We start from the raw sequence: 68,455 nt of genomic DNA, 5'->3' as shown, positions 1-68,455 counted from the left end.
CCTACATCAGGTGTATTTAGCTCTGTGCTTCTGTCCAGATGGGTATGGATTGGTCCAGGCACCACCCAGTGAAGGAGTTTGCTAAGAGCCAGCTCTAGTAGGGCCCGCAGATGGAAGCCTGAGGGTGTCTGTTCATTGCCTAGAAACACCCTCCCAACCCCACAAACCTGGCTGAATTCTCTGAAGCCCTGCTGCTTGGAGCCTTCCTTTCCTAAGGATTCCGTCAGCCCAGGGCCTCCTCTCTCCTACTTTCCCAGTGGGCAGCTGCTCCCACTGATCTTGAATGGGTGGGCAGAGAAAGCACAATACCCCTGAGTGGGGTATTGAGGGAACCCTTAATTGTCTGGCCCAACTGTGAAGCTCTGAACTGGGTGCTTTTATGCCCCTTATGTCAGTTAATTCCCACAACCACCTTCTAAGACAGGCCTCCTTGTCCCTGTCTGACAGATAAGGAAATAGAGGCTCTGAAAAGGTAAATAAGTGACCACAGGACATGGACAAGACCCTGACCCATGAGAGATAATGAAATGGCTAAGCCTTTGGGGTGTATCCTCTTTGTCCACTCCTCACCATAACCCTGCAAGTTTGTTGTTATTGACCCTATTCTACAGATGAGGAAACTGGGGTTCAGAGGGGCTGGTGCCCTTAACCATTCCGTTCCAAGGCCTCTACCAGAAGAGATGCCAAAAGTCCTGCTTGTCTCCTTAACTGAACTGCGAGCTTGTGGAGAGCTGTGGCTGGGGTCATTCCTCCTGAAGCACCCTACCATGCTCCCAAAGGGGCCCCAACGGGTTGAATGAAGGGGTCCTGCCGTGGGCCTTGAGGCAGGACGTGGCTCTTGCCTTTGATGGCTACACATTCCTGCCCCCTGAGCCCAACTGTTTGTCCCTCCTTGGCTTGAAAGGTCAAGGCCTAGACATCCTGCCACCCAGGTCCAGCAGAAAGGATGGCTTTATACAGATCTGGTGTTAGCTGCCACCCACATCTGCCTCTCCTCAAAGTGAGGGTGAAGTCCTTCCAGGTCCCTGAGCCACTGGTGCACTATTTTCTAAAGAAACAGTTTCCCGTCAGTTAGTGAGGAAATAGTGTACCATCTTGAAGCTGAAATAGGATCTGGGACCACAGATGAATGTTGAGGGGGGTGGGAGAGAAGGAGAATTAGGGGCTGGCACAGAGCCACTAAAGCCTGGCTCTCCCCAGCTTCTAGTTTTTGGATGGAGATGAGCTTAAGTCCAGGATGAGGGTATCATCTGCCTAAATGAGGCAGTTTCCTGAGCCCTAAATAATTTTTTGGAGATATAATTCACATACCATACAATTCACCATTAGGCCCTTAAGAATTTCCCCTCCGGGAGGTTTTCCCACTTCTTAACTGCCCTGCCACACTCCCTCCATCAGCTCAGCCATCCCAGAGGGAGAGGAAAGCAGAGAGGAGCAAGTTTCCCCAGAATAGCATTTCTTCAGTGTTGGGATCAATAAACGCGTTTGCTTAAAAGGAACCAGATGATTTCATCCTTGTAATTACAAGTTTGACGTTTGCAAATCTTGCCCAGGCTCCAAATGAGCCTCTTTGTCATGGGAGGTGGAGGAGTTTGTCTGGATGGCTGGGGATGGGGACTGAACCTGGTGTGGTGGGAAGAGGGCCAGGCTGGTGTCAGGAGGCCTGGCTGACCATCTGCGAGGGCTGCTGGACTGCTCCCCTTCCCCTCCCCTACTCTCCAAGTTTCTGGAGGGTGATGGGAAACAGACTACACTAGGGAACTGGAGAATGCGGCGCTCTAACCACACCGCCCTCCTGCTTAAACCCCTCCCCCAAGTCTCCGGTTTGCCTACGGCTGAGAGGCAAAGTCCCTCAGCCCAGCGTTCATGATCCCCTGACAGTCATTACTTTCCTTCCCAATCCCATCTCCCATCATTTCTCTCCATGGCACCCTGTAATCCAGCCACACTGGCCTGCCTGCGTTTCCCACATGCCTCCGTGCCTTTGCTCTAACTGTTCCCTCTACCGAGCATGACTTCCTCCCTTTTCTCTGCTGGGAAAACTCATACTTTTTCTTTAAATATGAGTTCAGGGGCCTTTGATTGTCCTCTGCAGAGTGACTGCACCACAGTGTCACCTCATTCTCTCCGTTGTGTCCATTCAATATGCCAGGGAGATGGTCAGCACACCTAGGACACAGCAGTACCCTGGGTTCTGGAAGGAGTTGGCTCCCCACTAATTTGTGTTTATTTTACTTCTGTGCAGGCTTCATGTGAGTGTCTCTCACTCCACCCTTACATTTCGTTTTAATGATTTAAAACTTGTGTGTATTTATTGTAGAAAATTTAGGAAATATAGGAAAAGAAGAGAGTCCACCACTGCAAAACAATCATTGCTAACATTTCAGTATATTTTCTTTGGCCTCTTTCTATCCACATTTCTTCACCCAGCTATGACATTCTATATGTACAGTTTTGAATGTTCCATTATGACCTAACCTTATGGAATAAGTATTTTCCCACATAATCATATAAAACTCCTAATGGCATCTTGGCTGATCCCCTATTGTCGGACATTTATTTAGGTTGTTTCCCATTATTCACTGTTATAAAATAAGGCTTCTGTGAACATCGTGGCACTTAAGGCTTTTTCTTAACAATTTTGGATAGTGTTTTTAGGGTCAATTTCCAGAAATAGATCCACTATGTCAAAAGACACAGGCATTTTAAGGTTCCTGATACCTGTAGCCAAATTTCTCTGTGGCACTGCCTCTTCTCTCTTCTTGAGTCTTAAAAATCTGGTCCCTCCTCCCTCCATTTCTCTTCTCACTATCTCAGACACAGGAAATGCTAACCAAGAATAAACCAAGACCTGCAGAGAGAGATCAATGGATCAATAAAGCAGGTTGAATAATTCAACACTCACTTCTGGCTCATTCATCAACTCTTGAGTCCAAATGCATCCTCTTTTACCATCTCTCCTTTTGTCTCTCTGCTGATACCTTGACACCTTGCCCTGTTCTTGGATTCTTTCCCAAATTTGTCAAACTCTAAACCATCCTTGCAGGCAGGGTTTCCCATCATGCTGTAACATTGCCTTATAAATAGGCAGATAGAATTACTAGCCCACGGCCACCTCACCGGCCTGCCTTCCCTCTAGGAACATGAGGAATAATTAATAAAGCAGACAATAGCCCTCTTCCTCTAGATGACACTTCTGAGTGAATGGTCAAGGAGTTCAGCTTCAGACTGTTCCAGCCCTGCCTAACTTCCTCTGTTTAGCTTGCTTCTTTCCCCTTCTCGGCCAAGCAAATTCATACTCCTTCATTAAATGTGGGTTCAGAGGCCTCTGAGAAATCTTTCTCAACTGTGCTGGGCAGAATGACTGCCCCATAGCATCCCCTCACCAATGCCTGCCCTGGAGACTAAATGCAACCTCCTCAAAGACACCTCACAGTCTTGGTAGCTTTCCCAGCCCCACCTTATGCTAACTTCATCTTGCTCCCTCCTGCCCAAGGGGAGCTCCCAGCATGCCTTGCAGCTTGAGTAGTGTTGGTGATTAACATGGACACAGAGATGCACCACCCAGATCCCTCTTCAGTGAAGGACTTGTTACCCCAGCAGCTGGGATGCTCTTATCCCTCTCAGGGATTTCCTGAGCTGCAGAGAGCTACCTGCATGTCACTCTTCCTTCCTGGGCAGCTCACATCCAATGACTGATCAAGATGGGATTGTAAAGGCCCAGCAGGGCAATGCTGATGGGTCACAATAGCTCTAAAGCTCCCCGTGGAGTCAGCTGAAGCTGTTGTTGGACCTGCAGTGGAGCTTGGCTTCTCCCTCGACCCAGTTCTGCTTCCTTCCTCTCCCATCAGCAGGTTCTGATCCCAAGGGCACTTCTTAAAAAACAGCCTGTAGCAGTTCCCTCGTGGCGCAGTGGTTAAAAATCTGCCTTCCAATGCAGGGGACACAGGTTTGAGCCCTGGTCCGGGAAGATCCCACGTGCCGTGGAGCAACAAAGCCTATGCGCCAAAACTACTGCACTCTAGAGCCCACGAGCCACAACTACTGATCCCGTGTGCCACAACTACTGAAGCCCGCACGCCTAGAGCCCGTGCTCCGCAACAAGAGAAGCCACCACAATGAGAAGACCACACACCGCAATGAAGAGTAGCCCCCGCTTGCCACTAGAAAAAGCCCACATGCAGCAACGAAGACCCAACGCAGCCCCCAAAAATAAATAAATAAATAAATTTATTTTAAAAAAACAAAACAAAAAACAGCCTGAAGGTAAAGCTTCCTAGAGAGCTCAGCAGTGACAAAGAGTGATTCCCAAGCAAGCTTCACTCAGTGCCATATCCCTTACTTTACCTGGGCCTGTCCTGAGCTAGATCCTGCCCAATGAGATGCTGTGGGTAAGCCTTCTTTATAAATACGTTTCAATGTCTTAAGTTTTATTTTTAAAAGCGTTAAAAAACTGTTTTGGAAGAGATATGAGCCATTTGGGGACAACAATGGTTGTCTGGTATGAGCTGAGATTCCTCCTTTGTATAACATGCACCCTACATAACATTTGCTTTAGTACAAGCAATTTTCCAAACACTTTCTCACTGGACTCTCCCAAGGTAAGGAGAGAAGGAATGACTGTCCTATTTTGTAGCTCAGAAAATTGAGACTCAGAACAAGTGATTGATTCTTTTAAGGGCATGTGGCCAGGTAGCTCCGGAGATCCCAGTAGAGCAAAGGAGTCCTGAAGTTGAAGAAATTCAGTCCTTTCAACCTTTGTCAGAGCAACCTGATGTCAGAGAGCTTTAGTGACTTGCCTGAGAACCCAGAGCTAGCTGGTTCCTCAGATTTCTAATCAAAAAATTGAGGACAGAGACATCTACTCGTACCTGTCAGGATTGTTTTGGCTTCAAGTGACAAAAACCCAATTAAAACTAACTTCCACAAAAAAAGGGAATGTATCAGCTCATTTAATTGAAAATTCTTGGTTCAGGCATGGCTGGATCCAGGTGTTCAAGCACTGAAACCAGAAATCTGTCTCTGTCTCTCTCTCTGTCTCTATCTGTCTGTCTGTCTGTCTGTCTCTCTCTCTCGGTCTCTTTGTTCTGTTTTAGCTTCATTCACATGCTGACTCACCTTCAAGAGGTAAGGACTACTCTTTCCTGATATTCCCACAAAAATCTTGGGATTGACTTTAATAGGCCAAATTTGGGTTACGTGCTCATCCCTGAAGTGCGGACACTGTGAATCTCTGTGGACAGGGTGATGTCATAGGAAAAGGAAAGGATGTACTGGGCAGCCAAAAACATCTGTACAAAGTGTCTGACACAAAGTTATAAGCTCTCAAAGAATGGTGGCTATGACAATCTTTAAGGTCCTTTCTAGCTCTGAAATTCTAGGATTTGTACAACTTCATACTTTGATAAATATCCAGCTGTAAATGTTGGCCATCAAGGGAAGAACTGGATAACAACTTGAGTCCATACAAGGTCCAGTCAAAATACCATAAAATGAGGGGGCTTCCTTGGCCATCCAGTGGTTAAGACTCCATGCTTCCACTGCAGGGGGCGTCGGTTCGATCCCCGTTCAGGGAGCTAAGATTCCACATGCCTCACAGTGCGGCCGAAAAAAACCCCCTCAAAAACAAAAAACATAAAATGAGCTAAGAAGGGCCTGGAAAAGGAAGCTGGCTTAACAAGGCTGGGGAGTTAATGATCTCCTACAGCAGAGGATAGCTGCCTGTGGTGTGCCTCCTTTTGTAGCTGAGCCAGAGACAGTGGCAGTGCCAGGGTCAAAGTGTCCCTGGAAGGGATTCCCTGTGGCTCTGGGGTCTGCTACATCCATAGCCCCTTCAAAGGATTCTGCTTCACATGATCTGGCTGGTCTGGTGGCCGGACCAGTTCTGGGAGCTGAAGGTAAACATGGACAGTCTGGAGGGGAGGATGGAGCTGCAAAGACTGTCCAGTGTGGATACTTTGGGTTAGATGGTAACCAAGAGATCCCATCAGAGCCTTCTCTGAGGCATGGGTGGTGTACCTGTGCATGTAGGTGGCAAGTTCAGAGGAGGTAGGGCATGGAGCTCAGGTAACATCCTGTGGTTCATTCACACTGTAAACCAGGTAAATGGTGCTCCCTGGAGGTGTGTCCTGCAACAGTTCTTCTGGCTTCCATAATACCTGGAAGTGGGAGGGAGGTCTGTGCCACCAGAATAATGAGGTCCACATCCAGACTGTTTCCCTGCTGCCTTGGTCCCACTACCAAGAGTTGTTTGGATATGGTTCCATCCTCCCTCTTCGGAAAATTATTCTTTTCCCAGATATGCTGAGTATTATAGATGTATTGGTCACCTAGAAGGCAGGCAAGGTCAGAATTCCTCCTGGCAGAGAGGATCAGAGAGCCCCACTGAGTGTCTGAGATCACACAGCAGAAGGAACAGTTGTATTCAAACCCAAGTCCCCTGTCCATCAGCAGCCTTTCCTAGCACTGTAGAATCCCATGATTCAGGAGCAAAAAACTCATGGTGGTGTCCCCACCAGATGATGAGAGCCCCAGCAACAGGGCCAGCGTTTTGGAGTCTTGGGTCTGGGGTCTTTGGAAGGCCCTGGAAGCTACCAGTCCTTCCCTCTGGCCAGAAGAGCTGCTCCTTAGGCAAGAGACATGAATCAGCACCAGGAGCCTCTGTCAGCTTTTGATGAATTTTCCCGCCACTAGTGCTAATTTCCTGAAAGGCTTTTCTTCCACCTTCAGGCTCCCCTTCAAAAGGGTCCTTGCTCCTTCACAGTAGAAGATACGTAATGATCTCCCAGTGACTCCTTGGTGAAGCCACAGGCATGCTCCTCCATAGCACCTACGGCTGAACAGGCTGGGAGTAGACAGGAGTCCTGGACCATAGCTGGAAGGGCCCGGGGCTGGAGCAGTGTCCTACCCCGGAGATTGCTCCCAGTGCACTGAAGAGTAGAAACCAGGCCTAGATAGGCAAGTGGCTTGCTTGAGGACACACACAGAGGAACAGGCCCAGACAGGAACACACAGCTCCCAAACTCTGCCTAAAAGAGATATGTTGACCTCTGCTCCGTGAGGCCACCTGCTCTCAGCCTCTGAGTTCCTTCAGGGCTCCCATGGACCTTCCTCCCCTTCTGGTTTGCTCCACAGACAAATAGGCCCAAACTCAACCCCTCGTGGCCATGGAGCTATCATTGCAATGATAGAGGGTCAGTGGCAGGAGGCTACAGTACTATCTTGATCAGCTTATGTGGGGGGGGGGCGTGGAGGGGGGAGCTTCCTCAGCAACACCTGGCCCTGCCTGTGCCCTCACCTTGGACTGGACTCCCTCTTGGGGCTTTTCCTGGTCCCAGTTGGTTGGGGCAGAGATACCCCAGGCCCTGGGGAGGGTTCACATGAGTTCCCAGGCTGGGCTGGGTGGGAGAGCTCTGAGCCAGGGGCCCACCTGTGGATGGGGGAGAGGGGATGTTGAGAGTTGACCTCGCCCACCTGCTTTATGAAATTGTTTGCTCTGTTCCATGTCCAGAACTCGCTGTCCAGTTCTGCACCACCCTCCCCCGGCCTCCCCACTTCTACCCTCTCCTCCTCCAGTTGCTCTGTACTCTGTAACCTCCTTCTGGAAGATAAGCCTGACCAGGACATGTCCTTCCCATGGCTCGCCAGTACCTCAGGGTAGAGGCCGTGCTCTCTCCCAGGCTTACAGGACTGGTCCTCCAGCTCTGGGCCTGGTTCCTCTTTTAGCCTTTCCGTGAGGGCCAAAATGACGCAGAACTGTTGGGATGGAACAGGCTAATTCCTGCCTCCAGGCCTGTCCTTCTGCTGTGCCTCTGACGTAGCTCCCCCTCCCCCTCCATCCCCTCCAGTCTTTCCTACTGGTCCTTTCAGGTGCTCCTCCTGGAAGCCCTCCTGACACCCCAACCCAACCCAAGATAGGTCATCTCTGTGCTCCCACAGCCTTTCCAGATGACCCTTTCTATCATGCCCCCAAGGGTCTCAGCAGTCAGACAACTGGGATGAGAAACAGGTCCCTGCCCACTGCCCCCTTCTGAGTGCCTAGGTACTGCCCTTCTCCAGCCTGGACAGCCCCCGGCACTGCCCTGGCTCTCTGTCCATTTGCTTGTCTGGGCATGTGTCCACCTGCTTCTGTTTCTTTCCTCCACTCCCTGGCTTTCTTGGCAGATTGTTCCACGGTCTCTTTCACCTGTCTCCGTACCTTTCCTCATGCTTTAATTCAATGCGCTGTCATCTCATTCCACAAAGGACCCAAGGTGCTATCTGTGTCGTTGTCTCCCTTCCTCACTCAGTCCCCATGCCCCAATTTCTCAGTCTTCCTCCCTGCCACACACACAGCTAATGAGCTTGGTACGGAGAAAGGGGAATTCTCACTCCCTTAGAAGTGATCCCTTCTCCCTCACAGGAAGTCTGGCCCACCAGGGCCTGAGTGAGGTTCTAGGGCACAAGGCAGGCCCCCAGCCCTTCCCTACCAAGGCCAGACCTGAGTTGGGGGGGGGGCACAGGGAAAAAGCCACCCTGAACCCCACACTACTGCATCCAGGACTGGTCAAGGGACTCAGCACCTCTAACCCAGCCCCTTGTGGCACAGGTGGGGGAAACAGAAGTATCCTGCAATAGATCTCTTTGGTGAACCCCATTTGTGAACCTTCCTGCCGAACCCTTCCCCACCCTTCCTCAGCCTCATCCAGAGTGTGTCCTGGGCTTAGGCCCACCTTGTCCCTCAGTACAGGGCCCCAGTGTGTCCAGCTTGGGCCGAAAAGGAGTCAGTTGGGGGAAGGGGAAGGCTTGAAGTGGTAGTGCCTGCCCCTTTTCTTCACCTGAAGCCTCCCTGGACCGCAGAGTTTCCATTAGCTTGGGATCCCAGCCAAGCCCCTGGAGCTTCTGCCCACAGCCTGAGGGCTCCTGGAGGGCAAGACTGATCCCTCTTGGGTCTCCCAAAGCCTACAGGTGGGTGAGGCAGGTTGTGTATGGCAGGGACCCAGCGGAGGAAGTCTATGCATTCATGCATCAGTGAAAGAGGCCTGTGGCCCCGCACTGCCCACCCACCCTTCTGCCCACCTCCTCTTGCATGGGAGCTTTAATCAAGCACAAGCCAAGATTTTCTAAAGCCAGGTCCTGCTAAGGCCTCCAACAGGGAACTGCTCTGGGCTCGGCTAGCCTAGGCCAGAGCTTTGGAGGTCCCGAAGTCAAAGGACCTTGAGGCTGTAAGAGGGCCTCCCCGAACCCCTCGGCCCCACCCCCGCCCGCCGCTGCGCCGCTGCAGCCCGCCTGCCTGGCGATTGAAGAAGGCAGGCGCCGGGGCGCAGGCCGTCGGGGGTGCAGGGGCCCTCACAGGGAGGGAGGCCCCATTCCGCTCACCCCCACCACCCAGCGGTGGCGAGTTGCAGCTCCCGGCGCCCTCGCGTCCGCCCGGGCTCTGGCCCCACGCCAGGCGCCTGGATCCATCACTGCAGTTGGCTGGAGGCCGGACGGCGCGTCCCCCGGGGCTCCCAGGCGGCTGGCGCTGTCTGCCGGGCAGGGAAGGCGGCGGCGGCGCTGCGGGGCTGCGGTCAGCGCGGGCACAGCCGAGGGGCTGCGTCTCCCGCACTGATTGGCCCTTCCCCAGCCGCCACGGCCGGTAATTGCTGCTTCGGTGGGTGGGGATCTCGGGGTGTTGGAGGAGAGGAAGGGGCGAGCTGAGCCGCGGGGGCCCGCAGGAGACGCGTGTGCGCGCCCGGTTCCTAGGCCAGCTTTGCAGCGGTGCGCCTCCGTGCTCATAGTGGACCGGGAGAGCCGAGGTGAACTTGGAGAAAAGCCACAGAAGTGCCCTGGGGTCTTCACCAAGATCTAATCAGTTCTGAGAACCGCTCCCTGCGGGGTGGGGTCTGGCAGGGGATTTAGGAAGGACTCTGGGTGGCCATCGGGGGATCCCAGCGAAGGCATGAAGACAGGGTGGAGACAGGGCAGCGGATAGCCCTCTCCAACCCCCTCATCCAGGAGTGCCATCCGCGAGGAGCAGACGGGAAGAGAGGTACCCTCCGGGGCGGATGGGGAGGGTATGAGGCAGGGACTATGGGAGGCAGGGGCCCAGCTCACCATCCAGGCTGCCTACTGGAGTTCTTGCAGGCTTGAATTCCTAGAGAAGGTCCTAGGGTTCCCCAAAGTCCTTTATGATCCTCGCAGCTGCTGCAGCCTGACTGAGCCCTGGCTTCCGCTCAGCTGCTCTCCCTCTAATTTGGGGAAGAATAGCTTCTGGGTGGCTGTTTGGAGAAGCTCCCTTCCCCAGACCTGTGTGAGAAAGCCTGAGGAGGGGAGAACTGAGGGACCCTCAGAAGCAGGTCTGGACCAGCGTGGATCCTCAGGGCAGAATGTCCCCTGTAGGCACTGGGGTGAGTCAAGCCCAGCTGGATCACAGCCAGGTGATGAAGTGATGAAGTGGCACTGCGGTGCCACTCTGGGAAAGGGCCTGATGGAAGAGACCGCAGGCTAGGGGTGATGTCATCTGCAGGGGTGGGGAGAATTGCACCCATGAGATGCAAAAGTGGGGACCACTGGCCATGGCTGGGCAGCCTGAAGGGGCCCAGAGAGGGCAGAAGCTGGGAGGGAGTCAGGAGTTCTGAGCTGGAGTCCTAGACCTAGAGCCAGGGCCGTCCTGTCTCTGGGCATCCTTGTTCTGGTCTGTGCAACGGGCCCCAGGGGTCCCAGAGGGGATCTAGTGTTGTTATAGTGGTTCTGCTGGTGTAACAACTAGAAAGGGCCTCCCTCTGCTGCTGGGCTAGCAGTGTGGGAGAGGGGGATCGTATGGTTCCCAGGGCCCCAATTATCTGCACTGATAGCTCTTAGCCTTTCTCTGCTGCCCAAATTGGAGGGAACAACCATATCTGGGACCCCCATCCTGTCCCTTGGGCACCTCATACTTCATGTGTCCAAAACTTGCTCCAGCCACTCCCTATCTGGGTGTTGTCCCTTACCCATAGCATCCACCTAGCCCCAGGGGCCTTCCCTCTATCCTCTGGTCATCTGTATGCTGCAGCTGCCCCTGTCCTGTCCACTTGGCCTCCTGCACCACTCTGCAGCCATCCTCTACACCTCTATTTCAGAAACAGCCCCCATTAGATATGTCACCCCCCCACCCCAAGCTGGTCTCCAAGCCTCTGCTTGTGCTTCTTTTTAACCCAGTTCCAGCAGACTGAGCCAACTCTAAATGCACATCTGATTGTGTCACTCCCCTGCTTAAAATCTTTCCCTGCTTGGGACTTCCCTGGTGATGCAGTGGTTAAGAATCCGCCTGCCAATGCAGGGGACACAGGTTCGAGCCCTGGTCCGAGAAGATCCCACATGCCGCGGAGCAACTAAGCCCGTGCGCTACAACTACTGAGCCTGCGCTCTAGAGCCCGCGTGCCACAGCTACTGAAGCCCGCGCGCCTAGAACCCGTGCTCCGCAGAAAGAGAAGACACCGCAACGAGAAGCCCGCGCACTGAAACGAAGAGTAGCCCCCGCACGCAGCAACGAAGACCCAACGCAGCCAAAAATAAATAAATAAATACAAGACTTGACCTTTGAAAAACAAATCTTTCCCTGCTCTCCAGTGCATTTTCAATAAAGTTGCTTAACTTCTCTGGGCCTCACCTTCTTCATCTATAGAGTGGAGAAGACTTCTCTTTTTGCAGAGGGCAGAAAGGGAGTACTCTTCTTTTTGGATTGTTGAGGTAATTAAACAAATGAATACACCTAAGGTGCTTAGAAGAGTGACTGGCACATGGAATGTGCTCCAGGGTTCGAGCATTATTATTGTGGCCCACAAGGCCTTGTGTGATGTGGTCCCTGCTCACTGCCCAGCCACATGTCCCTCACAGGGCACCTGACCTTACACCCACACTACAGGAACACTCCAGGTCAGCAGTACCCCAGGAGTCAGGGGCAAAGCCCAGTCTCTAACCCAGGCCTGACTCCCAGGCCTGGTGGGTGGCCCCAACCCTGCCCAGAGGGCCGATGGGGGGCTCTGTTTCAGGCATAGAGCTCTGGGGGAACGTGGAGGGGCAGGTGGTGCTGGGTGATCTTTCTGGCCCACCACATCCATAGCGTTAGCATTGCCCTTCCTGGGCTGGCTTGGTTTTCTCATCAGTGCTCCCTGAATGTAATGGACATCCTTGGCTGTGCGGGGCGGTACCCATGGCAGGGGTGAGGGCAGGTCTGTGGACCGGAATGTTCTTGCACATGCAAATCTTCACACGTATCTGTGCAGAACCCGTAGGCCATGCGGGCCTGCGTCCCTGTTTTGGTCTATCTGGGTACTGCACTCACCAGTCCCGAGATGCACATGGCCCCTGATGACTGGCCAAACAAGGTCACCCAGCCTGGGTCTCCGCCGAAGGCTGCGATGTTCTTCGGCACCCAGCGCAGAGCTGCAACCTGGTCCAGCAGCGCCCAATTCCCGCGGGCCTGGCTATCGCCTGTGCTGAGCGCGCGGGGCTCACGATCAGGGTCCGGAGCCCCGACGCTTGGGTGCTGGGGGCTCCCGCCTCGCCCCCTGTGTCCCTCAGAGACTGGGTCTTACCACCGCATCTCCTTCCTTATAACTGGGCGCCGCCCCATCGAGGCGGTAGCAAGCACCTGTCCGCTCCAACAAGCATTAGACCATGCCCCTGTCACGCCCCTCACGCGGATCCGCCCCATAGGCCGTGCCCCTTTCCTTCCGCCCAATCCTCTCCTCCCCCCTCCCTGAGCCCAAGTCCAGAGGAGGCCCCACCCCTGGTCCCCGGCTCGGGTTCCCGGCCCCGCCCACCTAAGGAAGGACACCGAGGACACCGAGGCTGTGGCGCAGAAGCACTAGCACCGCTTTCTCCCGGGCCGCCAATTTGGAGCCATCACACGTGGAAGCGGAGCCCACGAGGAAGGCGTGTCCTGGGAACCAGACCATCGCCTGGGCGAGAAGGGCTGAGGCCTGAGCGGGACAGTGGGGAGCTTGAGTGGGATGGTGCGTGGTTGAAGGCTGAGTACTCACAGGCAGCAGAGGGTCCCCGAGCGCTCCTGCTGGCGCGCACACATTCAGGTGCAGACAGTCCTCACTGAAATGCAGCCACTTGTAGTTTTTGTGTGTGTTGAAGTACATGGAGGTGATCTGCCCCCAGGACTCCTGAAGGCACCTGTGGGCACGATGTGAGTTGGGGCCCAGCGCTGAGAGAATAGTGGGGAGAGTGGTTTCAACCCAGGTTCTGCAGTGAGGGACCAGAACCCAAAGCAAAATCCAGGCAATATGTGTGTATGTGTGTGCGTGTGTGTATCTGTGTCCTAGCAGCCTTCACTAACGTTAGGTCCAGGGATGGGAGGCAGGTTGGCACCCCCTGCCTGTGCCTTGCCTTATGGGTCTGCCTGGGAAGGGGTTCCCTGCTCCTGCTGGAGACGTGTTGGTGCTGTCCAGCCATAAACCTGGGTGCCCTGGGCACCTCCTTTCCTTCATGCCCTGTCCTCCGCTCAGTCTCTGTTCTGCCTCACAAACAACTTTTGAATAGGCCCCCTCTGTCCATCTCAGGGCTGCTGCCCTGTGAAGGCCACCACCACTCTGGCCAGGACTCTGCCCTGCCTCCTCATCTCCCCTCCAGCTCATCCTCCACACGCCGGCCAGAGAGGTTGACAGACAACACAAATCTGACCACGTCATTCCCCTCCTTATTACCTTCCCTGGCTCCTCCTGCCCTCATTCACCCACACTGACCTAGGCCCTCCTTTCCATCTAGTCATCTCCTTCTCAGCCATTCTTTGTTCCAAATACACATGACCCCTTGCCTCTCACCTGCAAGCCCCTGTACTTCTGTTCTGTCTAACAAATGCCTTCTCCTCTGCCCAGCAAACTCCTACTCACATTTAAGGTCCAGCTTAAGTGGTGCCCCCTCTGCTGGGCACTTTCCCCTCTGTGCTTCCCAAAACTCTATCCACCATTGACTACAATACTGGGTTGGAGTTATTTTGATTGGTTGTTTTTACTGCCAAAGGGCAGGGATGTAGGTGTATTCATCTGATTCCTGGCACTTGGCCCTGTGCCTTGCACTGTGTGGACGTCTGGTATACTCATGGAGCTTGGGCTATTGGTCCACCTTGCCTTTTCTCCCTGCTGGCCCAGCCCTGAGGGTGGCTATTCTTATAACAGCTGGGGCTGGGCCCATTTGACTGAATGCAGGAATCCCTGTCTACCTATTCCTCTGTTCTTTTCTCTTGTCCCAGCCTGTCTTCAGTGTGTGTATGTGTGTGTGTACGTAGGTGTAATTCATTCCCACCTCCCTAACTAGGGCATCACCTGCTCCCTTTCAGTCCTTCCCAACAGCACTTCAACATACCTTGGTCCAAACCTATCCTCTACCAGCCACCTTCCCCAGCAACTATGCTATCTCTCTCTTCCCCTCAAGGCCAAATGTTTCAACAAGTTGTCTTTCCCTCCACCCCCACCAGCCTCTCCAAGGTCACCAGCAGGCAGCTTGTCTCTGTCTCTACAGATTGTCTTTGGCCTTCCTTGCTTGACTTCTCGGCAGCAGCTAATGTTGTTGTTAGGATGCTGTCCATTAAATCACATGCAGCATCCCAGCAGGAAAGCGAGGCCTCTTACAGCCTAGAACAGGGGTTATAAGCATTTGAGGCATCTGTCCCCAACCCGCCACCAAAGCCATTTTCGTCAAGGTCACCAGTGACTTCCATCTTGCTACATCTCTCTCATCATCTTACTTGCCCTGGTAGCCCCTCTATGTGGTTGCCCACACTCTCCTTCTTGAACAGCTTTCCTTCCCTAGGCTTCTGTAATCCCACTCTCCTGATTTTTCTGCCACCTCACTGGTGACTCCTCCTCTTCTTCCTGGCCTAAGCGGGAGAGTGCCCCAGGCCTCAACCCTCATTTCTCTTTTCATGCTGATTATTCTTTCCCGAGCTGCTGTCCTTCAGGCCTAGGGCTTCACACTGTTAACCTGCTGATGACCAGTCTCCTTCCAGCTCCATTTATCCAGACTACCTACCCCACATCTCTACATGGATATCTATTAGACATGTCAAACTTAACATGCCCCCAAATGAACTCTTGTTTTGCCCAAACCTGCTCTTGCCCTAGTCTTCTCCATTTCAGTAAATTGTACCTCTATTCCCCTTGCTGCTCTGCCCTGAAACTAGTTATTATCCTTGATTATTCTTCTTCCCTCGTGGCTCACATCCAATTCTCTAGCAAATCCTGTCAATTTTACCTTCAAAATAAATCTGGAGCCTGACCACTCCCACCACCTCCACTGTAACTACTCTGGTCAAAGCCACCATCCCTGTAACAGCTTCCTCTCTCCCTGTTCCCCCCTTAATTGCCACCCCACAGTCTGTTCTAAGCCATCCACAAATTCTTACACCTAACACTCTGTGTTCCAAGCAGCCAATGTCTGACAGCTCATGGCCAATGTTCCAACAACTGACACCCAGATTTCTATGCAAGGGACACCCCAATCTCTAAACCCGTGATCCTCGGGGTCCTAACAATGGTTATTCCATGTTCTGTCCCCTGATCCATGGAGTTCCAAATAACAGTCACACAATGTTCAGAATGCCTTGGCTTCTCTTAGTGATGGCCAGTGTTTTAACAACCAACATGCCAGTGTTCTAGTAACAGTCAATCTTGTTCTAACAGTGGACATTGTGTTTTTAACAACTAGACACCCAGTGTGGTAGTTGTAGTTTTTTATATCACCTGACACCCAGGTTCTCACAGTAGACATTTTTCTAAAGCCAATACTTTATCCAACTGATGCTGAACATTGTTAATGTTCACCACAGAATGTTCTGGACAGTGGGTTACTCAATGGTCTATGTAAACAGTAAATACACTTGTTCTTGGTAAACTGCCAAGCCCAGTGCGTCAAAGGGCAGCCATTGTCCCAACATGCTCATGTGATTCTGGGCTTGAGCCCAGCTAGAGGTTGCACTGAGACCCTGGGACATCAAAACTGAAACTGAGCCCATGCCCTCCCCATTTTGGCCTCCTTCTGCAGGGAAGGGCTGGTAGTGCCACGTGGGCTTGTTCGTAGGTTCAAACACCAAGGAAGAGGGAAGAGCTCAGGGTTCATTCTGTGTGTGTGTGTGTGTGTGTGTGTGTACTGCTCCTCACACACATTTAGGGAAACTCAGCTCCCCAGCAGGTCCTGGGGGCACAGTCAGTATGCACCTCCTCCTTGCCTGGAGCTCTCCCATGAGAGAATCAAGAACAGCATTATCAGTGCCTTAAACACCATCTGGACCAGCCACTTCATTATATAGGTTTGGAAACTGAGGCCCAGAATGGTCGCCAGGACTGCCTGTGGCCACACAGAGCACTCTTTTCAGTGAGTTGTTCAAACCCCGGCCCAGAGGCAGGCATAGGTTCACCGCCTTCCTCGGGGTCTGCCCACCTCCCAGCTGACAGTCCTCTGGCTCTTACACTGGGGCATATGTGGTAGCATCTCTGATTCCTTCCCAGGGCTCTGGGGGTTCTGGGGCAGTGAACCTGCAGGCACCCACAGGAGGTCTGTAGAAGGGAACTCCTAGGAAGGCATTGATGGGTGTCTTCCCCGCGTGTATCTGCTTTCTTGGAGGGTCCCATATTTGGTAACCACTAGAGGCTCCTTGGTGTGCAAGGCACCTAGGAAGAGAGAAGAAGGGTCACCCTGGACACTGAAAACACCTTGGCCCATCTGCCACAGGCACCAGCACCAGCTTGAAGCTTTTCACAATTGTGTATTTGTCTACTTTTTCTGTGTTCCTCTTAGTATTTTTCTCTATCATTATTTGATTTAAGATTTCAAAGCTATGTTGGTAGATGCGTAAAAGTTCATGTCTGTTATATGAATACTTTTCTGTTGGTCATTTAATGTATCATTTAATGTCAATAAATGTGTCATTTATTTTGATTTCTGTTTGTCTGATATTGGTATGACTATATATCTTTCTTGTTGCTAACATCTGCCTGGCATTTTTTTGGGAAGAAATCACACACATATATGCATTCTCACACATATATCCACACTCGCATTAATACTTACATGTACATGCAAATTTATACACACATGGGTATATATGAGCACAGATCATTTACAAAAAAAAACATGGGGAAACACAAGAGTTAAACGTGTGCCCAGGGCTTCCCTGGTGGCGCAGTGGTTAAGAATCCGTCTGCCAATGCAAGAGACATGGGTTCGAGCCCTGGCCCGGGAAGATCCCACATGCCGTGGAGCAACTAAGCCCGCGCGCCACAACTACTGAGCCTGCGCTCTAGAGCCCACAAGCCACAACTACTGAGCCCATGTGCCACAACTACTGAAGCCCGAGCGCCTAGAGCCCGTGCTCCGCAACAAGAGAAGCCACGACAATGAGAAGCCTGTGCACCTCAACAAAGGGTAGCCCCCACTCACTGCAACTAGAGAAAGCCCACGCACAGCAACGAAGACCCAACACAGCCAAAAATAAAGTTAAAAATTAATTAATTAGTTAATCTTTAAAAAATGTGTGCCCACATGCATATAAGTATAGTTATATATAGGTTACAATGTATCCATATGCAGCATACATTCACATCTGTACACTACAAGCATACCTACACCATAGCTAGCTCTTGCAATGGATACAAACTACACCAAGTTGAATTTAGACTCTGCCAATGGACACCTCTTCTTCTACGCCCTCACCCTGCCTCGCTCCTGTTGCTGAGGGTCGCTGAGACCTCACATTTGTTGCCGCTTCCTGAAGCACCCCTGTCCTTTCTTTCTCCTCCTCCCCGTTTATCAAAACTGAATTTTTTGGGAATTCACTGGTGGTCCAGTGGTTAGGACTCTGCACTCTCACTGCCGAGGGCCCGGGTTCAATCCCTGGTCGGGGAACTAAGATCCCACAAGCCACATGGCAAAAAAAACCCAACCAAACCTGAATTTTTCTGTGCCCTGGTCCCCTGGAGGCTCACTCTGCAAAGTGACAGAAGGCAAATCTGATCTAAATATTATTGAACTTGATTGTGCATGAGAATCATCTGGGGGAATCACTGGGAAATTCAGATTCTTAGGTCCCCCTTACACCCTCTGAAAGAGAATCTCAGGTTGCATCAGGAAATTAGATTTACAACCCTCTCTAGGAGACTTTGATGCAACTGCTTTTTGGAATAGCATTTGGTATTGGTGTGGTAAGAACACACCCTCACACCCCAGCTGCAGGTGGCCAAAAATACCTCTCTGCTCACATCCCCAGGTCTCTCCTGGTCTTACATAAGCAATATCCAGGCACAAAGAATTGGCTGTAATGGTGGCCCTTCAGGCATGGAGGCAGGTCAGTGGCAGCAAGGGGCCATCTCAAATCTCCTCTGTGTATGTAGCCCTTTGCAATTTACGAAGCCCTTTCACATGGTCCTCTCACATAGGCTTCTCATTTGCCCTGGGAGGAGTGGGGTGAGGCTTGGAGGCCCAGAGATGATCAGTGACCAGCCTGAGGTCTCATAGGACAGAGCCAGGAGGCCAAGGTCTATCATATTACCCAGATTTGCCCTGAATTCTGGGTCCACTTATTGAATAACCAACGACTGTGATTGACTGAGCCTTTATTATAGCTTGGCACTGTGCCAAACACTTATATGCTATTTTACCTCATCCTCCTAAAAAATTTAGAAGGTAACTGTTACTATTTTCCCACTACACAAATGTGGAAATGGAAGTTCAAAGGGTTATATAACTTGCCCAAAGTGACACAGAGTGTCTCACATCAGAGTTCTGCTCTAAACAGTAGTGTTTTACTGCCCTCACCCCACCCACTGGGGGCACCTAAGCATGTGACAGAGTGCTCTACACCCCTGAACAGGAGCTGAGGTGGAGTGGTCTCCATCCCAGCTCTGCTACCCAGAGGCAATATGTAAGCACTTATGAAAACAATATTCCACATTTTTAGTAGTCATAAAATGTTAATTAAAACCAGGAGTCACAATTTCCACCTAATAAATTACAAATGATGGCACCCAGTTGTGGCAAAGATACAATGAAAAGGACATTCACATATACTGTTAGTGGAGGATAAATTGATACACCACCTCAAGAAAATAATTTGGCAAAATGTATAAGAGCCATAAAATGTTCACATAGTGTCTGACTATTTTCATAAGGGGTCCCACCCTTATGAAAATAGTCAGAAACGCATTAAAAGAAAGACTTTTATGAACCATAGTCATATATGCTATCGTGAGTACGGGAAGCATTATTTGTATCTGGGGACCAGGCAACGTAAATATAACTATAAACTTAAGTTATAAACTGTTTATGGTATGATTTTAAGTGAAAAAAAGCAGAGTATAAAATTGTATACATGCTAATATCACAGCCATATACAAATATGCAATAAAAAAACTAAGAGAAAATGTGCCAAAATGCTAAAAGCGGTTTTAGCGAAGTTTCCCTCAAGTTAAAAAAATTTTTAATGCGGGGACTTCCCTGGTGGTCCAGCAGTTAAAACTCCGCTTCCACTGCAGGGGGCACAGGTTCGATCCCTGGTCGGGGAACTAAGATCATGCATGCCGTGTGACGTGGCCAAAAAAAAAGGTTTTTTTAATGCATTAATATGGGCAAAACTTATTTACGATAGAGGTCAGAACAGTGGTTACTTTGAGGGTATTGACTGGGAAGGGGCATGTCGGGTGCTGGAAATGTTCTAGATCTTGATCTGGTTGGTGGTTACATGATGGTTTTACACACCACACACACACATACACATACACTAATATATATATACTAATATAATACGAATTTTATATAATATTAATTTTATAAAGAATATAAATATAAAATCATAAATTATAAACATATAAAATTATGTAAATTATAAGATACATTTTATAAAAATGTAAATATAAATGTCCACACTCCCAGCTCTCTACCACCTATCCGCCCAGACCTCTAAATGTCCCTGCCCTGCTACCCCCAGGAGAGGTTGAGCTGTTGGCCTGTCCCTGTGTCCCTCATATCCCTCTTGCCCAACGCCCTCAGGAAGGGGTGGGGGCTTACCCAGGGCTGTCTGTACCATCAGGCAGAGGGTAAGGCTCAGGCACAGAATCCGACTCATGCTCCAGCTGGCTGGCACCTGCCACAAGCAATCATGATGTGGGAGTCCAGAACTGGGTGATGGTGATCAGGGAAGAAAGCCTCTCTGGAGAAGATCCAGTCTTCGTGGTGAAGGACGAGGAGTTAGTCAGGGAAAGGGGAAGGCCCATTTGAAGTCTGGAGCTGCAGGAACAGGTGCAGAGGGTCGTTTCATCTTCATTCAAAGGTAAGACTGTTCACAGTGGGGCACCAGCTCTCTCCAAAGAAAATCTCTCACCTAACTCTTCCCGCTTCACACTCTCTTTTTCAAGCCTTGAATGGCTGAGGGGTCCAGGAATTGTGGAAATGGTTCTTAGACCATTTTCTACAAAATTCTCATGTGCTGATATGGCTTGGGGACCTTTATATCCACTGCATCCTGGAGTCTTGGTTGACACATCAGTGTCCCTGTCTGTTACACCCTCCCTGTTGGCAAAGTAGGAGCCTTCATCCTCTGATGGAAGGCGTATGAATAATGCAGCCTTTCCTAAGGTCATTGAACAATATGGAGCAAGAGGCTTAAAATTGCCCCATCCTTTGACCAAGAAATTTGGTCTGGGAGACCGTCCAAAATACACAAAAAATTGTTTACATCATCATGTGTCCTATAGCCTTGTTGACAACAGCCTCACCCCAACATGACCGAAGGGGATGGGTGAAGAAGGATGTTACATCTACAGAATATAATATATGCTACATGGTCAGTATTACCATGTTCCACAAGACTCTAGAGCAGCGGATGGCTTAGTTCTGAGCCACAATACTGGGTTTGAATCCCAGCACTGCCACTTACAAGCTGCATGACTCTTAACTTCTCTGGACTTCAGTTTCTCCATCTGTAAACTCTGCATTATAATAGTACTTATCTCAAGGGATTGTAGTGAGGGTTAAATGCGTTAATGTAGGTAAAGCACTTGAAATAGGGAAAACCCGTTGTGTCAGCTGTCTTCATCAGTATTTGGGAAAAGGCAGATGTGGTTTAATAACTTGAAAAAGGCAGAATTTGAAATTGTATATTGAATATGACCATATTAACCATGGAAAGTGCACACCAAAATACTCCAAAGATGTCTAAAGTAACAGTCAGGAAGGATTGAGGCCAAAATGGTGTCTGTGGTTGGCTCTGAGTTGCAGTCATCAGTGACCTTGATTTTTTTTTCTTCTTTTTCCTTCAGCTTTTCTGTATTTTCTATATTTTCTTTAACCAACATTAGTGGAGAGTTCACCATCATTGTGGAGTTTAAAGAGTCAGGTATGGGAGGACAGGGACGGCAGGAGCAGGGAAGTAGGGGTTACCAGCAGTTTCATCTGACCTGGACCACGTTTCTCTTTCTTCACTCTGCTGGCCTCCCCTGTGGGCTATGTGTAGCCACATCAATAGGAGTATGGAGCCTAGTCTGAGGAAGGTGACAGAGCCACTTTTTTCTGCTGCCCAGACAAGGTTGGTTTATCTGTATGCACTAAGCATGTCACTCAAAACAAAGGCCAAGCTGGGGGTGGAGGACAAGGGAAGTGGGTGGTGGAGAAGGCAGACAAGACTGTGAGCCCACCTGCCAGGCCTGGGGACCAGTCACACGTAGACTCCCCAGCCCAGCTGTGGAGCAACTTGGCCAGCTCTGTGTGGGCCTTAAGGACTGGTCCTGCCAACAACTGGCTCCACTCCTGCCACCTCTCCCTGGGGAAGAAACAACCTTTCATCTGGTCCATACGGGTGGCAGTCGTGCCAGGCCAGGCTCCTCAGTGGAGCGCCTAGGACTCATGTGGGTCCCATCCAATGCTCACATGGGGCACAGGGAATGTTGAACAGGTAGCTGGGTCAGCCAGGTGGCCCTGGGACAACACTATCTTAGGGGTAAGAACTTGAGATTCTGATATGTACTACCAGGTGACTCTTCTCCTGAGTCACCTGGCATCCTCTGTTTTTATGCGGAGACTGAGGCTCCATCTGGTTCACGATTGGGCTTTACACACACACAGACATGTGTGACAAGTGGGGTGGGGTGTCCTTAGAGGCCAGACCACAGGGTGGAGCCTGTGCTTGGAGCTGGCTCCACAGGTGGGTCAGGGGTGAAGGCAGAGAACATGGTTCTGGGTCCACCAGTGGCTGCAAGCACAGGAGCCTACCTCATCCAAGGCGAGCTACGACCTGGCTCGGAGTTCACTTCTTTGGGGCCTCAGATGGTGCTGGGGGTTAATGGGGCCTGGTGACTAGGGAGAAGGATGGCCTGGATGCTGACAGCTGATTACCGTTCAATCCTCACAGCAGATCCATAAAGGGGGAACATTATCATTGCCCCCATTTTTCAGATGGGAAAACTAAGGAACAAAGAAACTAAATAACTTGCTCAAACATACACATCTAGGAAATTGCTGAACTGGATTGGAACCCTATTAGTGAGGGCGTGTGTGTGTGTGTGTGTGTGTGTGTGTGTGTGTGTGTGTGTGAGTGATTGCTCATGTGTGTGAGTATCTACGTCTGGCGCTGGGTATGTACATGCTTGTCTGTGTCTACTGGGAGCATCTACCAGTCCCTTGCCTGGTGGCTGGGTCCAGGTGTGCACATCTGATCCTGCAGTACCCCCTGGTGCTCACACACTCACACTGTTCACAGGACCCTTCCTGTCACCCTGCCACGGAGAGGCTCCCTGGGTCTACCAGTCCCTGCCCTGCAGGGCCTGTTCCGTCTGAGTTTGTGGGTGCCCCTGGCTTGCTCCCCTCAGCTCTGTGGCTGCTGGGTCCTGGGGCAGGGCCATCGGTGGATGGAGGATGCCCTGGCTAGCAGGGGAGGGGAGTTCCGTGAGTAGTGGCCCAGGGAAGGGAGAATAGAGAGGCAAGAAGACTGGAATCCCAGGAGCACCCCTTGTCTGAGCACTCCCCCAAGCCACTGGGGCCGTGCCAGGCCATTCCCCTCCCTCCCTGTGAGGAGAAAATCCTAGAAGCTGGGGGGAGGAGGAGGAGAGGCAGGGAAAGTTGGCAGTGAGACAGGGTCTGAGACCTCACCGGCAGGCTTGCCCACCCCCTCAGAGCCCTTTGGCAATGGTGACACCGAAGCTGGTGACGTCCCCCGCCCAACAACCCCTGCCTCCCCGTGGCTGCCAGGTGTGTTGCACCCTCAAGCCCGCAGGAAGAGGCCTGTTTGTACATCCAGCATGGTCAAAACCGAGCCCTTGATTCCCAGCCCAGTCCTGCTCGCCTCCAGGCAGCCCCGGGAAGTCTTCCTTCTCCCACCTTTGTGTCCCCTTGGATACCAGGTCTGCCTGTCGCTTCTAAATCTAGAGCCCACCAGTGCCTTCCACCTACCCGCAAGCCCGCACTGGCCCCCTCCCTGCTCTCGCTGTCCCCACTCTCACCCACCACCTCCAACCTGTTCACGTCATCCCCGGGTTACCAGCCCAGCCCACAAGGGCCCTCACAGTCCGGTCTTTGCTGGCCTCTCCAGATGTACAGAACTGTGTTTTCTCAGCACATCTCAACCTCCAGGACTTTGTTCCTGCTGTTCCCTCTACCAGAAACACCCTTCCTCTTTGTCCCCACCCCTCGAGACTACTCCTCTGGCCTGTGCAACTTCTGCTTGTCCTTCAGGTCTCAGTTTAGATGTCCCCCCTCCCCTGTCCCAAGTCAGGGCCGGTCTATGCCTCCTCGCGCCTACAGCCCTTTGCGTCCCCAGTAACACACTGTGATTGGGGCCTGTTTAACCTCTCAGGCTCTCTTACCAGCTTGTGGGGGCAAGTTTCCTGGTGGAAAGAAGGGGAGAAGAATAGGAGGCCTTCAATGCCATGTAAAGAACTTGAACTTGCCCCGGGGGCGACAGGGAGCTTTTGAGCAGAGGAATGGCACGACTCAGAACCCCTCTGGTTTATGACTCTCTTTTCTGCCCCAAATGAACTTTCCCCAAACACAACTGGTCTCACCTGCAAGTGTTTTTCATGTAACCATCAGCAGCCAGGAACTTAGTCAGACTGAGGAAGGGTATATGTGGGACCAGAGTTGGCAGGATGGGATTCAGCGGGGGCAGGGGAAGTCATTGTGATATGTACTAAAATCCAGATTTCTCAAGGGAACGGTGCATTGATCCTCAAAAAAAGAAATGTGTGCCCCCCCACTCAAAAACCTCTGGCTGCTTTTGACCTGTTGTAGCCTGAGTGGGTAGACCTCGTCTTCCCTCTGTGACAACAGCCTGACTGATGCACTAGTCCAGATGCCTCCCCCAACCTGTTCTCCTGTGTCCTGGTGGGTGCTCCGCGACCTGTGCCCAGCAACCCCAGAAGGTGATCCTCCCTAGCTGGAGGGGGAGGAAAGAGCCCAGGCAGGCCTTAAAGGGGTGAGGTGCTGGCGCTGGGAAACTTGCATCTCACGTCCAAGGGTCAGGGCTCTGGCCCTGCTGGACTCTGCTCTGCCTTGTACAAGGGCCAAGACTGGACAGCACGGACAAAGGGACTTCCCTCAGCCCTAGTCAGAGGCCTCTGGGGTCTGGGATCTGTTCTCGGCTGGATCCCCTGATGCCTCAGGACTCCTCCGACTCCAGGTCTCTGCCGTCAGAGTCCACCCACTCTTCTGGTCAGGGAGGACATCATCTGTGCAGAACTAAGCAGAGCTGTGGTGCCTAAAGGGCCTGCGTTCAAGTCCAGCAGTCACCATTCTGACACTTTCTCAGTCTTTCACTCACTCACCAAGCATCCTCTGATTCCAAGTCCTGACTGATCCTGGTATGGGAGATGCAGAGGGGGGTCAGGCTGATTTCCACACTCAGAGAGCTTCTCAGAGGAGGACAGAAACACTGACACTGACAATGCTAGCTTAGAGTGGGCTATGCTGTAATGGACACAGAAAGGGCCAGGCCCAGAGAAGGCAGGGAAGACTTCCTAGAGGAGGAGGGTCCTCTGGGGAGCTTGAGGTATGAGCTGGAACTTGCCATGAAGCAAGTGGGAAGAGGGAGAAGTTTGGGCAAAGGCCCCCTAGATGGGAAGTAGGTGACATGTCAAAGGAGTCATGGAGGGGCTGATGCTTTAAGGGACATGACCACCCATCAGCCTGGTTTGTGTTAAAGTCTCTTAGCAGGGGGAGAAGGAGGCTGCCTTGTTGGGACTTGGCCACCCCTAGGGTTGGCCCCCAGCCCAGAAGACCCAGGACCTGCCTCAGAGCTCCTCCTGGGCCTTCCTGCCTTTCTGCTTCTGCTGCCACTACCAGATCTTGGTGGGAAGTGTCTCTGCCCAGAACTGCTGTCGGGCCTTCCTTAGCTTCTGGCTGACCCGTGGCACCAGGTGGATTTCCAGGTATTGCTCTGAACAGTTGAATGGGGGCCAAGGAGGCAGCCCCTTGCCATTGGGATCCCTGGGTGGGAGGAATGAATGAAGACAAAGGTCTCCTGTATTGCTCCCTGGGAGGCAGATCTGAGTAGTCTAGGCCCAAAGCCAGGCATGCCTGTTTGCTTCCTCACCCTGTCCAGGAGAAGTGGGTCCACTGGGTCATCACTGTGAGGCTCAGCTGCTGCTCCTCCTCTGTGGCTTCTGGAAAGGTTATGACAGGGACAGACCTGGATCAAGGTCACGTGGGTTCTGGAGGAGACTCAAGGGTCCCCTCTGATGACCTGAGACCTCTGTTCCTGCATGTCCTGCCCTACCCTGCTGGAGCCGGCAGCCTAAGGATCTTGTGTCCGTTCATCCTCACCCGGCATGGAGCTCTCATCCATGAGGAAAGGACCCCCGAAGATGAAGTTCTTCTCAGTCCCATGATCAGCCCGCACCCAGGCCGGCTTGATCTTCGCAAAAAAACTGGGTCGATGCTGGAACTCATAGAAAAAGATGGAGACCCCAGAATCTGTGGAGAGATGGCTGGCTGAGAAGTAGATACCCACAGCCTGATCAGGTCCTGTCTTTGGTAAGACAGGCTCATCATAACACCAATACCAGTAATAATAATGATGATGACAAAATGATGAACAGCAAGCCTTTACTGAGTGCTTGCTAAGTGTTGAGCACCATTCCATGTGCTTTATGTGTCATTGTTTATTTTGTCCTCATAACAACCTATGGATTAGCTCATTATATATTATTACTGCCATTGTACAAACAAGGAAACTGAGGCACAGAAGGGTTAGGTATCTGCCCGAGGTCACAAAGACAGGAACCTGGAGCTGTTCTAGGACTGTGTTAGAGATTAGCCATGAGGTTTGGAGGAAGCAAGACTTTTCTCCCAGGAGAAGGGCTGAAAGCAGAAGAAATCACTCCTGAGTCAATTGAATCCCTGAGAATTGGTGATAAGTCCTGCTGGGTGACCTTCAGCAAGTCACTGCACCTCTCTGTGTCTTGGTTTTCTCCTCTGCAGAGTGCCATGCCAGAGTCGCCTCTCATTGCTGTGACACTGCATCCCTGAGAGGAAGTGGAGAGTGGGGGTAGCAGTGGAGCGTGGCACCATGTCACATGTGATAACTCAACTCCTGGGCCCAAGTGGGAAAGGTGGGACAGGTAGACAGGGATAGGCTTACCTTGGAGATTTCTGGAAAAATTCAACATTCATGACAACATTGCTTATCAATTCCTGGAAGGCTTCTCATTTGGCTTGTCCATCTGAGCTGCTGCGTAGTATTCATCTATGATGGTGGCATCACCTCAGTGGGCACATCCTGGGGCAAGAGGCCTGCTCAGGTCCCACAGCCACAGCAGACCCTCCCAAGAAGCTCCACACCCTCCTGCCTGGCCTGTCTCATGTCCCAGGGCTCATGTGCCAGGAGCTAGCCACTTGCCGCCCTTGGGGGTTCTAGATGGTGTCTGGGAGGGATAAGGTCAGATCTGGAGTAAAATGCTAGCTCTGCAATCACTGCTTGGCTGTGTGACCTCAGACAGGTTGCTGAGCCTCTCTGAAAGGTAGTTCCTCCCTGGAAGGTTGTTTGGCAGCTTATGTGAAGCACAGCATTCTGGCCTGGAGCAGGTGCTCAGTTGAAGTTAACCAGGAAGTTAGTGAGAGAACAAATCATGGGCACTCCCCACAGCTCCAGAGAGCAGTGATGAGGTTGTGTGAATGAGGAGGGCTCTGGGGGATCTCAAAGAAGGGAAATGCACATAGATTGAGCACCTCCTGGATACCAGCTCCTTGGTAGACTCTTCAAATGCAGCATCCAATATCCTTAAACAGCTCACACGGGTGGGATGTATCATCCCCATTTACAGGTGAAGAAATGGGCTCAGAGGGGTTAGGATAACTGTGGACAAGTAGCTAGGGTTGGGATTTGACCCCAGGTCCACCTGGTTTCACATCTGACAGTGCAATCTTAATAGCTGAAGCTCTGGGATCAGACAACTGGCTTAAGCTCTGCCTCTGCCCTTTACCCATCATGAGACCTGGAGCCTCAGTTTCCTCATCTGTAAAATAAGGATAATGAAAGTCCCTACTTCACAGGGTTGTAATGAGGATCGAAGGAGATGAATGCCTGTCCCAGTGCTCAGCACAACACAGTTCCTGGCAGAGAGTATGTGCTCATTAAGGGGCAGTCTATGATGAAAATGATGGTGATGATGATGATGGTGATGATCTTCCTTTGAGAACCACGTTGACTCATGTCCAAGGGGATTCATGGATAGAACTAAAATTCAGTATTTGGCCCACAGGGCTTGGTGGTAGGTAGGTAGCTGTGGGTGTTGGAGGGGAGGAGTAGAGACTACGCTGGGTTCGACCCCACTGGACTACCCCTTCCTGCCTTTTGTCGAGGAGGGCCTCAGGATGGCCAGCATGTCCTCCAGGCTCATCTGACCCATCTTATCCAGGAAACCCCAGCCCTGCAGGGACAGCAAGACCCTCTCAGCACAGCCTGATCGCCGCCCATGCTCCCCCACCCGCACCTTCCCACCCAGCTCCCAGCCAGGAGTAGGCAAGTGTTCACAGCCCTGCAGCCATGAGCTTGTCACGGAGCCCAGTGTGGCCAAACCCACTAGTCTGCAGACCCCCCAAAATAAACTTCAAACTGGGGAGGGAGGGAAAAGCACCAAATACAACAGGCAAGTGGTTAACAGCAATCTCGGAGTTTGTTCAATATTTTCATAGAATAACATCAAGACCCCCAGGTGCTGTAGCAGGGGCTACAGGGAAAGTTCAAATGCTGTCTTTAAAATTAAATGTTGGTTACAGTTTTAACGGCGCAGTCTCTGGGTTCAAATCCCAGCTCTGCCACTTACTGGGTGCATAACCTGGACCACTTAAATTCTCTGTGCCTCAGTTTCTTTTTTTTTTTTTTAAACAATTCAGACTTTCTTGTTTATTTTTTAAAATTTTTATTTATTTATTTGGCTGCACTGGATCTTAGTTGCGGCACACGGAAGCTTCATTGCCGTGTGCAGGATCTTCGTTGCAGCATGTGGGATCTTTAGCTGTGGCATGTGGTATCTAGTTCCCTGACCAGGGATCGAACCTGGGCCCCCTGCATTGGGAGCGTGGAGTCTTAGCCACTGGACCACCAGGGAAGTCCTCTCAGTTTCTTAATCTGTAAAAGGAGTGACAATATCCTACCTCATAGGATTGTTGTGTGGACTGAGTTAAAGGCCCTGACAGAGTAAGCATGATGGAAAGGTTAAAGTTATTAAAGTTAATTTCATGGCTCCTAGGCTCTTTGTTAATCTTTGTAAGAGCAGGAACAGAAAATCCACAGATGAATAAACACAAAGAGTGTATACCCAAAGGGAGACATTAATCTTCACTAAGAATTAAAGGACTAAATTAAAGGTCACAGAAGCTAAAGCAGCAAAACTTTTTTAAAAAGTTGGTCTACAAGATCAATATACAAAAATCAATTGTGTTTCTATACACTAGCAATGAACAATCTGAAGATGATATTAAGAAAACCATTCCATTTACAATAGCATCAAAAAGAATAGAATACTTGGGAATAAATTTAATAAGGGAAGTACAAGACTGTACATTAAAAACTAGAAAACATAATTGAGAGAAATTAAAGAAGACTTAACTAAATGGAAAGATGTTCCATGTTCATGGGTTAGAAGACTTAAAATTGTTAAAATGGTAATACTTCCCAAACTGATCTATACATTCAGTGTGATCCCTATGAGAATCTCAGCTGCTTTTTTTTTTTTCAGAAATGAACAAGCCGATCATAATTCACTTGGAAATGCAAGGGACCCAGAATAGCCAAACAATATTATGGATTGATTTGTGTCTCCACGTAAAAAATATGTGGAGTCATAACCCCCAGTACCTCAGAATGTGACCTTATTTAAAGATAAGGCCGTTAGTCAAATTAAGATGATTACAGAGGTAATCATTCGGGTGGGCCCTAGCCTAATATACCTGGTGTCCTTGTAAAAGGGGGAAATTTGGACACAGAGGCAGACGGGTCAGAGGGAAGACAATATGAAGCCAGAGGGAGAATGCCATCTATAAGTCAAGGAATGTGTGAGGCTACCAGAAACTAGGAAAGAGGCATGGATTCTCTCTCACAACACTCAGAAGGAACCAACCCTGCTAACACCTTGATTTCAGACTTGTAGCCTCTAGGATTGTGAGACAATTAACTTCTCTTGTTTAAGTCACCCAGACTGTGGTCCCTTGTTATGGCAACTCTGGCAAAATAATACAGCAACCCTGAAAAAGAAGAACAAAGTTGGGGAATTCACACTTCCCAATTTCAAAACTTACTACAAAACTACAGTAATCAAGATACTGTGGTAGTAGCATAAGGATAGACATATAAATTAACAGAGTAGAATTGAAAGTCCAGAAACAAGCTCCTTCATTCATGACCAATTGATTTTCAGTAAGGGCACCAAGACAGTTCAACAAGTAAAGAATAGTTTTTTTTCAACAAATGATGCAGGGACAGCTGGATAACCACAAGAAAAAGAATCCCTGATTCATACCATATACAAAAATTAACTTCAGATGAATGTAATTCATTCATGTAACAGCTAAAACTATAAAATTCTTAGAAGAAATCATAGAGGTAAATCTTTATGACCTTGGATTAAGCAATCATTTTTTAGGTATGACACAAAAAGGCCAAGCAACAAAAGAAAAAATAAATTAAACCTCATCAAAATAAAGAATTTTTGTGTTGCAAAGGTTACTGTCAACAAAGTGAAAAGACAACCCACAGAATGGGAAAAATAGTTGCAAATCATATATTGGATAAGAGACTTGTATCTAGAATATATGTAAATCTTTACCACTCAACAATAAAAAGACAAATAATCCAAATGGTCAAAAGATTTCAGAAGACATTTCTCCAAAGGAGATATAAAAATGGCCAACAAGCGCATGAAAAGATGTTCACTATTTCAGTCACTAGGGAAGTGCAACTCAAAACCACAATGAGATACCACTTCACACCCACTGGGATGACTACAATCAAAACAAAAGATGTTAACAAGCATTGGCAAGGATGTGGAGTAATTGAAATCTTCACACACTACTGGTGGGAACGTAAAATGGTGCAGCTACTTTGGAAAACAGTTCAGCAGTTCCTGAAATGATTAAACAAAGAGTTGCTATATGACCCAGAGTTTCCATTCCTAAGTATATAACCAAGAGAAATTAAGTCATATGTTTGCACAAAATCTGGTACATAAATGTTCTTAGTAGGGGAATCCATAGTAGCCAAAAATGTGGAAACAACCCAACTGTCTATCACCTGATGGATGGATAAACAAAATGTGGTATATCCATACAATAAATAGACTATTCAGCCACAAAAAGGAATGAAGTATTGATATCTGTTACAACATACATGAACCTTGAAAACATTATATTAAATGAAAGAAGTCATAGACAAAAAAACATATACTGGGATTTCCCTGGTGGTCCAGTGGGTAAAACTCCGAGCTCCCAATGCAGGGGGCCCCAGTTCCATCCCTGGTTGGGGAACTAGATTCTACATGCATGCCACAACTAAGAGTTTGCATTCCACAACTAAAAGATCCCGCATGCTGCAACTAAGACCTGGCACAGCCAAAATAAATAAACAAATATTTAAAAACCAAACAACCCCCCCAAAAAAACCCCCCAAACCCATATATTGTATGATTCTATTCTATGAAATGTCCAGAATAGGCAAATCCATAGATCTGACAGAAAGTAGATTCGTGATTGTCAGGGGCTTGGGGTGGGGGGGCGGGGAGGGATGGGAAGTAACTGCTAATGGGCACCGGCTTGTTTTTGGGTGATGCTGATGCAAATGTTCTGGAATAAGGTAGTGGTGATGGTTGCACAACTTTGTGAGTATACTAAAAACCACTGAACTGTACACTTTAAAGGGGTAAATGTTATGGTATGTAAATTATATTTCAAAAAAAAGTTGACATTTGGGCTTCCCTGGTGGTGCAGTGGTTAAGAGTCTGCCTGCCAATGCAGGGGACACGGGTTCCATCCCTGGTCCGGGAAGATCCCACATGCCGCGGAGCAACTGGGCCCGTGCGCCACAACTGCTGAGCCTGCGCTCTGGAGCCCGCGAGCCGCGGGTGCTGAAGCCCCCCGCGCCTGGAGCCCGTGCTCCGCAACAAGAGAGGCCACTGCATTGAGAGGCCCGTGCACTGCAACGAAGAGTGGCCCCTGCTCGCCGCAGCTAGAGAAAGCCCGTGCACAGCCACGAAGACCCAACGCAGCCAAAAGTAAATAAATAAATAAATAAATAAATAAATAAATAAATAAATTTATAAAAAAAAAAGTTGACATTTAAAAATTGTGGTCTGCAAATGCTGGTAAAGTTGCAATGAAACTTGTAGACTCCAGGGACTTTCGTGGTGGTCCAGTGGTTAGGACTCCACGCTTCCACTGCAAGGGGCATGGGTTTGATCCCCGGCTGGGGAACTAAGATCCTGCAAGCCACGCAGTACTGCCAAAACAAAACAAAACACCCGTAGACTTTGCTGGTGGCAGTTTAAATCGGCAGAGCAATTTCAGAAAGTGTTACGCCAATGGCGACACGTAAGAAGTGGAGAGGTCTACATAAGGGATATGAGTTACTTTCCATGGCTAAAGCTTTCACCATGGATATTTAGTAACCAGCTAGTTGGCTGAAAAATGTACAGTTTATGGAAATTCACATAACATACAATAAACCATTATAAAGTATACAATTCAGTGGCATTTAGTGTGTTTGCAATTTTGTGTAACTACCGCATCTCCCTAGTTACAAAACTCTTTCATTTCCCCGGCAATACACCCTGTACCCATTAAGCAGTCACTCTCCATTCCCACCCCTACCCCCCTCACCTCACACACCAATACCCCCATCCCCTGATGAACTGATAACCATTAATCTGCTCTCTGCCTCTATGGATTTACCTATTCTGGATGTATCACATAAAAGCAATCATATGATATGTGACCTTTTGTGTCTGGCTTCTTTCACTTAGCGCCATGTTTTTGAGGTTCATCTAAGTTGCAGCACATATCAGTACTTCATTCCTTTTTCATGGCCGAATAATATTTCACTGTGGCTGCACCACAATTTTTTTATCCATTCATTCATTGAAGGGCATTTGGGTTGTTTCTACCTTTTGACTATTATGAATAATACTGCTATAAACATTTATTTATACATTTCTCTGTGGTCCTATGTTTTCATTTCTCTTGGTTGTATAGCTAGGAATGGAATTGCTGGTCATATGGTAATTGTGCTTAATGTTCTGAAAAACAAACAAGCTCTTTTCCACAGTGGTTGGATGATGCCCTTATAGAGCCTCAGCGCCTTGGGCCTGAGCTGCTCTGCCAAGGGGCTGGAGGACTGAGGATACCCAGGTTGTATGTTGGGGGTGACTCTCAGGTAGGCCTACTCTCTTGGAGGACCCTCAAATGACAGGGCAGAAGCAGGGCACTACCCTCCAGTGGCCCTGAGACCCGGGGTAGGGATGATGGAGGAAAGGGGGCAGGAAGACTGCTATTAACAACTCGAATCCCATTCCAAATGCAGGGAAGATGTGACTTAAGAGCCAGACCTCCTGCACTCAAATCCTGGCTCTGCCAAGTGGCAACGGTGTGACCTAGTACAAGTTACTTCACAGCTCTGGGCCTAGTTTTGTCATCCATAAAACAGTGATGATAACAGGAACCAACCTCATAGGGTTAAAGGGAGGTTACATTGTGAAGACACGAGGCAAGAAACCAGAGCCAATGGGAGCCTGTTCTTGTGTCAGGACAGGGTCTCTCAGGGTGTCTGTCTCTCTGCTGGCTTGGGAGACTCCCACTCCAAGGCAGGGTAGGACTTACCTCTGGGCCTCAGTGTCAGGAACGTGGCTGGCTGGGAGTGGGAGGTGGGGGGATGGGTGGAGAGTATGAGGCACTGGCAAATATTTGCTGATTCAAACAGTTAGATGTGCTGATTCAATGAGGGACAGGGTGAGGGTCATGCCTGGACTAGGTGCCAGATCCTCTCCTGGGCTTCCAGCTGGCACCTCGAGTTGGAGAGCCTGAGGATCAAACTTCTGCCAGAAATAACCAGTGCAGCTTCCTGAATCCTCTTTGGAAGCCTCCCTGGTGGGGCTGTTCCCTCTCCCAGAATCTTGACACATAGGTACATTCAGGGCCTCATGAGTAAGAGAGAGACTGAGAAAGAGAGAGAGAGAGGCAGGTAACCAACCACAATGAGATGCCACTACACACCCATTAAATTAATCAAATGTAAAAGACTAAGACCAAGTGTTGGCGAGGATCTGGAGCAATTGGACCCCACCTATATGGCCGGTGGGTGTGCAAAAATGGAACAGTCAATTTGGAAGACAGTTTGGCACTTTCTTTAAAAGTTAAGCATACACTCTCCATATGACCCTGCGATTCCACTCTTAGCTATTTACTATTTACAAAATGAAAGCATACGTCCACACAAGGACTTGTCTGAAAATGTTCATAGCTACTTTATTGAAAATAGCCAAAAAATAGAAATCACTCAGATGTCCATCAATGGATGAATGGATAAAATGTGGCATGTCATATATGGAATACTATTCAGCAAGAAAAGAGAAGAACTACTAATTGAATCTCAGAAACATTATGCTAAGAGACAGAAGCTGGTAAAAAAAAATGATTTCATTTCTATGACATTTTAGAAAAGGCATAATATAGCAACAGAAAGCAATTTAGTGGTTGTGAGGGACCAGGGTCAGGGCAGTGCAAAGTGGCGTAAAGGAACTTTTTTTTTTTTTTTAGATTTTTTTTTTTTATGTGGATCATTTTTAAAGTCTTTATTGAATTTGTTACAATATTGCCTCTATTTTATGTTTTGGCTTTTTGGCCACGAGGCATGTGGGATCCCCGATCAGGGATCAAACCTGCACCCCTCACATCAGGTGAAGTCCTAACCACTGGACCACTAGGGAAGTCCCTAAAGGAACTTTTCGGAGCAATGGATGCATCCTAAAACTTGACGTGATGGTGGTTGTATGTCTTATACATTTATCCCAATTTATCAAACTGTACACCTAAAATGGGTGAATTTGATTGTATGTAAATTATTCCACAATAAAGCTGTTAAAAAAATAAGATTAACTAGTCCTAAAAACTAGTTTTGGGAATCCACTTTTGGGAAGTATACTGTGCATATGCAGGACTGAAAAACATAGAGGCATGCATGCCACAGGTGCTCAATAAATGCTTTCAGGATGCGGGGGGAAACATTAGCACCAGGCAGTGTTCTTTAGAAGGAAAGCTCCAGAGTTGGTCATCTCAAGCTTAAGGTTATGCTAGTCTGCCATCTGGTGGGCATAGTTGGCAATGCAGGAATCTCCAGCCTTCAAGCCCAACTTCAGGAGGCTCTAGGGTGGGGCAGAAAGAAGGGGGACCTTCCTCCTGGGAAACCTGGTGCCCAGAGGGTCAGAGATAGGGAGTCCTGGATCTACGAGAAGAGGGATACAGCTTCTTAATGATAGAGAGAAAGTGCTTTGGCGGCACAAACAGGCAGAGTGAACATAATTGGTATCTTTGCATGTTGAGATAAAATATAAGACAGGGTTTTTTGTGGGGGGGAGATGGTGCAGGGGGAATAAAAGTTTGGGGAAAACAATGAGATAAGTAGGAAAACTAATCATGTGGATGCCCACAGTGAGTTGGTGAGTTGGGTGATGCTCAGCAGAGGGGGCGGGGGAGGGGGGCAGGGTAGCAAGGGGAATTCTAAAAGGCAAGAGGAGACCTCCCTGGATGAAGATGCCCTTGGGAGCCAGCCAACAAGAGTCTCTTCCCCTAAATATGCCTGGATCTTCTGACCCCTCAATCCTACTTCCAGGAAACATCCCACAGATAAACATCTTCATGGATGTGCTACAGTCATGTAAAGTTTGGGCCCTACAGTGTCTGCAGAACCACTGAGAATGAAGACAAACTTCCGGAGGCAGTGACTGAGGAACCCGCCTGCTTCTCCTGGCCACTGGGCAGCTGGTCCAGGCTCCAGGGACCCATGGACAAGCCCACTCTGAGTTCCTACAAAAAATGGGGTTACCTCCGTGGGACACTGATAAGTGAATGAGTAGGTTGTTTAAATGTCAATGATAGACGGCACTTAATCTAGGAGGACAATGAGTGGGGACAGGGACATTTACATTCTCAGTAGCTGGGAGCCTCAGTGGGGCTGAGATCTTGGAGCTCCCAGGCTCCTGGTATCCAGGCTTCCTATTGGCCATTTACAGATGGAAAGCATGGGGGGCTTGTTGAGAGCCAAGTGTGGGCGACATGCCCCAAAGCACCTTCCTTCAGAGGGAGAGGAGAAAGAGGGTGGGGAGGGAGTGGAGGTGAGGAGGGGAGGATGGGGCCCAGGGCCCACTGGGGTGTTGAGGAAGGTAAACTTCCATTGGGGTTTGCTCATCCAGCTTCCTGGGAGGGTTTATGGATTGTGTCTAACAAGAGAGGACCCATGGCAGGCTTGGGAACTAACATCATGCAGTAGGTTCTTCAATGTTTGCTGGATGGATGGATGGATAGACGAATGAATGAATGAATGAATGAATGGCTATGTGAATGAAGGAAGAAACTACTGGCTCCTCACTGGGTGTGTGTGGGCACATCCGGCAGACTCCCACCTACACTCAAGCCCACCCCTCCACCCCCCTCCCCCCAGACGCAAGCAGCTACAGTTCTGTGTGCTTCTCCTTGGCCTCCATTAGCTCCCGTATCTTCTGGGGTAGGGTCTTCGTCCAGAACTGGAGCCTGTGGGCCTTCAGGGCTCGGCCCACTGCAGGCTGAGTGTTCAGCTGCATGTACTGCTCCTCCTGGTTGAACACAGGCCAGTGGGGCAGACCCTCGCCGTTGGGGTTCCTGTAGACATGCCCTCCCGTGGGGCAGTGTGAAGGTCACTATGAGCCCTACCGAGCCCAGACAGAGTACCCTGACTGGGGTCTGGCAAGGCAGCCAAACAAGCTTGGGGAATGGTGGGGGGGGACGTTCCAGAAGGAGGAAAGAAACTACCTCCCACCAGAGCGTCAGCTCCGCAGGGGACAGGGCGGCCTCTGTCCCTTCCTGATAGAGGGAGGCTCTGCGGATAACAGCACTGTCACCCCCCATCCAGGTCACCCCAAGATGGAATGAGTGTCCAGCACCCACAAGGCCCCTTTCTGTCCAGGAGGGTCCTGGAGCTGGGGAGGGGGCTGCCATGCAATTAAGGACACATCCGCTAATGAAGTCACCACAGACAAGGGGAGCCCTGGATGGGCTCAAGCCCTGCCCTCGCCACCGTGGAGGTTAAAGTAGGAGTGTGACATCTCACCCATTTCGAGCAAAGTTGGCCCAATACTTCATCATCTTCCTGCTCAGCAGCTCTTCCTCCTCAGTGAGTTGGACTACAGAGCACGAGGACAAGGGTCCAGGTCAGGGCAACTCCAGTCCGGCATGTGGGTCATTCGCCCTCACCCCATCTCAGGCTCCTCCCTGCCATCCCAAGGCCTGGCTCTCTGCCCACTCCCCAGGCCCTCTCCTTGCCCAAACCCCATATATTCATCCCGGCTTCTGGCTGACCCAACACTGGGCTCATCCCTGACCCAGAAGGCTCCCTTCTTCTGACAGTAGAAGGCCATTTAAGAAATAAATATGAAAAAGAAAGAAAGCAAGGAAGGAAAGAATGAAGGAAGGGAGGGAAAGAAAGAGAGAGAGAAAGGAAGGAAGGAAGAAAGGAGGGAGGGAGGAAAGAAAAGAAAGAAAGAAAGAAAAAAAGGAAGAAAGAAAGAAAGGAAGGAAGGAAGGAAGAAAGAAAGAGGCCTTTCAAACACCCCCTCTGCACCCATGCCAGAAACCCAAGGTCAGGGTGGGGAGAGGTGGAGGGAGCACGGGTTCCAGTCTGAAGAATGCTAGACTCCAATTCAAGCTCAATCTTTCTAGCTGTCAGATCTTGGACACCTGATCCCCTCCTCCCTCTGAGCCTCAGTTTCCTCGTCTGTACAGTGAGGGCAATCACCCTCACTCAGGGTCTTATCCAGTGTCCCATCCCACATCCTGGGGATGAGGAGCCTCTGAGGGACCCCCACCTAGGAAGACTCACTGTGGCTGCTCCCGAAAGGACTTCTGAAGATGAAGTGAACCTCATCTCCATGGTCTGCCCTCACATAGCTCGGCCTGACATCCTTGAAGAAGCTGAGCTGATGCTGGAACTCGTAGAAGTAGACAGGGGCGTAGGAACCTGGGGAGGTGGGGAAGATGGGCCATGACCTGGCGGCCCCTCACCCGGAGCTTTCTTGCATCACCCATGGTGATGACATAGCTAGGTCCAAAGCTGGTTGGAGTCTGGACAATGGGGTGAAGGAGCCCCAGGCTGGAGCAAAGGCAGTGGGAAGGGCCTGGATTCAAATTGTGGCCTTGGAACTTCCTAGGGTATTGTTTTAGGCAAGTCACTAAAGGTCACTGAACCTGTTTCCTCCTCCGTAAAATGGGGTAAATGTCTGTCTCTTAGACTAGCCATGAGGATTTATCAAGATGAAGGATATCAAGTGCCTGGCACCAATAAATAGACATGGGCTAGGTTTTGGACACCAGTAGATCTCATTTGGCACCTGCAGCTCTGAGCCGCCCCCTAGCCAGTCTGGCCTTAGTGCAGATGTACTCACACTGCAACTTTGCTACTTGGAGTGCAGGGATCACGAAGATGCAGTCCCCCATGATCTCATGGAACTGGATTCGGAGGGTCTGGGGGTCCTCACTGTCCCCTATGTACTCCTCCATCAACAGGTCAGCAAACTCAGGCGGCATCATCTGCCCCAGGTGGATCAGGAAGAGGCAGGTTAGGCAGGCTGGCAGGGGCCGGGAAGCAGCAGAGGCAGGACTGGGGAGATGGATCCTGGGATGGGATAGGGAATCGGGGAAAGGGGCCAAGCTCTGGGTGAGGGGTGCTGCATGGACAGGATATCTGGGGGCTGGGCTTCCCGTGCCTTAGGATAGGAAAGGGGCCCCCTCCCCATGTGCGCAGGTCCCCAGGAACCTCACCATCATTGTTGATATTATCTGCAAGCCATCCTTTATGGTCTCTCTGTCCATTTCCTTCTGGGTGTCAGAATTGTTCATGACCTGGGTGGTAGGGGAGTCTTGAGTTGGAGATACGATGGGCCTGGAGCTACGAAGCCCCGAGGCCTTCCCACTGGATGGGCTCCCCCGCACCTGGAGGCTTGGGTGTGGGCCTCACCGAGGGCATGATCCAACTGAACTCATCGTTGTTTACACCAATGATGCTGGGGACAGGGTGCAAGTCGGCAGAGGCCAGCAGCTCCTGGGGGTGCTTGGGCAGGAAGACCCCGTCCACCAGGCCAGGGATGATGCTGAGGGGCTAAGGGACACTCAAGGTCAGGTTGCAGACACTTTCTGATGCCGCAGACATCTTCCACCCCTTCTTGGCTCTTCCCAGAATGCTCACACCCACCCCAGCAGGTCCTATACCTGCCTCAGCATGGCCTGGCCTCGATTTCCCATCCAGGGCTGTGAGGACACCAAGGTGAGGAGCTAGAGTAACTTGCCCAGGGAGGATGAAGGGCACCCAGGCTTGCCTGCCCCACACCTACTGGACCCTTCCCTCCACAGCCATGTCCATCAGTCAAACCTTGTTGATGGCCAGAATCTCCTCTTCACTCTTGTGCCGCAGGCAGTCCACCAGGGCCTCTGAGTCAACCTGGCCACAGGCAGACAGGTTGGCCACCACCTGTAAACAGACCAGGCAGCGGCTGGCTCATGCTTCCGGGTAGGGGAAAGAGGTTTGCCCAGTGCCCCAGTTGGAGGCAGGTGTACCCCAAATCTCACAGAGTATTGTGAATGGATTCCTACAGTTTTGAAATTGTTCCAACTTCCCTGATGCTCAGAGGACTCTGCCAGGGGCGCCATCCCACCTGCCTAGATGGTCCTGCCTATGATGGGGGCCCCCAGGGCAGCAGTCTTGTGGGCCACAGAATGTACTCAGCCTCTGCGCTGACAGAGGTCTGTGAATTCTGACCCTCGAACAATCCCCAGATAGGCGGCTGTTTCCAAGGTCCTCTGATGGCAGGGGAGTCCTTGTTATCCCCATTTAACAGACAGAGTAATAGAGGCTGAGAGGTAAGAGATGGGGCAGCAGGTCTGGGCTTCCCACGGTTGAGGGCACTCACTGTGGAGACCACATCAGATGAGTTGGCGGTGAAGCTGGGCAGCAGGGCCACGCCACTCTCCATGATGGCACAGTGGAAGAGTCCTTCGGACATGGGGGACACAACATGCAAAGACACGCTTACGCCACCCGCAGACTCGCCAAAAATGGTGACATGGTCAGGGTCGCCTCCAAAGTAGACGATATTCTGCTGGACCCAGCGTAGTGCGGCCACTTGATCCAGGTAGCCCCAGTTGCCAGTTGCGTGTTTGTCTCCAGTGCTGAGAGGTGGCAGGGATGAGGGTCATGGCACTGTCCTGGCTCCATCAGCCCGCATTGCCGAGCCCAGCCCCAGTCTCACCTGAAGAAGCCCAGCAAACCCAGGCGGTACTGGATAACGACCACCACCACGTCCTCGAAGGCCGCCAGAGCAGAGCCGTCATACATGGAAGCCATGCCCACGACAAACGCACCACCATGGATCCACACCATCACCTGGCGAATCCAAGGCACAGATACCATATGGCTCCCACCAAGCCCAAACCCCACCAGAGCTGCTACCTAAACTAACCACCACTTTGGCTCTGTCCTCCTAACCACATGGACAGAACTCCAGCAAGACAAAGCGGTGTCTTCATGACCTGGGCTGAAGGCAACCCAAGTTCTATCAGGAAAACCGGGCCTCCCACACTTTGGGGCCCGTCCCACATACCAAAGCCTGGCTCCATTTCTCCCAGAACCCTCTCTGCCATGGAAAGAAAAGGGGTGTCTCTCTGATCACCCCACATGCACGCACATTAATTAAAAGTGTACTCTATTCTCATTGGCCCAACAGATAATCCATGGCTGGGGTCTCCGGCCACCTCAAAGTGCATCCCTCAGGCACCTGAGTGGGTCCTGGGTATGAGCTGGTTGGGTAGGTCCTGGGTCCCTACCAGGGCCACAGTTTCTGACGTCTGGGAGCAGCCAGAGTTCTGTGACCCTGTGCCCAGGCATCAGCCACCCATGCTGGGTAAGAAATAACTCTTGGATCTGATAGTAAGAAGCTTCTTAACAGGGTCCACACTGCAGTGGGGCCCAGGTTGATCTTGTTCTTTTAAATCTTCTGCAGAAGAAATGTCCTCCCACCCCTTAGCCAGCTGTGGCCTGGCACTCACAGGCAGTTTAGAGCCCTCATGGGAATGGGCAGGTGTGTAGATGTTGAGGTACAGGCAGTCTTCAGACATGGAAGTAGAAGGCAGGGTCACATTCAGTAGTTTCAGAGTCATTTCTTTCATGCTAGCGAAGTCCTGCAGACACCTGGTGACCATGGCAGGCAGTCAGTCCTGGGGCCATGCTGTGGCCATAACCAGATCCTGGGCCCAGATATGCTCCCAGCTACCCTTAGTCCCACCTCCTTTGATACCTCACTCACATGTGATCGCTCCCTAAAGCCCCTTTGCACCAAGCTACAGGCCACAGACTCTGGGGAAGCTGGGATAGAGCCTAGTCTTCCAGGAGGCCTCAAGCTTATGAGGGCCTTGGATATCAGTCCTCCTGAGGCTGAGAAATCTTGACTCTGGAGGGTCTCTATGAGAACGATTGGTTGCATGTGTTGACATTCACCACCATATAACTGTACTCAGGCAGACCTGGAACAGGGGAGTAGCCCGTATACATGTGCTGCCAAAAGGAATGGATTAATTTCTCATGAGAAGGGCAGTGGGACATCCCTCATCCCAAGTCAGACTCTCAGGGAACCTCATCACTCCCACAGTTTCTAGTTTCAAGAACATATACCCCTTGGTCAATGGCATCTGGCCCTGTCGGTTGGCACAGTGGCTGTGCAGAGTGGGGTCTTCTGCTCCTCAGGGATCTACAGTGTCTGCTGCTAGAGTCAGGAGCTCCTACAAGGTTCAAACCTCTCCCAGAGATACCTCCTCTGGTGGCAGAGATCACTTGTCACAACTAGAACCTAGGGAGTTGTGTGTCTCTGCTTGTCCCTTCAGCTTGTGGAGCTAATGCTCTTTGAGTGCTAAGCCTTCAGTCTGGGAAAGTTACTTCACCCTTTCAAGCCTCTGCATGCTCATCAGAAAAATGCATGTGAAAATCCACCAAACTCAGAGGGAAAACTGGCTGTTTTGAAATGACATGAAATGACAACTGCAGCCTGGCCCAGAGCTCAGAGTACCCTCTATCCCAGGGCCTAGAGTTCCCTGGAACCCCTGCTTACTTGGCTGGGTGGGAGGTCCCATCCTTTATACCACTCCAAGATTCCGGGGGCTCCGGGGGCGCAAACCGCAACAGCCCTAGAGGTGGCTTGGCGAAGGGAATTCCCAAGAAGGTGTGGATCCCCACATCAGTGTTCTTCACATGGACGAGGCTCCCCCGCACCTGGCCCGTGTGCGTGGTCCGCACGGGGCTGGCCGAGTCCTGGCCTGTGGGCAGAGAGATGGACGTCAGGGTTGGGTCTCCCCATTTAGCTGCCCTCCCAGACTGTTGATGCTGCCACCTCCTTCCTGTCCTCAGCTCAGCTCAAGGGACACTGATCTACCAAAACTTGCTTTACAGATTTCCTGCCTGTAACTCTGCTCCCCCCACCCCCAACTGCCTTCACTGCCCCAGCCTTTTCCACCATGCTCACTGAGGTTCCTTGGGGCTCGGCACCATGGTTTAGCCCCATAGTTTAGCCTCAAACAAATAGTCACATGAGCTTGATGGGGTGAGAGTGTCCTTTCTACTCACTGTGTGCCAGGTCCTAGGAGGCAGTAGGAGAACTGTGGGAATTGGACAGACAAGATTCCTGTCCTTAAGGATCTCACACTCTAGGTGGCAAGAATGACATAAAGTATCCTCCAGCAAGAGGGAAGAGATATGGGAACGTATGTATATGTATAACTGATTCACTTTGTTATAAAGCAGAAACTAACACACCATTTTAAAGCAATTCTACTCCAATAAAGATGTTTAAAAAAAAAAAATTAATTAATTAATTAATTAATTAAGTCTTTAAAAAAAAAAAAAAAGAAAGTATCCTCCAAACAAAGAGTGACAGTATGAGGAGAACTACAAAGAGAAGGGCAGCTGTGTCTAGAACATAAAAAGCACAGCCCGCCCTGCTATGGGGATCAGGGAGGCAGGAAGAGATTGAAAGTCCCCTAACAGAGAAAGGGCTGATATTCTTTTTTTTGTTTTTTTAATTTATTTATTTTATTTATTTATTTTTTGCTGCGTTGGATCTTTGTTGCTGCGCACGGGCTTTCTCTAATTGCGGCGAGCGGGGGCTACTCTTCGTTGCGGTGTGCGGGCTGCCCATTGCGGTGGCTTCTCTTGTTGCGGAGCATGGGCTCTGGGTGCGTGGGCTTCAGTAGTTGTGGCACATGGGCTTCAGTAGTTGTGGCTCACGGGCTCTAGAGTGCAGGCTCAGTAGCTGTGGCGCACGGGCTTAGTTGCTCTGTGGCATGTGGGATCTTCCCGGACCAGGGCTCGAAACCGTGTCCCTTGCATTGGCAGGCGGATTCTTAACCACTGCGCCACCAGGGAAGCCCAGAGCTGATATTCTTAATAGATAAAGAATTTCTATAAATGAATAAGAAATATGCCAGCTATGCATATTTGGTGAAAGAATGTGAAACGGTGAAAGAATACGTCCAGACAGAATAAGGAATACCAGTAAACGGCTCCTACACAGATGAGATGTTCACCTCACTCATGCTAAGAGAAATGCACATTGAAATCTGATTGTGATGTCAACAACTTATTTTGTCACAAAAAGCAAGACAATCAGACATTGTATGTTTTCTGTTGGAAGTCCACTGCACCACATATGAAGTAGTCTTGTCCCCAAACAAAACAAAGCAAAACCTAAAATCTGAATCTGATCAAGCCTCTGGAATATAAATACAAGTTTACAGGCATACAGGGGACAGAGAAACAGTTAAAAGACACCCTAGGGATGTAATCAGCAAGACCCAAACTCTGTAATATGTGGAATCTAAAAAAATGATACAGATGAACTTATTTACAAAACAGTGACTCACAGACATAGAAAACAAACTTATGGTTACCAAAGGGACAAAGTGGGGAGGGATAAATTAGGAGTTTGGGATTAACACAAACACAGTACTATATATAAAATAACCAACAAGGACCTATTGTATAGCACAGGGAGCTATACTCAATATCTTGTAATAATCTATAAGGGAAAACATTCTGAATATATAATATGTATAACTGAACCACTTTACTGTATGCCTGAAACTAACACAACATTATAAATCAACTATACTTCAGGAAAAACAAAAACAAAAACAAAAAAACCCTCAAACTCTGGGATACTCTCCAGAACAAACTGGTTTCTTCAACACAGCAACAAAATTACAAGAAAAATAAAAGAGAGGCAGAGGAGGAATCTGAAGATTGAAAGAGACTCATGAAATACTTCAAAAGATAGATAATAATAAATGTTGGAAAGGATGTGGAAAAACTGGAACCTTTGTATATTGCTGGTGGGAAGGGAGAATGGTGCAGGTGCTTTGGAAAACACCCTGGCAGTTATTCAAAAGGTTAAACATAGGACTTCCCTGGTGGCGCAGTGGTTAAGAATCCGCCCGCCAATGCAGGGGACACGGGTTCGAGCCCTGGTCCGGGAAGATCCCACATGCCGCGGAGCAACTAAGCCCGTGCACCACAACTACTGAGCCCGTATGCCACAACTACTGAAGCCCGCGTGCCTAGAGCCTGTGCTCCGCAACAAGAGAAGCCACTGCACCGCAACGAAGAGCAGCCCCTGTTCGCCACAACTAGAGAAAGCCCGCACGCAGCAACGAAGACCCAACACAGCCAAAAATAAATAAAGTAATTAATTTTTTTTAAAAAAGTTTAAACATAGAGTTACCACAGGACCCAGCAATCCCACTCCTAGGTATAAACCCAAGAGAATTGAAAATATATGTCCACAAAAAAACTTGCGTATGAGTGTTCATAGCAGGATTATTTATAATAGCCAAAAAGTGGAAACAATCCAAATGTCCATCAACTGATAAATGGATTGATAAAATGTACCATATCTATACAATGGAATATTACTCAGCAATAAAAAGAAGTACCGAACATGCTACAATACAGATGAACCTTGAAAATACGCTAAGTGAAAAAAGCCAGTCACAAAGGACCACATATTGGATTATTTCATTTATACATACAGAATTGGTGTATTCATAGAGACAGAAATATTGGGGAAAGGGGAATTGATGTGGTAAACTCTGTGAATATACTAAAAACCACTTTAAATGGGTAAAAGTTATGCCATGTGAATTATATCTCAAATCTGTTATTAAAAAAAGCACATCTAGGGCTTCCCTGGTGGCGCAGTGGTTGAGAATCTGCCTGCCAATGCAGGGGACACAGGTTCGAGCCCTGGTCTGGGAAGGTCCCACGTTCCGCGGAGCAGCTGGGCCCGTGAGCCACAATTACTGAGCCTGCGCGTCTGGAGCCTGTGCTCCGCAACAAGAGAGGCCGCGATAGTGAGAGGCCCGCGCACCGCGATGAAGAGTGGCCCCCGCTTGCCACAACTAGAGAGAGCCCTTGCACAGAAACGAGGACCCAACACAGTCATAAATAAATAAATAAATACTTTATTAAAAAAAAAGCACATCTACTAATGTTTAAAGAACCTTGTTTAAATCATGGTTTTAAAAAAGTCATAAATATCATGAGATAATATGAAATAAGAATATTTGACTAGATGTTTGATTACATTAAGAAATTATGAGAGATATATATTTCTTCTTTCAGTAGGACATGATAAAAAATATTACAGGTGATATGATGTCTGGGATTTGCTTCAAATAATGGTGCAAAGGAGAGGTGATAATCCAGACAAAACTAAGTTGCCCAGGTCTTGATAACTGTTGAAGGTAGATCATGGTACATTGAGTGTGTTATATTATTCGCGCTACCTCAGATGAGGAGCCCTGCGGTGCTGTGTGACCTCGGGCAGGCCTGACCCTCTCTGTGCCTCAGGGCGAAGGGAGGTATCCAGTCAGGCTCCCAATTCCCCTGGTGTTATCTCCACTGGCTCCCACCTCCCTGGAGCCTTTCCTCCTGCAGGCTCAGGCTCTACTTCTGCAGAATTTGGCAGATTTGAGCCTGGTTTCATAATAAAAAGTAAAAAAAAAAAGAAAGAAAACAAAAAAACATCCTTATGGAACTATACTACCCTACACCCATTAAATTAACGTGGATGAATGCGCCTGATGACACCTGGTGTGGGTGAGGCTGGAGTTAGCAGCTATTCACATGCTCCACAGAGGGCAACTGAGCAATGCCTTTCCAAGTCAGAAGACTCATCCTTCTCCCGAGGAACATGCTGTCTACATAAGTCCTTTGTGGGATGTGACGTCTGCCCATGTAATTCACTGCCTCCACCGACCTTTAATGCTTGATGTTTGTTATAGCAAAAGACAAAACCTGCTAAAATGTTCCTGATCAGAGGCTAGTTACATCAAGGATGCTTCCTCCTTGAAGAGAAGCCCTTTCATTAAACAGTATGAATAAGTTCTACCATGTGGGCGTGTGGAGAGGTCACTCCCTGTGTCAGGAAGTGGAAAAGCCAGGGACCAAAAACGGGGGCAATGTGTGACCATTTGGGTGAAAACCAAGGATGCATGCACACATCCATTCTTGGGTAAACTCCTGGTTAGTGTGTGGAAGGCCCTGGGGACCTAGATGGTCCCTGCCAATAAGCCAGGACTGGGTGGGACAGGAGAGGGTCAGACCCATCATCTGTGCTTGCCAGTTCTTCTTTTCTGAAAGTGGGTCCCATCCAACACAGCAACATTTTTAGAAAGAGGCATCAGCGAGGCCTCGCACATTGTGGCACTGGAAGGTTCCGGTGACCTCTTAGAGCCTGGTGAGCAAGGGGTAAGGGCAGAAGCACGATGGGTTGGGCCTCGGGGTAGTCATGAGTGTGGACGCACCCAGGCAGATTCGACTGGGAAGGGAGAGGATAGTCAGGTCCCACAGGCAGAGCCTGTTTGGATTAGAGGATCACGCCCTTCAAGAGGAGCACAGGGAACTTCCCTGGTGGCCCAGTGGTTAAGACTCCACACTCCCAATGCAGGGGGTGTGGGTTCGATCACTGGTCAGGGAACTAGATCCCACATGCTGCAACTAAAAGATCTCATGTGCTGCAACTAAAGATCCCGCATGCTGCAAGGAAGATCCTGCACAAGGCAATGAAGATCCAGCATGCTGCAACTAAGACCTGGCGCAGCCAAATAAATAAATAAAATTTTTTTTAAAAGAGAGGGGGCACAGGAGCTGGAGCTGTGCCCAGGTACTGTGCCCACATAGCGTAAGCTATAAAGGCTACCAATAAGGGCTGGCACAAAGAGAGATCACCTTTGCCCTGGAGGTCAAGACCTGCCCTCACTCGGGGTGGGTGCACGGGGTGAAGAGAAGCACGTGGAAGTCTGTCTGATAGTAGGATGTGGTGGCCGGGGGATGGGGGCTTCTGTAGGCTGGGCCAGTAACCTTGCCCAGGGCTCCTGTGGAGAGGGGCTCAGTGGGTGTCAGGACACCCCTCTGGCCAAGGGCGAAACACTCAGAGCCACATGGTGGCGGGAAGGTATAATTATTGTTGTTATTACCCCCGTCAGCACCAGCTCCATCACAAACACTCGCAGGGAAATGTCCCAAATAACTCCCCAGCTCGCCCGGTGCTGCTCAGAGCCCCTAGGGCCTGCTTGCGCCTTGGGGTAGTGTGACTTGGGGCAGCCCAGACTCTCTCTGCGCCTCAGGGGGCGCAGAGATGCGTCGTATCCCTCACACGGTTCTGGTGCTGGAACTCTCCGCCGGCTCCCACCTCCCGGATGCCTTTCCTCCCGCAGCCTCAGGTCCTGCCTCTGCAGAATTTGGCAAATCCTACCCCAGTCCCTGCCGCCCCGCGTCGGAGCCTCACCCTGGCCCGGGACAAGGAGAAGCAGGACCCCGAAGGCCACGGCTCTCAGCCGCTCGCGAAGTTGGTCCAGCTGCATCTTGGGCTCACAGGTCTTTCTTGCACTACCGGCGGACACGCTGCTTTTCACCAAGAGGCTGCGCAGGGACGCATCCAGCCGTCGACGATTGAGTGCCTCTCCCAGGCCTGGACTTTGGACTGGGAAGGGAGTAGGCGGGGAAAGATGGGTTTGGCAGGAAAGCGGGACAGAACGGGTAAAGGCCAGTGGCAGGTAGGGGCTAGCACAGCCGCTTCCCCTCTGTCCTCTTGGGCCTCCTCCGCAGGGACCTTGAGGCTTCTGCAGCCACTCCGCAATACCAAGAACCCTCTCCACAAACCTGCGTTCAGTGTCCTTATAGTCACAAGTGTGTTCCGAGGGGGAGAGAGAGGGAGCAATAAGCTGTGATTGGGGAAACCAGGAGAGCTTCCTTGAGGAGGTGCACGATCAGGATTCCCATAGACAGATAAATGAAAACAATCTTCGTTCAGAGTGAAAGGAACCACCCGAGTAAAGGCAGGGAAGTGTGACGGCACTTCATTCCAAGAACTCCTTGCTTTCGGGGATCGATTTCCTGGGTCCGCCTTCATCCCCCTATTGTCCCTGGTCTGAGGGTCTCCGTGGGCCCTCCTCCCTACTCGGCAAAGGCCCGCCTTTTGAAATGCACACCTGATTGTGGCACTCATCTTAAGGACACCCTCAACCCTACCCCGTGTCTTTCCCTGTCCCCACCTCCCGTCAAAATCGAGGTCACGGTCCTTTATCCATTGGACAAACATTTGAAGAACGTCTTTAGGGCCGCACGCTGGGAACCGTGAGAGCACTCCCAGGCCCAAGGTGCAGCGGGGGCTGCAGGTGCGTCACTGGGAAGTTCCGAAACGCAGTGAACCGTGCCGGGACAGAGGCAACTCTGGGCGCCCGCCCAGCCTAAGGGGCAGGCCTCTCGGAGGAAGTGATGCCTGACGGTACGCCTGGCTCAATCTCAAGACGGGTCTTTAGTACCCCAGCCTTGGCCTGCGCCGTCAGGCACCCTCCCGGTTCGCACACGTGGTCCCTTCTCCGTGTCTTTGTTGGAGCGCTCGGCATTTTCTCGGATCCGCGTAGAGAGCGCAAGGAGGCAGCCGCTCCACCCAAACCGCAGGCGGCATACCGGCAAGGCCGCGTGTCCCTCGCGTTACCCCGTCGCCACGCCACGCCACGCCCCCTTCCTGTTCCCCGGAAATGCACCGTAGGAGCGGAAGCGCCCGCCTACAGTTGCCGGCAGCAGTTCCGCGATGGTGGGCGGCGGCGGAATGGGGGGCGGCCTCCTGGAGAACGCTAACCCCCTCATCTACGAGCGCTCTGGGGAGCGGCCAGTGACCGCGGGCGAGGAGGACGAGCAGGTTCCAGACAGCATCGACGCGCGCGAGATCTTCGATATCCGCCGCTGCTGGGCGCGGGCGGGTTGGAGGGGGCCTGGGAGGTGGTGGGATGAAGTGATGTCCAGTAGTCGGTGGAGCTGTAGTAGGGCCGGGCATTCCCGGAGGGGGGTTCTGAGTGGGCAGAGGCTCAGAGTCCCCTTTCCTTCACTTGCCACATCTGATTCGCTCCATCAATGACCCGGAGCATCCACTGACACTAGAAGAATTGAACGTAGTAGAGCAAGTCCGGGTTCAGGTGAGTCACTCACAGCGTCCAGGGGAGCGACTTGTTCAGGAGAGTCAGAAAGGCTCAGCTGTGCACCAGGGGGTTGGCCTTCTCTCAGCTCACGGACTCCTCAGGGGATCTTTGGAACGGGGTGTGTGTGTGTGTGTGTGTGTGCCCATTTTATGGATGAGGAAACTGAGACCCATACTGGTTAGATGACTTCCCTGAAGCAACAAACTAAGAAGAGGGTCTCTGGGCTGGACGGGCCATGACTTCTAACATCCCACCTCTCCAACCAGGTGAGCGACCCTGAGAGCACAGTGGCCGTGGCCTTCACACCCACCATTCCGCACTGCAGTATGGCCACACTTATTGGCCTGTCCATCAAAGTCAAGCTTCTGCGATCCCTTCCCCAGCGTTTCAAGGTAAGGTGGAACTGAGCCCTGGGGGTGGGGCAGGCATGAGTGTCTGCTACTGAGGAGGACATGGAGAGCATGAACTTGAACATCAGAGTGAGATCTGGAAGGATCCCAGCTAGCAGAGATGAAACTGGGAGGAGGCTTTCCAGTTGGATGGGACAAGAATAAAGATCCAAGCTGGAAAATGCAGAAAAGTAGTGAGGAGTGTGGCAGGAAGGGCAGTAGGGAGCTGTAGGTAAGTTTGGAGCAGGGATGGGGCGCAGGTGGGCCTTTAAGTCAGTAGCAATTGGCCAGTCCTTTGGGTAGAGATGGAATGGCTGTGAGTGGGTTTGGGGTGTAATGGAAGGGCCGGAGTCCAGAGGCATGATTAGGAAGAAGGATCAGCTGGAGGTGGTGAGTGGGGAGAGGGGAAAAGGGAGTAGACAGGTATGTGAGTGCTCAGGCCCCACCTATCTCCCTCCCAGCTGGACGTGCACATTACACCAGGGACCCATGCCTCGGAGCATGCAGGTAAGTGTGGGCTGGTGTTGAGGCATTAGCCCGGAGGTTCCCCGCTTGCCATGGTGGTCTGTAGGGCAAGATTAGGGGGAGGGTTGGGGGCTTGGCACTAGGTGGGTGACTCGCCAGTGGAGGTGGCAGCCTAGAGCTAAGCTGGCCTGACTTGAGTTTCCTGTGTTTACCATGTTCTCCCACTCCTGCCCTCTCCTTCTCCTAAGTACACAGGACCAGGGTTGTCAGGCTTTATAGTATAGGAAGCAGACATGTATGGCCAGGTGGGAAGGGGTCACAAGAAGGTGGGGTAGTTGTGGGCTCAGGTGGTTGGGGTAGCCTGACCAAGGTTTGGGATCCTGGGAAGGCGGCGACAGGAGGGCTTTGTTGGTGGGGGTATAAATATATTTCACCCCTCTCTCCTTTCCACCCAGTGAACAAGCAGCTTGCGGATAAAGAGCGGGTGGCAGCCGCCCTAGAGAACACCCACCTGCTGGAGGTTGTGAACCAGTGCCTATCAGCCCGCTCCTGAGCCTGAATTTTTGCTCCCAGCCCCACGCAGGGCTCATGGCCTTGTTTTCTTGAACCACTGACAATAAGAAACTAACATTTTGCATTTTGTAATAAACCCTTAATTTATATTCATTTCCCAGCATGCCTGAGAGTCTTTCATTTCAGTGGGGGTCACTCCGGGTTTGGGATAGGGGTGGTAGTGAGTGCCTGTACAGGCTGGGTCGATGAGGTTTGGTTCATTTTTTAAATTTCTCCCAATGGTTTGATTAGGAAAAGTTGCAAGTATGCCAAAAAATTGAAAGAATAATGTAGTGAACGCTTTTGTATACCCACCACCTAGATGTAACAGTTGTTAACAGGTTGCAGCTTTGGTTTTATTTATGTGTGTGTAGAATATAAATAGACTTGAAAGTAAGCTGCAGACACATGACCCTTCACTTCTCAGTACTTCATCCTGTGTCTCCTAAGAATAAGCCTGTAACCACAGTACTGTAATTTGGCCCCTAAATGAACAATTCTCTGACACTAATATCTAATATCCAGGCATGTATGAATTTATCCCAAAATGTCATTCATAGTTGTTTTTTTAAGTCAGGCTCCAGTCAAGTTTCATGTATTGCATTTGGTTGTCATCTCTCTTTAGCCTCTTCTAGAACTGTCTCCCTGCCTCCCTACCTTTTAATCTTTCTTGACACTGACTATTTTGAAAAGCCCAGGTGAGTTGTCCTGGAGAAGTCCCACAGTCTGATTTGTTGTTTTGTCTGCTGTGTTTCCTATAAACTAGAAGTTGGTTGAGTTCAGGTTTGAGTTGACTAGCGAGAACCTTGCCCAGGAGTGTTGTATGTATCCTTAGCATCCACCAGTAGCTGTGTGATGCCAGCTTGTCCCCACTGTTGGTGATGCTCAGTTTGGTCCCCTGGTCAGGGCAGTGCCAGCAGATTTCTCTGCTGAAAGCCATCTGAAGCACTGTCTCCACCAGCAGCCTGGGAAATGTGTGTCACCCCAGGTGCTCAGGTCTGGGGCCTCTGCCTCGCCCAGCACAGTTGGTCACCAGGATAGACCGTGGGGCTTAGACCTCGGATCAGCCAGTCAGGAGTCATAATGTCACAATTCCCTGCCTGCATTTCCTTCTCTGAGGAAAAATGCGGATATTAAGAAGACTTGCCCACCTGGTGGGCAGAGGCCTCAGCAGGGAAACTGGCCGCTTGGCAAATCTGTTTTTGGGGGCCTTCTGACAATATTGGACCTGTCCTGAGAGTGGGCATTGGCCGAAGGTTTTATATATACTATCTAGTCAGTCAGTCCTCAAGCCAGCCCTGTGTGGCAGTTGCTATTCTTTATCATCTCTGTTTTGCAGATGAGGAGAGAAGCTTCTAGAATAAGTGACTCCCCAAGACCACCAGTTAGGGAGTAGAGGAACCTCAGCTGTTCAGCGGGTACTGCTCAGCTGGCAGGGGGTGCTGTTGCCTGGCTGGAGGGGCCTACGCCCACCTCCAACCCCCACTTCCAGGCGGGAGTAGCTTCGCCACCTAGTGACCAAGATCTGGCTGCTCAGAGGGGTGAAGCCATCCACCCACGTCACCCAGTTTCTTCATGTGTGATGTGGGGAGACGCAATAGCTTAGGACTGCTCTGGAGATTGCAAATGGATCTGGGACCATTTCAGGTGATCTTCCAGGCAGAGTACCTCCCACTTCCACAGATGAAGAAGCTCAGTGCTCCAGAGAGGCAGGAGACCACCCAGGGCCCCGCAGGCCCCAGGGAGCCTCCCCAACCACCAGTACCCAGCTGTAGGCTTTACCAAGTGTGTACTTCTGCACTGACAGCCCGATGTGTCTAGGTGTCTGTGGTGTCTGTGTTCGGCTGGGGGTGGGAGGTCACGGGGGAGGCAGGTGTCACTGAGTCATTCAGCTGGCTCTCCTGGCAGCTAGGCCACGGTGGACGAGGATCATCAAGCTGCTCATATCCAGCTGGCATATCAGATCGTCCCCTTGTCAGTCTTGACTCATCTGTGCGTGGCCCACAGCTGCCTGCAGGGACACCATTTGTGAATCCTGGGCTAATGCCCGGGGAACTTTCTGGAATCCCAGCTGCTGTCTGAGAACATGGGGGTGGGAGGGGTGGGGTGAAGTTTTAGGTCCCTGAAGCCCTCCACCAGGGGTGTCTGGCTGTGCTGTTTCTGGCCTGTGACTTCTCAGGCCTCGGTTACCATGTCTACAAAATGGGAACAACAAATCACAGCTGAGTGAGACTGACCCAGAGATTAGATGACATGTACGAACAGGCCCAGCTATGTCCATTTTTGCTCATCATCATTCCCAAAGCACAAAGGCCTGGCACACAGTAGTAGGTACTTAGTACAGGTCAGTGGAATGAATGAATTGAGACTTAGAACAGAACAGAAGAACTGGGGCGTGGGAGCTGTGGTGTAAGGAGGGCTGGGAATACTGAAATCCAGCCAAGTTGCCTTTGCAGCATTTTGCTACCCGAGGGAAGGGGAAGGGCATGGGGTCCCACAGAGAAAAGGTGGGTATGGGGGAGAGGGGAGAGGTATCTGCATCTGCCCCTCTCCTGGGCAGCCCACCATTCTGGAGAGAATGGAGCAGGAGCAGGAAAGAAGAAGCAGGAGAGGGCCCACGGATTCACTCAACCTGTCCTGTCCAACTAAGGGTGATAATAAAAGTGTTCATATCGAGATATTACTATAGGCCAGACATGTGCCAACCACCTTACCTCTGCATTTTGTGTTATTTATATCTTATAACAACCCCCATGAAGACATTATCCCTGTTCTACACAAGCGGGAACTGAGGCTCAGCCAAGCTAAATGGGCAGAGGTGAAACAGCTAGTAAGGTGCAGACCTGGGATTTGAAGGCTGGGCTATCCTGGGGTATTCAAGCCTCAGTTTGCTCCTTCTGGGCAGCCAAGCTCAGCCCAGAGAACTGAGAGGACCAGGAGTTGGGAATGGGGGTGTTTCAAGGTCATGTCCTGGTACGGTTCCCCGGGCCCCTGGCCATACCGATGCTTGTGGTGGGTCTGGCCTGTTGCAGAATGCTTGGGGCCTGAGTGGCCCAATGTGGATGCAGTTCCCTTGGCAATGAGGAAACATTGCTGAGGTCAAGAGCTTAGATTATCAGAGGGGAAACCCAGCCCTAATTCCTTGCATGGCTCCCTGCTTGGAAGGACCACAGCTACCCCCCACACCCACCCTCTGTTGGACATCCAGGGGCTCTTGTCAGCAGCAAGGTCATGTGTAAGGTGGTTAGGAGGGGCCATAAGCAGCCCAGCAGCGTTCCTAATGGGAAGTAGTTTGCTGGCTCTTAAGACTTTCGTTCCTTTTGTTTTGTTTTGTTGTTTTTTAATTTTTTGGCCATGCCACACGGCATGTGGGATCTTAGTTCCCCAATCAGGGATCGAACCCGTGCCCCCTGCACAGGAAGCACAAGGTCTTAACCACTGGACCGCCAGGGAAGTCCCAAGACTTTTGTTCTTTGACAGGAGGCTCAACCCATGACTCCCTCTTCCCTCTGGATCTCGTCCAGGAAGCTAGAGCCAACATGGGATTGCCTAGGCCTCCAAGACCCCCCAGGCCATGTGAAGAACACAAATAGATAGATCACCCCTCAGTCCAGGCCTTGCCTAACTTTGAGGACCTCAAGTACCAGAGGGGCCTGCATGAACCCTCTAACAGTTACCTAGCCAGGCCCTCCTCATTCCAAGGCCCTCTCAGATGTTGCCAAGGAAACTGATGCAGCAGTCAGAGAGACCTGACCCAGGTCTCCATGACAACCTACAGCAGCCCACTAGGATCCATCCATCTGTGATGTCACCTGACCCCTGAATGGGTGCCCCCCACCCCCACCACACTCACCACAATCATACGTCACTCTAATAGCGGGTCCCTGTCACAAAGTACCTCACAGCATGCCTGTTCCCAGTCTCCACACACCCCAAACATGAGCAAGGCAATTTACAGCTGGCCACCCTGAGGCTGGGAGGGAGGCAAGATCCAGGAGCCTGGAGGCAGATTCAGGAGTAGAACCCAAGCCTCCCCATTACATCTCCTCCCCTCTGTGCCCCAGCGCCCTCCCTGGGTTGAGGAGGGGCTGATCTCCGGGCAGTGGTAGCACCAAGTGGTGGCTAACCCACCCCCACCCCGCTGACCCCATCCCTACTCTACAACTATGCCCCTTCTGAATGGGAGTCTGAACCTCCAGGCCCTGTGTGTGCCCTGAACTGCAGGCGCAGTCTGAGACTAAAGGGAAGGAAGGAGACATTGCAGACTCTTAGAGTGGCTGGAGCTGGACCTGACCCTGGTCTAGTCCCACCCCTATCCGCTCCTGCTGGCATCTGACACCTGTCTGCCAGGATTTCCCCAACTTTGGGCAACCTCCAGGCCAGGAGCAGAATGACCAGGGCCAGGTATTTTTAGCAGAGTTATTGGCAGCTGCCTGGAGGGTGCTGAGGGGGAGGTGGTGCTGACTTCATCCTTTTCCTTCTCTGGGCCTGTATTCCCTCCCCAAGGTTCAAGCTGCCCCTCTACCTGCACCACACTGCCAGCGGGCCTCCCCTTCCTTGCCCCCTCCCCCAAACCACTCTCCAACGGCCCCCAGGGGCTCAGGTGTCACTAACCCTCATCCTGAAGGGCAGGCTCATCAGGTGGAATCTTCAACTGCCAAGGGCAGGGATGAGAGCGGGAAGGACCTGGTGTTGAGGTTAGAAGCCTGGATTTAGGCCCCCTAAATTCTAGCTCAGATACCAGCGGGTGGGGAATGGGTGTCATGGGCAGTGAAGGGTGAAGTCTGTCCGACCTGTAAGTGGTCTGCTTGCTGGGGCGACAGGCCAGGACTGGGAGAGAGGGAAAGGAGAAATCACTTTTAAAGGGCCAGACCTCAATTCTTCCCTAGTGGGGACTTGGCGCACTTGGCTGGGGCTTTCCCCCTGGCCCCCACCCGTGGTGGCACCCTCCACCTCCATCGCCCTCCTCCGCACCATTCACGTGCTCCCTTTCTTTCTGCCTTTTCCCCAGCCCTCGCCCCCCCCGTCACACACACACACCCACACACACACTCACTCACACACACTCACACACACACACACACACACACACACACACACACTCAGACCGGGCTGTTGTCTGCGGAGTCTGCCCCTGCCCCGCCCTGGCGGGTGAGGCGGGGGCTGGGTGGGTGTGAGGTCCTAGGAGGAGGGCGGGGGATCCCCCTCGGGAGAGGGGGACGGACACGTCAGCCCCCGGACAGCGCAGCCCGGGGCGAGCGCGGGGGTGGCGGCGGGGGCGGGCAGAGGCTTAAATAGGCGGCTCTGGAGCCCGGACCCAGTGCGGACCGAGAAGGCAGCGGCTGCGACAGCGTCGAGTGTCCGAGCCTGGGTCTGCGAGTGGATTGTATGCGAGCCCGGGACCTACCTAGTCCTGACCGTGTCCGTGTGTGAGTGGGTGAGTGTCCTGGCAGAGCGGGGTGGGGGTGGTCTCACCGTCTGGGATGAACGAGTCAGGAGGATGGGTCACAAGTCAGGGCGCAAGGACCTTCTGCGGCATGTCCCGGGCCCCGAGCATCTTTCTTGACCTGTGGTCGGGCAGGCGCGTCCCGGGTCCAGCTTTCCACTCCATCTCCACCGCGGCTCACGCGGCCATCTGGATTCCCGTTCCCCAGACGGCGTCCGACGCGATGACTCTGAACGGCGGCGGCAGCGGAGCGGGCGGGAGCCGCGGTGGGGGCCGCGAGCGCGAGCGCCGTCGGGGCAGCACACCCTGGGGCCCGGCGCCCCCGCTGCACCGCCGAAGCATGCCTGTGGACGAGCGCGACCTGCAGGCGGCGCTGGCTCCGGGAGCTCTGACAACGGCCGAGTCCGGGACGGGGGCCCAGGGTCCGAGGCTGGACTGGCCCGAGGGCTCCTCCGACTCGCTCAGCTCAGGAGGCAGCGATTCAGACGAGAGCGTTTACAAGGTGCTGCTGCTGGGGGCGCCTGGCGTCGGCAAGAGTGCTCTGGCGCGCATCTTCGGTGGTATAGAGGACGGGCCTGAAGCAGAGGCCGCAGGTGAGGGGTTGGGAGGGACTGTGCAAGGGCGGGGCGAGCACAGGGTTAGGACTGGGATTTACAGGACTGGGGACCAGGATTAAAAGCAGCAGATAACAACGGGATTCTGAAGGCACTTTGAGAATCTGCTTCTACCTACCCCTTTCACAGATGGGGAAACTAAGGGAGAAGGTACCCCAGCCCTTAGTAGGAAAAGAAGTGCTTAGAGTAGAAGGCCCAGGGCATACGATTAATTACTCTGTAGTCTGGGGGCAGGATATCCCCCCCTGCCAGGACTGGCAAGAACCCAGCCAGAGGGAGTTTCTAGGAGAGGAGTCCTAGGTAACCAAGGTCCCCAGGGGATGTCTGTTCTAACTCAGGCCACTGTGGTCAGAACCACCCTGGGTCTCAGGCAACAGGAGGGCAGGGAGCACAGGAGTGGCTACCCAGGACATTGCTAGCTTGGCGAAGGGGTGCCTAGGTGGGGGCCAGGCACACCGTGCCCTCCAACCCCCCATTTCTCAGCCCTGTCACTTCTGCTGCTACATAGCAGCCATCAGTGGAGGAGAAGGTTAGGAGGGCTCTGGGGAGGAGTTGAAGGGTGTGGCCAGAACAGGAAACCTGGTGTATTGGAGGAGGGGGGCTCTTGCCAGCCAGCAGGTAACCCGACTACTGGTCTCCTGCCTAGGGCACACGTATGATCGCTCCATCATGGTGGATGGAGAAGAGGCAGCACTCATGGTCTATGACATTTGGGAGCAGGTAAGATGCAGGCTGAGACCAGGGCAGGGTGGGAGGGGTGAGCTGGGGGTAGGGACCTGCCGGGAGTGACAGCCTTGTAGCTGGGGCGTGAGGACTATTGGGTAAATATGTGTCTGTGTTCCCTAGGATGGGGGCCGCTGGCTACCTGGCCACTGCATGGCCATGGGAGATGCATACGTCATCGTGTATTCAGTGACAGACAAGGACAGCTTTGAGAAGGCCTCAGAGCTTCGGGTCCAGCTGCGGAGGGCGCGGCAGACAGACGACGTGCCCATCATCCTAGTGGGCAACAAGAGCGACCTGGTGCGCTCTCGTGAGGTCTCCTTGGATGGTGAGCAGGGAGTGGGTCAGAAAGGGAGGGAGATCCTGGCTGGGCTGTGGTCCACTCAGTCTTGACTCAGCTCGAGTCCCTGGGGATCATCAGTGGCTAAAAATGTTTAGGAAGAAAACTCAGGGAGAGGGGGGAGAGCTTCTGCCCTCCCACAGGACTCCCAAAGACCTGAGTGCTGGGGAAAGGACCAAATGAGCTAGGGGAGGTGAAGGCTGCTGGGCGCTGAGCTGGGCCACCTCAGAGCCCTCCTTTTCTGTCCTCTTTGTCCCTGGCCTGGCGTATGAGGGGTGAGGAGAGTGCAGGGAATCAGGCCAGGAGTTCAGAGCCTGGATTCCAGGCCAGGGCCAGTCTCAGCGTAGTCTTGCCCTTGGGGAGCAGCCTCCTCTTGGGCTCAGCATCATCCTCTGTGGCCCCCAGACCTGAGCCCCGCAGAGGAACCAGCCATGACTTGGCGATGTCCCCCCTATTCTACCCATCATTCATCATGATATAACATCAAGCCATAAAACACCAAGCTGTTCAACAAAGTTTTCATTTTGTTGACAACTACAGCACTTCCATTTAAATATCAAACTTCAAATTATTTCAATAAACGAGTCTCCTTTTGTGGGCCTTTGTGAGCTCCTTAAACGTGGACACGCTCTGCCAGTTGGGTGACCCAGTGATGCCTGGGCCCCTCTGTACAGGAGCTGGGGTCGTTGTGTTTCTGGGGAAGACCCAGGGATGTGGTAGCTGCCATGGGGTGGCCAGGGTTTTGAGTGGGCCACCCACCCTTTGTTTATTGACGTGTGCCTGTCCCCACCCACACCAGAGGGCCGGGCCTGTGCCGTCGTCTTCGACTGCAAGTTTATTGAGACGTCGGCTGCGCTGCACCACAATGTCCAGGCGCTGTTTGAGGGTGTCGTGCGCCAGATACGCCTGCGCAGGGACAGCAAAGAGGCCAACGCACGTCGGCAAGCGGGTTCTCGGCGGCGAGAGAGCCTTGGCAAGAAGGCAAAGCGCTTCCTGGGCCGCATCGTCGCTCGAAACAGCCGCAAGATGGCCTTGCGTGCCAAGTCCAAGTCCTGCCACGACCTCTCCGTGCTCTAGGCCCTGGGGCACTCACTGTATTGTGCAGACAGATGGGCAGATTGGTGGGCTGGCCCAGCCAACCGCCCAAGGTGCCCCAGGGCTGGCTCAGACTCTGGGTATCCCCCACCTCATGGTCATGGACAGAGAGACAGTGCTGCCCAGGGAGGTGGCTCCCAGTGGCCGTCAAGGGCTGGGCCCACAGAGATGCCTGTGCAGGCCCATGTGCGTCCCAAGCAGCAGCCTGAGCCCAGCCTGTGGAGCAGGCCTGTGAGTGGGGAGAGGACTCTGCCTTTCTCTACACGCGTGGTGTGCATGCCCTGGAGGGAGGCTGTTCAGTGCAGTGGCTATTTGTTTACATGCAGATTTTTGTAATAAAGACTATTTCCTGATAGGTCAGGGCTGTTGAATCTGTGTTTCCTTTGATTCGGGGGCTGCAGGAGCAGGAAGGGTTCCTGAAGTTGAGGAACCTACAAGGCTGGTTCCTGAAGATGCCCCACCCTAGTGTGTGGCCTTGACTATTCTAATGTTTGGGCCCAGATATAGCCAGCTGGGTCAGAGGGGCAGGTGTGGGTGGGGGCCTGGTTGGGGAGTCCAAGCAGCAGGAAGAGACATGAATCCCACCCAGCCTGTTATCCAGATTCTTCTGAGCTGGAGCCTGGCATTGCCTAGCTGATCAAAGGCTCAGTTACCCCACTGTATGTAAGGGAAATTGAGGCTGCCCAAGGGATCACGTCCTGCCCCAGGTGTCATGGCCAAACAAGAACCCTGGGTCTGGCTCCTGGGCGGGTGTCTCTGCCCTGCTCCCTCCTGAGGGGCTGGAAATCTGCTGAGGTGGAGTGGCTGTGGAAGACTTCTGAGACTCCCTGGCTGGAGAAGGAGGCAGCTGGTTTGTTAAGGCTGGGATGAGGAAGGCACATTCAGGCGGACTTGAGTCCGCATGTCTCCCCACCTCCCAGCTGAGGCTGGGCTACTGGGAAGGGGGTGGGAGGGGGAGGACAGGGAGGGTTCACTGTTCTCCCCACTGTGAGTGGCCAGGCCAGAGCACCCCATGCTTGGCATTGGTTAATGTGGGAGCAGGTCCCTGGAGCCCTCCTTGCCTGGAAGGAGAGGCCTTGCATTTGCGCATAAATGTGTACACGTTCGCTAACAGCTGGAGGTGTGCATCTCCCCACCACCCACTCCTGGGAAGAGGAGCCTTCTGGGCATAGGTGCCTGCTAGGAGTTTGCCCGCATCGTTTCAGGAGGGAGCATCCCCATTCAGCAATGGCAGACAGGGGACAGAAGCACTTGCCCGAGGCCACATGGGCAGAAGTGGCTGAGTGGGGACTGGTATACAAGTCTGCCTACCTTGGGAGACCAGAAGCAGCCTGGGGCAAGGCTGGGGACAGTTTCTGAGAAGGTTCCAGGCCAGGGTCCATACATTTCTTTTTTTATTAAAAAAAATTTTTTTTAATATAGCAGTTTCTTATTAGTTATCTATTTTATACATATTAGTGTATATATGTCAATACCAATCTCCCAATTCATCCCAACACCTTCCCCACCCCTGCTTTCCCCCTTGGTGTCTATACGTTTGTTCTCTACATCTGGGTCTCTATTTCTGCCTTGCAAACAGGTTCATCTGTACCATTTTTCTAGATTCCACATATATGCGTTAATATATGATAACTTGTTTTTCTCTTTCTGACTTACTTCACTCTGTATGACAGTCTCTAGGTCCATCCACATCTCTACAAATGACCCAGTTTCGTTCCTTTTTATGGCTGAGTAATATTCCATTGTATATATGTACCACATCTTCTTTATCCATTCGTCTGTCGATGGGCATTTAGGTTGCTTCCATGACCTGGCTATTGTAAATAGTGCTGCAATGAACATTGGGGTACATGTGTCTTTTTTTTTTTTTGATTAATTTATTTATTTTTGGCTGTGGTGGGTCTTCATTTCTGCGTGAGGGCTTTCTCTAGTTGCGGCAAGCGGGGGCCACTCTTCATTGTGGTGTGCGGGCCTCTCACTATCGTGGCCTCTCTTGTTGCAGAGCACAGGCTCCAGATGCGCAGGCTCAGTAGCTGTGGCTCACGGGCCCAGTTGCTCCGCGGCATGTGGGATCTTCCCAGACCAGGGCTCGAACCCGTGTCCCCTGCATTAGCAAGCAGATTCTCAACCACTGCGCCACCAGGGAAGCCCTACATGTGTCTTTTTGAATTATGGTTTTCTCTGGGTATATGCCCAGTAGTGGGATTGCTGGGTCATATGGTAATTCTATTTTTAGTTTTTTAAGGAACCTCCATACTGTTCTCCATAGTGGCTGTATCAATTGACATTCCCACCAACAGTGCAAGAGGGTTCCCTTTTCTCCACACCCTCTCCAGCATTTGCTGTTTATAGGTTTTCTGATGGTGCCCATTCTAGCCGGTGTGAGGTGATACCTCATTGCAGTTTTGCATTTCTCTAATAATTAGTGATGTTGAGCAGCTTTTCATGTGCCTCTTGGCCATCTGTATGTCTTCTTTGGACAAATGTCTATTTAGGTCTTCTGCCCGTTTTTTGATTGGGTTGTTTGTTTTTTTAATATTGAGCTGCATGAGCTGTTTATATATTTTGGAGAGTAATCCTTTGTTGATTCGTTTGCAAATATTTTCTCCCATTCTGAGGGTTGTCTTTTCGTCTCGTTTATAGTTTCCTTTGCTTTGCAAAAGCTTTTAAGTTTCATTAGGTCCCATTTGTTTATTTTTGTTTTTATTTCCATTACTCTAGGAGGTGGGTCAAAAAAGATCTTGCTGTGATTTATGTCAAAGAGTGTTCTATGTTTTCTTCTAAGAGTTTTATAGTGTCCGGTCTTACATTTAGGTCTTTAATCCATTTTGAGTTTATTTTTGTGTATGGTGTTAGGGAGTGTTCTAATTTCATTCTTTTACATGTAGCTGTCCTGTTTTCCCAGCACCACTTATTGAAGAGACCATCCATTTCTTCATTAGTCAATTGTTTCACTCCACAGACTCCTGGGAACCCTCAAAACCTGGTTAGAACTCTGATTGCAGTTTTCCAATAGCAGAAGGAGGTTTGAGGGCTGTTCCTCAGGTGTGAGATCCCCGTGACTAACCACGTGCTAACTAATCCACACGCCCCCTAGGGCACTGTTAACTGCTCAGAGCTGCTGCCGCTCCCCACTCCCAATCCCAGCATACTTCGAGGCATGTGGCAGGCATGGTTTTCTCAGAGTAGGTGAAGGTTCTGAGGCCTGAAAAAGAGTACAGACCTTCCTAGCTCTGCCACTGATTGGCTCTTGACACTGGGCAAGCCACTCAACCTCTCTGTGCCTCAGTGTGTGACATGGGGATGATGCCTTCTTCAGAATGGAGTGGGTGGAATAATGAAGGTATGTGCTTAGAGCAGTGCCAGGCACATAGTAGGAGCTTAACGCATGTGGGACCCCTTCAACATCTGCATGCTGCGCCGCTCCAGGCTGGGGTGCCCAAGTGACACTGAGGCAGGCACTCAGCTTGTGACAGACAAAGCTGGGGTGAGCTGAGGAGTCCTGATCCAGCCTTCCGGCCTGAGAGGATCTAACCAGATATGCAGTGGGAAGGACTTGGGGGAAACAATGGGAGAGACTGGAGACCAGGGTCCCTGACCTTTCCTACCCTCACCCCGTCATCCCAGACTCCCAGGCCCAGAAGCTTCTCCTGACTCTACTTGGCTGCCCTCACTGGGGGCAGGGCCCCTGGTCAGCCCTGCAATTCCCTCAAGGTCACCTGAGCTGGCTCAGTCTTTTCTCTCCTTCTCAGAGGCACAAGACAGTACATTTTCCCAGCCCTGTCGGTGTCCAGGGGCTAGTGTGAGCACTTAGGGAGGCTCAGGGGGTCTCACAGGCTGCTGTCCCCCCACCCCACCCCCTGGTCCCGCTGGTGGGTGGTGTGGAGCCCTAAGTATCCAGTTCAGGTAATGCACTACTCCCCTATCCTGCACGTGCCACCTCTAGCTCCTTATCTTAGTTCCACAAGCCAGTTGGGAGCTGCCAGGGCCGGGCAAGGGCCAGATCATTACTGGGTCCCTGATTCTTGCTCTGGAGGGCCTCCCAGTCCGATGGAAGAGACAGCCAATGACAACCTGGTGTCCTCTCTGTGTTGATAGAGATAGCACTTGTCATGGGGGCGTGGGTGGGGGCCAGATATTCCTGCAGGAGAACGCTGAACAAGCCTGGGAGCCCAGGGAAGAGTTCCTGGGAGAGGGGGATATTTGAGCTGAGAACTGAAGCCAGAGCAAGTGCTTAGCAGACAGATGAAGAAGAGGTGGGAAGGGCATTCCAGACAAAAGGAACAGAGTGGGCCAAGGCAGAGCTGCAGATGCTGGTGCACAGGGGGAGAAGTGGGAGCGATTCTGGAGCCACGGGAAAAAAAGCTGTGTCCAAACCCAGAGGGCTGAGAAGTATCCACTGGGCCGTGTAGGGGTGGGACAAGTGCCAGGTCGATGATCTCCCCACCCCCTGGGGCCGGCGGTCATGGATGCTGAGCAGCCCCCAGCTTTCCAAAGTCAATGAGTAACTTGGGGGGCTGGGCAGGGCCAGGCCTGCTGCTGTGGGCCCAGTGGTGTTTTCCACTCCTGAGCGAGCATGGCTGGCCCGCCTACCTGCTCAAGTGTCCGCCCTGCCCTGTTCCACCCGGTCCGGCCTGGCCAGCACTCCCTGTAGAAAGAGTTCTCTCACCTGGCGGCTGGACCAAGGAAGCCAACCTCAGGCACCGGCGGGTGAGGGTCTGGGAGTGGAGGGTGGGCAGGGCTGAGGCTGGTGTTGGTGGGGGGGGAAGGAGAAACACTGCCCTGTCGTCCAGGGAAGAATTCCCGGGAGTGGCTGGTGTGGCTGTCTGTGCTCTGTGTGCCCAGCTCCGCGCTGAGTGCTGGCAAATGCTGAGACGAGGGCAGGGCTCCTGCCCCGCGGGGACTCCCCCATGGCTGAAGGATGGCAGTGGGCGGTAGAACAGTCCTGCAGACCCTGAACCACGAGTCCTCTGTTCCAGGAGGAGTTCTCCTGTGGTCAAGTCTTCTGTGACCTTGGTCAGCCTCTGCCCTTCAGGCCTGCAACGTGAGGCGACCACAGGAAGTGGCCCTCAGAGTCGTCAGGGTCTTTCGAGCCTCAAACTTTTGTGACTTGGGGTGCTTCTGGGAAATGACCACTTTGGGATCTACGAGCTGGGGAGGCCATGGGGGGAAGGACACAAAGGTCTGGAGGTGAAACTCCCATGGAGACCCTTGTGGGCACAAGAATGAAGAAATGCAGGGCAGCTGGGCCTGGGGGTCTTGATGGGCCTGGCCAAGGAGCTGGACACTACCCTGCAGGCAATGGGGAGCGGCAGGCCCTTAAAAGGGGAGGAAGAGGAGGCCAGTCTGTCGTGAGGTCTCTCTGGCTCTGTGTATGCAGTGGGCTCTGGCAGGGGACAAGGGCGGGGGCAGTGTCCAAGTGGGTGGGAGGGGGAGGGGCAGCTCTGAGAGTTGCTGGTCCAGCTGAACAAGGAGGGCCCGTTGTACCCCATGGGGCCTGGGGAAGCCATGGCCCCGGGGCTGAGGGGGAATGAGGGGAGGAATGCTTTCTAGAGAGAGGAACCCTCTTGCCCACCGATCTGGGCTGGATCCTTACTGCCATGTCCCTCAGGCCCATCCTGACCATGGTCCCTGCCCGGCTGTGTCTGCTTTGCCTCTTCATCCCCCAGGTGAGTTGGGTCCTGCTTCTCACCCTCAGATCCTGGCTTTGGTTGGTACCCTCGCCCCCTACTCTACCTGGACCAGTGGCACTGACTATGGATGGTAGTGTTTGGGGGATGGGGATGAGAGCTGGCTACAGGCCTGTTGTGGGGTCAGGAGGTCAAAGGCCAGGGGGTGGATGGGCTAAGGTATGGCCAGGCCCAGGGAAGGGGCAGAATTCCCCTTCCCTGTCAGGTTCCGGCACCCACGGCAGGAAGGTACAGCTTGCTGACGTGGTGAGAATCCTCCCACAGGCTTTCCCCGGGGCCCAGCCTGCAGAGGTGTATGTGGACGTCCCGGAAAACTACGGTGGAAATTTCCCTTTGTACTTGACCAAGGTGAGCCTGAGAGCTGCGTGGGCTGCTCTCCCCCCAAGTCCTGCTTCCCCTACCTCCAGCACTCCTTTCTCTTTCTTGCTCTGGCTTTCTTTCAACCCTGCTTTCTAGAGAGTATGTGGTATAGCGTGAATGACTAATAAGATTTTAATCCCAGAAGAAAGTAGAGCTTTAAGTTTAAGGATGAAGTGATGGAGGGGGGGCTTCAAGCTTTAGAAAGTAGGGCACGGAGTATAGGGAGCATCAGGCACAGAGGAAAGAGCTCTGGCTTTGAACTTCCACCCTGTTCCTTACTGGCTTTGTGACCTCAGGCAAGTGCCAACCCTCTCTAAGCCTCAGTTTCCCCACATATAAAATGGGGCCATAGGATGGAGGGGGCATCCTCCAGGCCCGGCCCCCACTCCCTTCACCTCTGTTCTCTCCTCGTCAGCTACCGCTGCCCCGTAAGGAGACTGAGGGCCAGATTGTTCTGTCAGGAGACTCAGGCGTGGCAGCTGAGGGCCCCTTTGCTGTGGATCCAGAGTCTGGCTTCCTGCTGGTGACCAGGGCCCTGGACCGGGAGGAACAGGCAGAGTACCAGCTACAGGTACGACTGGGCCAAGGGTAGGAGAAAGCCACCAAGGCAAGGTGGGACACTGACTACCCTTCCCTGCCAGGTCACCCTGGAGACAGAGGATGGACGTGTCTTGTGGGGCCCGCAGCATGTGCTTGTGCATGTGAAGGATGAGAATGACCAGGTGCCCCGTTTCTCCCAGGCCATCTACAAAGTTCAGCTGAGCCAGGGCACCAGGCCTGGTGAGTGCCCAAAGCAGCCAGCTCACAGCAAGGTCAGGTGGCCACTGATGGGAGAACAGAGAGTAAAGAGATGGCCATAGAGTTGGCATAGGGACAGGGCAGTCAGGGTCCAAGTCACCCCCTCCCATTTCTGTCCCATCCTGCACCCACCCCCAGCACACTGAGGGTCCACAGGTGAGTTCCATCTACTCTTGGCCTCAGTTTGCTCATCTATGAAGTGGGGTGAAGAGCCATGGCTCACCTTCAGAATCCTGATATGATGATGAATACAGAAGGAAGACCCAGGGAGAGATAAAGGAAGCTTGGCAGACTCTCCCCACCCTTTCATCCCTAATGGTGAATCCTCTCCACACACACCAGGTGTCCCCTTCTTCTTCCTTGAGGCTTCAGATGGGGATGCTCCAGGCACAGCCAACTCGGATCTTCGATTCCACATCCTGAACCAGGCCCCATCCCAGCCTTCCGCAGATATGTTCCAGCTGGAGCCTCAGCTGGGGGCTCTGGCTCTCAGCCCTGAGGGTGAGCCTGAGCTGGGTGTGAAGAGGGGGGAGGGTTGGGGAAAGCTGGGGAAGGTTGCATCTGAGCTGTAGGATGGGTTGGAGCTTGAGAGATAAAGCAGGAGGAAAATGTATTCCAGCTGGAGAGAGCAGCAAGGCAAAAACATGGGGGGAGGCAGGACCATGCATGGAGAGTTAAGGAATGGTGTGGATGGAAGTGCCTCAACCCTACATTCTGCAGACTTGGGCCTAAGAGACAAGGATAGGAGAGACCTGAGGGGTTGTGGCCCAGGACACTGCTGGGAGACCTTGGGACTGATGGCAGGAGAGACCTGGACCTGGGAGTTCAGACCAGAGGCACAGGTTTGGGAAGGAAAGAAAAGCCAATCACACACCCACTCAGCCAGCCACCCATTCATCCATCTACCACGCAAGCATACATACAGTCCATCTATCCAACCATCCATCCACATGCCCAAATCCCCAGCTTTCTACCCTCCCAAACCCCCATCCATCCACCTAGTCAACTGTCCATTTATCCAACCAGTCATTCACTCATCTACCTATCCACCCGTTTACCGCCCCCCATCCTGGTCATCCACCTATCCAGTCCATCAACCATTCATTGTGTGGACAGATGTGGAAGTGATTTTGCAAACCGTCAAGTCCTGGTTGGATGCTCACAATGGTGCTAAAGGTTCCTCTCATCCATTGGCCAAGAGAGTATCCTGAACACCTGACATATGCTTGGCTTTGTGTTTGGTACCAGGATGCCCTGGGCCCCTGCTCAGCTGACCACCCTGCCCCTTTTAGGGAGCACCAGCCTAGATCAGGCTCTGGAGGGGCCATACCAGCTGTTGGTACAGGTCAAGGACATGGGTGACCAGGCCTCGGGCCACCAGGCCACAGCCACCATAGATGTCTCCATAGTAGAAAACACCTGGGTGCCCCTAGATCCTGTCCACCTGGCAGAGAATCTCCAAGTTCCGTACCCACACCACGTTGCCCAGGTGAGTAAGTGGCTGTTAGCAGCTGAAATAACCCCATGGATGGTGCAGCTGGGCCTGAGTCTCGTGGAGATTTGGGGGGGGGGGGTCTGGGGCTCAACTTGACCCCTGTTCCTCCCCTACCTATGCTCCTCCCTCCACTGTCCCCATCAGTTCTCAAGATGGAGTGAGCTTATAAGGCCCTGGGACCAGGCCCTTAGCTCCTCACCTGCTATCCTCTGGCAGGCGTGGCTCTGCGCTCTGACTTCCTGAGCTGACCCCAGGCTTCCTCAGCAGAACAGCTGCCACGTCCTTGCTGCCATGGGGATTGTCACCCAGGCCAGGAATGTCTCAGGCTCCTCGAGGAATGCCCTGGGGTCAGGCCCAGCCTGAGAGGGCAGAGAATAAAACAACCTGGTCATTCAGGCACTTTGGGCAAGATCCAGGCTTGGACCAGGGCAAGGCCACCGTGGAGTTGTCACAAGTGCCCCGAAAGAAAAGGACCCTACCTGGACTCCAGAGAGGGCAGCAAATTGCCTGGGGTCACAAAACAGTTGGGGCCCAGGCTCCCTACCCAGGAACAGTTGGAATATAAGGGCTGACATGGGCTATTCCTGCCCCTCGTCCTGGAGGCCTTCATTCTGTGTCCCCCTCCCAGGTACATTGGAGTGGGGGGGATGTACATTATCACCTGGAGAGCCAGCCCCTTGGACCCTTTGATGTGGACAAGGAGGGGAAACTATACGTGACCAGGGAGCTGGACCGAGAAGCCCAGGCTGAGGTGAGGTGAGGGGGAAGCCAGGAGGACAGGCTGAGGGGTGCTTGGTCCCCGTCCAGTGGGCTTCTGGGGGTGTCACATCCCCCACAGGCACTGAGGCAGAAGAGCTGGAGCTGGCCACCAGAAGGGAACCCAGACCCAGGCCAGGCTGGAGCTGCCCCTGGTCTTCATGTGAAGCCCTCCACTGCCCACTATAGTACCTGCTCCGGGTGCGGGCTCAGAATACCCGCGGTGAGGACTACGCCGAAACTCTGGAGCTGCATGTGGTGGTGATGGATGAGAATGACAACATGCCTGTCTGCCCCCCACGAGGCCCCGCCATCAGCATTCCTGAGCTCAGCCCCCCAGGTGGGCTATGGGCCTTGTCAGGGGGTGGGGGAGGGGTGAAGTCCTTGTGAACTATCCCATCTTGCTCTCCTCTGGGATGGAAACAGCCTCAGGTCCCTATATCTATGTCTCACCCCCAACACACACACACACACACACACGAACACACACACACAC

The 68,455-nt window shown here is 51.8% G+C and overlaps 5 protein-coding genes across 10 annotated transcripts in view; 3 read left to right on the top strand and 2 right to left on the bottom strand.

Annotated features, from left to right (window-relative positions):
* Positions 1-10,387: 10,387 nt before the first annotated feature.
* On the bottom strand, positions 10,388-20,065 carry CES4A (carboxylesterase 4A). Its single transcript, XM_036832329.1, is given in 7 exon segments — positions 10,388-10,480; positions 12,284-12,451; positions 12,777-12,902; positions 12,984-13,125; positions 16,416-16,563; positions 16,566-16,616; positions 20,008-20,065. Coding segments are annotated over 7 exon segments (786 nt in total).
* Positions 20,066-29,150: 9,085 nt separating this feature from the next.
* LOC118884746 (cocaine esterase-like) lies at positions 29,151-55,822 on the bottom strand. Of its 5 annotated transcripts, none has more exons than XM_036832592.1 (13): positions 55,257-55,822; positions 41,814-42,018; positions 40,759-40,900; positions 39,963-40,096; positions 39,624-39,882; positions 39,086-39,184; positions 38,675-38,815; positions 38,479-38,559; positions 38,103-38,247; positions 37,541-37,678; positions 36,773-36,845; positions 33,434-33,627; positions 29,151-29,670 (listed from the first exon to the last, which is right to left on the bottom strand). In XM_036832592.1, the coding sequence occupies exons 1-13, from the start codon at positions 55,405-55,407 to the stop codon at positions 29,597-29,599; spliced, it is 1,836 nt and encodes a 611-aa protein (XP_036688487.1). In that variant the 5' UTR covers positions 55,408-55,822; the 3' UTR covers positions 29,151-29,596. The 5 variants fall into 5 exon arrangements, with proteins under 5 accessions (XP_036688487.1, XP_036688488.1, XP_036688491.1 ...); XM_036832593.1 differs by lacking the exon at positions 55,257-55,822 and adding an exon at positions 47,544-48,458; XM_036832596.1 differs by lacking the exon at positions 33,434-33,627 and having other exon boundaries at positions 55,257-55,820.
* Positions 48,829-50,763, top strand: CIAO2B (cytosolic iron-sulfur assembly component 2B). The gene is made up of 5 exons (XM_036832598.1): positions 48,829-48,993; positions 49,154-49,233; positions 49,503-49,628; positions 50,087-50,132; positions 50,546-50,763. Exons 1-5 carry the CDS (start codon positions 48,852-48,854, stop codon positions 50,641-50,643), a joined length of 492 nt encoding a protein of 163 aa, XP_036688493.1. The 5' UTR covers positions 48,829-48,851; the 3' UTR covers positions 50,644-50,763.
* Positions 55,823-55,929: 107 nt separating the features above from the next.
* RRAD (RRAD, Ras related glycolysis inhibitor and calcium channel regulator) lies at positions 55,930-59,231 on the top strand. Its single transcript, XM_036832597.1, has 5 exons — positions 55,930-56,079; positions 56,297-56,681; positions 57,349-57,422; positions 57,549-57,753; positions 58,565-59,231. Exons 2-5 carry the CDS (start codon positions 56,312-56,314, stop codon positions 58,840-58,842), a joined length of 927 nt encoding a protein of 308 aa, XP_036688492.1. The 5' UTR covers positions 55,930-56,079; positions 56,297-56,311; the 3' UTR covers positions 58,843-59,231.
* A 4,200-nt stretch (positions 59,232-63,431) lies between these two features.
* Positions 63,432-68,455, top strand: part of CDH16 (cadherin 16) — a 9,700-nt gene continuing 4,676 nt past the window's right edge. The window contains exons 1-9 of one of the 2 annotated variants that reach the window (XM_036832591.1): positions 63,432-63,570; positions 64,472-64,529; positions 64,815-64,898; positions 65,326-65,481; positions 65,552-65,690; positions 66,051-66,209; positions 67,001-67,197; positions 67,832-67,954; positions 68,149-68,299. In XM_036832591.1, coding sequence (XP_036688486.1) covers positions 64,485-64,529; positions 64,815-64,898; positions 65,326-65,481; positions 65,552-65,690; positions 66,051-66,209; positions 67,001-67,197; positions 67,832-67,954; positions 68,149-68,299 — 1,054 coding nt within the window. In that variant the 5' untranslated portion in view covers positions 63,432-63,570; positions 64,472-64,484. The remainder of the gene's footprint in view (positions 63,571-64,471; positions 64,530-64,814; positions 64,899-65,325; positions 65,482-65,551; positions 65,691-66,050; positions 66,210-67,000; positions 67,198-67,831; positions 67,955-68,148; positions 68,300-68,455) is intronic. The other variant, XM_036832590.1, reaches the window with a different exon arrangement.

The sequence above is a fragment of the Balaenoptera musculus genome, chromosome 19, assembly GCF_009873245.2.
Source record: "Balaenoptera musculus isolate JJ_BM4_2016_0621 chromosome 19, mBalMus1.pri.v3, whole genome shotgun sequence".
Classification (NCBI taxonomy): Eukaryota; Metazoa; Chordata; class Mammalia; order Artiodactyla; family Balaenopteridae; genus Balaenoptera; species Balaenoptera musculus.
Note: the sequence above shows the minus strand (reverse complement) of the source record. Positions and strands in the feature narration are given on the sequence as shown.

What these genes read in the sequence shown, in the direction of transcription:
- LOC118884746 (XM_036832592.1), bottom strand. Translation starts at nt 55,407, where the DNA reads ATGACACCCATTCCCCACCCGCTGGTATCTGAGCTAGAATTTAGGGGG. An exon ending in ATGAGGGCTCTAAACTGCCT is followed by an intron (nt 40,097 to 40,758) that starts GTGAGTGCCAGG and finishes TGGATTCGCCAG; the next exon opens with GTGATGGTGTGGATCCATGG. An exon ending in TCCTTTCGGGAGCAGCCACA is followed by an intron (nt 36,846 to 37,540) that starts GTGAGTCTTCCT and finishes CGTGCTCTGTAG; the next exon opens with TCCAACTCACTGAGGAGGAA.
- RRAD (XM_036832597.1), top strand. Translation starts at nt 56,312, where the DNA reads ATGACTCTGAACGGCGGCGGCAGCGGAGCGGGCGGGAGCCGCGGTGGG. An exon ending in TCTATGACATTTGGGAGCAG is followed by an intron (nt 57,423 to 57,548) that starts GTAAGATGCAGG and finishes TGTGTTCCCTAG; the next exon opens with GATGGGGGCCGCTGGCTACC. An exon ending in TCGTGAGGTCTCCTTGGATG is followed by an intron (nt 57,754 to 58,564) that starts GTGAGCAGGGAG and finishes CACCCACACCAG; the next exon opens with AGGGCCGGGCCTGTGCCGTC.
- CIAO2B (XM_036832598.1), top strand. Translation starts at nt 48,852, where the DNA reads ATGGTGGGCGGCGGCGGAATGGGGGGCGGCCTCCTGGAGAACGCTAAC. An exon ending in CGACGCGCGCGAGATCTTCG is followed by an intron (nt 48,994 to 49,153) that starts ATATCCGCCGCT and finishes TTCACTTGCCAC; the next exon opens with ATCTGATTCGCTCCATCAAT. An exon ending in CCCTTCCCCAGCGTTTCAAG is followed by an intron (nt 49,629 to 50,086) that starts GTAAGGTGGAAC and finishes TCTCCCTCCCAG; the next exon opens with CTGGACGTGCACATTACACC.